Source organism: Lactuca sativa, chromosome 1 (assembly GCF_002870075.4).
Source record: "Lactuca sativa cultivar Salinas chromosome 1, Lsat_Salinas_v11, whole genome shotgun sequence".
NCBI classification, from domain to species: domain Eukaryota; kingdom Viridiplantae; phylum Streptophyta; class Magnoliopsida; order Asterales; family Asteraceae; genus Lactuca; species Lactuca sativa.
In genome coordinates this window covers 198056458-198128546 of record NC_056623.2, presented here as the reverse complement: position 1 = coordinate 198128546, position 72089 = coordinate 198056458, and the positions used below count along the sequence as shown (strand labels likewise).

Genomic DNA, 72089 nt, shown 5'->3' with positions numbered 1-72089 from the left:
CCTCGTTAAAAGTATAATGTAAGATACAAAGTAACTACATGTTTTACAAATTCCCAATCTTAGTTACTTTAGGGTAAAATGTGAAAATGATGCTAATCCATGGAATTACACTTTATACCCTTGTCAAACATTGGTGGAGCGCGTGTGGTTAACCAGCACACTAATTTAGGGATGACATTGGTAGCGAAGGGTGACTCGATGTTTGTCATAGATCAATGGAGCGTGTGTGGTTTACCGGCACATTGATTAGGTGATAGAGACATTGATTGCACCATGTTGATTCGCATGGTTATTCACAACTTGTTTGCGATCCTCGGTATCCCAGTCACAAATTTGAAGTGCATATCGAGACTTAAACATGCCATTGAAAAGTTCAATGAATCTCAAAGATCTAGGAGTTTTCAATACATTTAAAACCTAAATCAAATTTTCGTTTTTCATGGTGAGAATTAGTGAATCGTCATTCACTTACCTTCAAATTACTTACTTTTAGAGTACGACATCCCTTTCTAAGTTGTAAATAATGTTGTTGGGTCCTAGCCCTAATTTCTCATTTGGGTGTTTAATTAGGGATTCATTTCTAATCAAACCTTGTTCCTTTCCTTTTCAGATGTCTGCAAACAACAACAACAACGCTTCTGGGTCATTCTCGTTGATGAGCCTATGTCAAAAGATGACATTTGATGGGTCAAACTTCAACGAGTGGATTAGGTACATTCGCATGATCACATGCTACGAGGACAAAGATATTTCCTCGATGAAAAGCTTGAGAAGATCATCCCAGATGTTGCTACTCCAGAAGAGCTGGCCACCTTTGAGGCCCATGAACGTGATGCTACGAAAGTTCATTGCATCATGCTAGCCACCATGAACCTCGAACTCCAAAAGTCCTATGAGGACATGTATCCGTATGAAATGCATCAGGATTTGTTGGACATGTATCACCAGAGTGCGAGGCAAGAGCGCTATGAGATCATTACTAACATGATCACCGCTAAGATGGGGAGTGGAGAATCCCTAACCTCTCATTTGCAGAAAAATGCAGAGGTATGTTGATCGTCTTCTCAAACTTAATGTTAAGTTTGATGAGGATTTGGCTATCGACATAATCCTCCACTCCTTGCCCTCCTGCTACAACCAGTTTAGGATGACCTACCACATGAACAAGGAAGAGGTCTCCTTGAGCAAGCTCCAAGGACTATTGAGGACTGATGAGAGCAACCTCAAAGACAAATCCGTTGCACCATCCCCCTGTTGTGGCCGCTCCCGTGATGGTAATAGGTCAAGGAAAGGGTAAAAAGAGGAAGGCTCCATGTAAGAGCCACCAAAAGGGGAAGCCCCGTGATGGTTCATCCTCCAGTGGGACCATAGCACGCCCCGCTAAACCCTCCTCCGATCCCAAGGAAGCAGAGTGCTTCTATTGCCACGAAAAGGGCCACTGGAAACGAAGCTTCCCTAAGTATCTGCAGGATATAAGGGATGGGAAGATTAAGCCCACCTTTGCAGGTATGTATTCTATTAAATCTAACAAATCATCATTTGCTACTTCATGGGTTCTTGATACAGGGTGTGCATTCCACATTTGTTCTGATTTGCAGGGCCTAAAAAGAAGTAGGGAAGTGGAACATGCAAAGATGAACCTGATTATGGGAAACAGAAGATCGTCGCCTGTTGTCACACCCCAAAACCGGAACGGCGGAAACATTCTGGGGTGGATGATGTCATGTCAAGTATCACAGCATATGCAGTATAGTAATCAAAGTAGAACAACCATTTCATTAATAGTAATAATTTTACATAGGTTACATTTACCAATAACATCAAGTAAATAAAGAGAATAACATAGAGTGCAGCTCGGTACAAGGCTATCTTCACAAAAGCTCCCGGAGTGTACCTGTCTACTGACGACCTGAGAATACAAGTTATTTTGAAAGCGAGTATCAACATTTTAATGATGGTGAGTTCATAAGTATTTAATGACATTGGTTATAAATACATGTTGTTCTTCAAAATAATCTCATAAAAGATGGTGGTTTAGAATTTACAGAGTATTAGAATCCTTTCCAAAAAATCCCATATTTTCTAATAAAAAGTAGTCTTCTACCAAGACCCAATTGTTTTATGTTTAAATCAAAGAGTATCTCTAGTAAAGCAGTCTTAGAGAATGAAATACAGACTCCAGGAAGTATTAAGTGAACAATACGCCTCGGAGAGTCTAAGAGAATGAAATACAGACTCCAGGAAGTATTAAGTGAACAATACGCCTAGCAAAGTCTAAAAGGATCAAATATAGACACCAGGGTGCTGTTGAATGAACAACGCACCTCGGGGGGTCTAAAAGAGTAAAATACAGACTCCAGGATGGTATTGGATGAACCAATACGCCTCGCAAAGTCTAAAAGAGAGTCTTTAATCCTAACTAGGTTTATTTATAGAAAAATACCATGATTATACTCATTACCTTAAAGCCAAGAATTATAAGGTAACTCTAGAGATACTCGTAACCATACTAATTGACAATCGAATACTTTGACGACCTGCTGGTGTCGGAGTGAATGTGACATTTGTCATCCCTTGGCTTGGTCGGCCGGAACTGTAGCTAGCAGTCAGGATGTGGGAGTGTCTGTCCCGTATAGATCTATACACACAATGCCTGCTCTCCCTCCAGGAGACTCTGGTTACCAACTTGACAACGGCGAAATCCGCGTCATGAGGATGCATCTTGTATTTTAATTTCCATAAACCTTTCTTTTTACTAGAGAGTATATATTTTGGAGTATAAATATTACTAAGTTCTCCTTCGTGAATGTTATAGTGGGTTTCTAAACTACACCTATTATAGTTTACTTGAGAGGTTATCTAGATGCCTTTTCTAGCCAAAGGTGATGAATCTGCTGAGAGAGCTTTTATGACCATACATGTATACATGATATATAACTAATATTTAAACGACCTTCGGACGGATAACCATTACCCTAAAGCCACATCCAAACAAGGAAAAGGATTTAAAGCGAGTTAGCCTTCCTAAGTCCTTTAAACATTACTTATATAACTATACATATACAAACATGCATTTAACAAATACAAGAGTATAAAAGAAGTTTTGGTAACACCTTCGAAAAGAGATTTATTAACTGAAAAAGGATTTTTATACTTTAAAAGAGATTTGAAAACAAGATTTGACAACTTTTAGCTAGATAAGGCAGTTTAACTTGCAAAAATCTATTTGCTATACAGTTATTAATAACATGTGATTGATATAATAACTCTATAGTTTAACTTGTATGCCCCCCATAAAAGCATTTAAAATCATTTAAAAGGTTAATTCAGGGGTATGAACTCACCTGACGTGGGTGATTCGGATGAGCAGATGGTATAGGATGCTAAGTGTCAAGTGAGGACCTGACCACACACGCGAATCCTATTTAACATGTAATGATACATTTAAGTATCTAATTAGTCATTTAATAACTAATTATGCAAGTAAAGACATCCTAATACATGAAAACACTTTACCACAAGTGCTAGGAGTACTAAAGGTTGCATATAAAGAGTGTATGGCCTCATATTGGAGTTCACTCCTAAAATGGTGGCCCTTAGGGGTGTTTACGGTTTCAAGACCATTAACCCCATGAGTTTATGGCCGTCAACTCATGGCAATGGCGTCATTGAGTGCTCAAAGGTCTTAAACTACTCAAGGAATTATTCTAGACTCGAATCAAGGGCTTAGGAAGTGATTGGGGCTCGAAATGACCTCCCTTTGGAGTTTACGGTTCTTGGACCACTCCTTGGGGAGTTTATGGTGGTAAACACATGAGTTTATAGCCGTAAACTCATGTTTTCCCCTTCCTTTCGTGTTTTGGTGTATCTAGGTTAAGCATGCAAAGTTCTAGTCACTTATACAAGCCATAGAAGGTGTTAAGGGCTCTTAAGCACCATTGGAAGGTGTTTACGGTTTTGGGAGGTCCCCACACCATAAACTCATATGAACTTAGTATTTTTGATGATTTTTGAGTGTAAACAAGTTCATATTAAGCACACAAGAAGCTAAGGAAGTTTACTTACGATCTAGGAGCTTGAATGACCGATTTTGGCCAAGAACACTAGTGTGTTCTTGGTGTTCTTGATGAACACTTGAAGATCTATGAAAAAGACAAGATTTCATGGATGAAATCATGTAAAAACACTAGATTAAGTGTTATATGAACGAATCTAGGAAGAAAACACTTACATTTTGGCGGATTTGACGGGAAAGTGATATGATACTTGAGAGAAAACTTGGGTGTTCTTGGAGTTGGGAGTGAAAAATGAGTATAAAATGACTAAGTGTCATAATTATACCCTTTGGGGTTTACGGCCGTAAACTCCATGTTTACGTCCGTAAACTCCAACTTTTGGAGATTCGCGACTTACGTGATATACGACAAACTCTAAAGTATACCTCCTTATTTTTGCGCGCTTGACGAATATAAAAAATAAAATACTCGAACGGGCTTAAATCTGGCCAAAAATGTTTTAAGATGAATTTGGCTAATTTTTGAAGTGCTTGACTGCGGAGTTAAAACAAATGGAAATTTCGGGTTGTCACACCTGTGACCAAAGTCGAAGTTTATTCTTTAGTGTTGAGTAATGGGTTAGGGCTAGATTTAAATAATTGTTGTTATTTTCCAGATATGGCAAGAAACATTATATCATTTCATGGATTGTTTAGACAAGGTTTCATATATTCTTTTGATAATAGCAATGATTCTATTAATGTTTATTTGAATGGTGTCTTTTATTTCAATGCATTACCTTGTAATGGGATTTATGAATCTGTGATGATTGTTGATAATTTAGGAAATGATGTTTTGAATATTGATTCGTCTACTAGCCTAGACAAAGCATGCTTTTGGCATTGTCGCCTTGGCCATGTCAACAAGAAACACATAGCCTAACTCCAAAAGGATGGAGTGTTGGAGTCATTCGACCTTAGGGACGATGACATGTGTGAATCTTGTTTGCTTGGGAAGATGACCAAGCCACCCTTTACTGGCACTTGTGAAAGGGGTGAGGGTCTATTGGATCTCATACACACCGATGTGTGTGGGCCCTTTAGATCCACCACAAGGGATGCATGCCGCTTCTACGTGACTTTTACGGATGATTATAGCAGATATGGATATATCTACTTAATCAAGCAAAATTCGGAAACCTTTGAAAAGTTCAAAGAGTTTAAGAATGAAGTGGAGAATCAGCTGGGTAGGAACCTCTAACACTGGCACTCAATCTTGAAGAGATTCAAGAGCAAAGCAATGAAGGAACCTCTAACACTGGCACTCAACCCAAGGAGGAAACTCCTGTTGAGCTCGTTGACGAGTCCTTACCTCTTAGACGTACTTAGTAGGGTTAGTGTTCAACCCCAGTTTTATGGTTTTCATATTACTAGTGAAGGGGATACGTTTATTAGTGATGAAACACTAATGAATTTAGACGAACGTAGCAGCTACAAGGAAGCCATGGTAGGCCCGGAGTCTGCTAAATGGAAAGAGGCGATAGACAGCGAGATTCAGTCCATGTACGACAACCAAGTTTGGAATTTGGTTGATAATGTATTGGGTCGTAAGACAGTTGGGTGCAAGTGGATCTTCAAGAAGAAGACGAACATGGATGGGAAAGTGCATACTTATAAAGCGCGATTGGTTGCGAAAGGCTTTACTCAAACTCCCGGAGTTGACTATGATGAGACCTTCTCACCAGTTGCTAAGATAAAGTCTATCAGAGTAATGCTCGCAATAGCTGTGTTTCATGATTAGGAAATATGGCAGATGGATGTGAAAACCGCTTTCCTTAATTGAAAGTTGGCTGAGGATGTTTACATGAATCAGCCAGAGAGTTTTGTCGATGCGAAGCATCCAAATAGAGTATGCAAGCTTGAGAAATCAATTTATGGATTGAAACAAGCGTCTCGCAGATGGAATCTTTGTTTTGACAAGAAAGTTAAATGGTTTGGCTTTCTGCGAAGCGAAGATGAATCTTGTGTATATGTCAAAGTCAGTGGGAATATAGTGAGCTTCCTCGTATTGTATGTCGATGACATACTGCTCATAAGAAACGATGTCCCAACCTTGCAGGAGGTCAAGTCCTGGCTTGGGAAATGTTTCGCTATGAAGGACCTCGGAGAGGCTGCTTATATTTTGGGAATAAGGATAGTAAGAAATAGTGAAAAGAGACTGATAGGACTCAGTCAGGATACATACTTGGATAAGGTACTAAAGCGTTTTAGTATGGAAAATTCCAAGAAAGGGGAGTTGCCAATCCAAAGCAATACCAAGCTGAGTAAGACTCAGAGCCCGAGTACAGAGGCAGAAATAGCTAATATGAGCCGAGTACCTTACGCTTCCGCAGTAGGCTCGATCATGTATGCTATGACTTGTACTCGACCTGATGTGGCTTTCACCTTGAGCATGGTCAACAGATATCCAGGGAACCCTAGTAGACCTCATTGGATTGCAGTTAAGAATATTCTTAAGTACTTACGAATGACCAAGTAATGGTTTCTAGTCCTCGGTGAGGGTGATGACTTAAGGGTATGAGGGTATAGTGACACTGGTTTTCAGACGGATTGGGATAATTACCGATCGCAGTCGGGCTGGGTCTTTACCCTAAACGGAGGAGCAGTGACTTGGAAAAGTTCCAAGCAGGAGACCGTAGCTGATTCAATGTATGAATTAGAGTACATTGCGGCGAGCGAAGCATCAAAGGAGGCTATAGGGTTGAAGAACTTTATTGGAGACCTTGGAGTTATGCCATCCATAAAGGAGCCGATGGAAATTTTCTATGATAATGAAGGAGCGGTTGCCTTAACCAAGGAACCAAGAGATCATGGTAGATCTCGACATATCGACAGAAAATACCATTTTATCAGACATCGGGTAGAAGAGGGGCTCCTTGTTGTGAAGAGGGTATCATCAGAAGAAAACCCAGCAAATTCCCTTACGAAGGGACTGAGTAGGGTAAAACACTTGCAGCACGCTAGGAGCATTGGGCTGAAGGAAGATATAAGTTTAGAGTAGATAGGAAACGTGTAATAGATAATTTGTACTTGACATTTGATGAATAAATAAGGTGGTGTTATTTATGAGTAAAGCTACTATCTTGTGTTGGTTATTTATCTATTGTTTCAATTTTGCATGTTTTGACTTCCTGAATGATAGGATTATTCGAACATTCCACAGTCGTTCATATTTTAGAAGTAGATATGAATGGAGATTGTCATGAATTGTTTGTAGATTGTCCAAAAGGTTTTATGCATAGCAAAGGTTTGCTGCAAAATTGATGAGTGCTTATGAATATGTTTTGAGCATTGGAATAAACCCGTATTTGCTGGTATCACTTCGTGGTGTTTTTCCTTAAGTGATCGCAAAGCGATAATATCATATAGTCTTAAAACTTAGAGATATGGTTGTTGTTTGTTGTTTTGCTATGCATTGATGATGTGTAAATGCATCAGTTACTTGATGTTATAAAACACATTGTTGTGCATAATTCAATTAGTAGATAATAGATGCATATGAGTCGAAGTTAATCTGTTCGTTTTATTCTATAAGAGTAAAGGTGATATCTTGGCCACTTGATGATATGGTTTGATTTATGTGTCGGTCCCGGTCAGAATGAAGTTGATGTGTTCAAATAAATTATATGTCAAACAAGTCAGAAATCAAGGAACAAATGCTGGACAATAAGCATTGTCAGCATGATATCTAGAACAGAGGATTATACGATCCCTTATCTGAAGGACAAATTGCTGATCAGAGTTGACAGCGAAGTATAAAAGCTATGATTGCTAATCGGATCCTGAAGTCATATGTGAGATATAGTTACGAGACTAATCCAAGTGGGAGACTGTTGGATTAGTGTCTAAGCCCGTAACTATATTTGGTATGTACTTGACCCGGTTGTGCATGGTCCTTTTGGGTTGCCTTCTCCAAAGCAACTTGACAAGGTAATTTAAGGAGAGAGAGAGAGAGAGAATATTATGGTTTATTAATATATTATAAGAATAATATATTAAAGGAGAAATCATATTTATTTAATTAGTATTGGTCACAAATTAATTAGGAATTAATTTGGTGACTAAAAGAGATTAATCGAATAAAGGGGCATAAACTGTCAAATGTATGATAGTTGAGTTTTGGGCTAGGAAACCTAATGGACTAAAGGGGGAACGAAATTATGATGGGGATCCATCATATTTTCGTCTAAGGCCTTATTCCAGAAGGTTCCTTGGGATGCTTGGTGGCTAAGCTGTCCATTAGGGTTTAGACTGAAACCCTAGCAAACCTGCAGTATAAATAAGACCCCTAGGCTATGAAAATCGGCTACACTTGATTCCAAGAGAACCCTAGGGCCGATTTTAGCATCTCTCACCCTCTCTCATATTGCCTTCTTGCTTGTGGGGTTTGTGAACCATTAGAGGAGTTACAATTGTGACTCTAAGCTCAAGATCAAGAAGACTACAAGGATTTCAAGCTACTTGAAAGAGGTAAATCACATAGATCTGCTCTTATGATACTAATTTCGAATTATATATGTAGATCTAGGGTTGCAAGTCTTAGATTCAAAGCATGTACAATAGAGAAACCTAGATCCAAGCATTAGGGTTTGTATGAGCACATATGGTTGTTCTTATGCATAAAAACCATCAATAACCTCCCTGATGTATATGTCGGCCAACTTCTCCACATAGATACTCTCCTGAATTGGAATAAAATGTGTGTTCTTGGTCAATTGATCGACAATGACCCAAATTGAATCCACTCCGCACGCAGTACAAGGAAAATTCATAATGAAATCCATGGTGGTCTCCTACCATTTCCAAAAGGGAATGTCTAACGGTTGCATCTTGCCATGAGGCCGCTGATGCTCGGCCTTGACTTTCCTGCAAGTAAAGCACCTCTCTACATACCAAGCTTCATATCGATTCATGCATGGCCACCAATAATCAGGACTAAGATCTCTGTACATCTACGTCACCCCGGGATGAATGGAGAACCTCGATTTCTGCGCCTCCTCCATCAGAACCCTACGCACACCACCCCAATAAGGAGCCCACACTCTCCGATGGAGAGTCAATAACCCACTACTATCAAAATCGAAGGAAGCCACCTGACCAACTATGTGCTCTCTCTTCATGTGCTGTTCTTTCATAGCCTCAACCTGAGGTTCTCGTATCTGCTCCAAGAGTAGTGTAATCACTGCCATCATCATACAAATATCCTTGATCGGAGTCGCGACTACCTTGGGATGAGAGCATCGGCCACCACATTAGCCTTCCCCAGATGGTAAAGTATTTCACAATCACAATCCTTCACCATGTCCAACCACCGACGCTGCCTCATGTTCAGATTCGGCTGATCCATCAAATACCTTAGGCTCTTGAGACCCTTGCAGATAGTATAGAGGACCCCATAGTGGTAATGCCACCAAATCTTGAGGGAGAAAACCACTGTGCCCAGATCTAAATCACGCATCAGATAATTCGCCTCATGAGGCTTTAGCTGCCTCGAAGCGTAAGCAATCACGTGACCCCTCTTCATCAGAATTGCACCCAAACCCGTGATTGATGCATCACAATAAACCATGAAATCCTCAAAACCCTCTGGCATTGTCAAAATAACCACCTCACACAATCTCTGTCTCAGGGTCTCAAAAGTTGCCTACTGCTTAAGCCCCCAGTGAAAAGTGACTGTCTTCTTCGTTAACCGAGTCAAAGGAACTGCTATCTTGGAGAAATCCTAAATGAACCTCCGATAGTAACCTGCTAACCCAAGGAAACTCCGAATCTCAAATGGAGCCTTCGGAACCTCCCATCCAATCACGGCCTCGACCTCGGTTGGATCGACAAGAATACCACCCTGGTTGACAAGGTGCCCCAGAAACCGCAACTCACACAACCAGAACTCACACTTTGTGAACTTCACATAAAGTCTCTCCCTCGTCAGAGTCTCCAATACCTCCCTTAAGTTGTCACACCCCCAAACCTGAACGGAGGAAACATGCAGGGGTGGAGGACGTCATGTATAGTATCATAACAATTGAATAGTAAAGAAAGTACACACCACCATTATATATATTTGAAAGTTTACATGATTTTTGTATTACATGTTTAAAAAGTCAAATACAATATGATGTTCCAAAAGATGTTACTAACGCCAGAGCATTAGTCCCCAAAAGTAGTTGCTAACCTGGTGTTTAGCGATTTCCTGAGAATACAAGTTATTTCAAAGAAAAAGTGTCAACAATTAAGTTGGTGAGTTCATAAGTAGATATTTGCGTAAATGCATGTCATTCAAAAGTTCACATTTGTTTTCCAAAAAATCCAATATTTTCTTATAAAGTGAGTTATGAATCGTTGAGTTGTATAAAATGAATATATTGAACCAGGAAAATCATATATTTTCCTAAAGTTGAAAAGCAGTCTTAAGTGCCTAAGACTGTAACGTGTAAGTAAATATGTCATACTTAAAAAAATGATGTATAGTTTTATTAGTAAACAAAACTATAATAAGTTTGTATTTTCACATAAAAATAACTGTAATGTTACTTTTCTCGCAAAACATAATACCATAATAATTGTCTATCTTGTGAGTTTTCATAACCATACTATGAGGGATTTGCCTGTAGCGACGCTCTTCAGGCTTCGAAGCGTTATGATATTTTTCACCCCGCGGACTGTAGCTAACAGTCAGGGTACGGAATCATCAGTCCCGTATAGATCTATACACACTTATCACGTTCTCTGGGTGGAGACTCTGGTTATAAAACAAGGCTTTCTTGTATACCTTGATAGGTACGATGAAGACGAATGACTCACATATTCTCAATTAAGTCACATATTTTGAAATGTATATGTTTATGTCCAAAATGATTACCCTTTATACAGTATTGATAAAGACATAATAATGATATGTATTTTCTTTGTATAAACGTAATGTTATAGTTGAAATGGTTACCCTTGGTATGATGTAGTACGCAAACATATAAATAAAACATATTTATATTTATAAAACATATTGTATCCCATGAGGGTAAAGTTGGGATGTGTGATGTTTTGCATGTTAACAACTTCATATGATAGTTAATGCAATAGTATGAAGGTATAGCAAAAGATTGATGTTTTTACACGAGTTTAAACGTGTGTTTACTTGTACCCCCCTAAAAGTGTTTAAAAGCATTTAAAAGTATTTAAAAGTGTAGTGATAGGGGTATGAACTCACCTAGTAGAAGTGATGATTTGATGAAAACGATACTTTGCTCGGGCAGCACTTCGACTGTAAAGACGTCGATTTATCGGAAATTTCGGGAACTTTGGGACTTCGGGCCTCCGTAAGGGCTTCGACACATAACCAGGGAGTCTGGGTAGTCTCGGGAGGCTTAACACAGAGTAAAAGCAGAAAGCGAAGTAGAGTTGAGCAATCTAAACCTGAGACCTTCGGTTTCTATTTATAGGGAGTGATATTGGAACTCACGTCATGAGCATGGAGTGGATCACATCGTGAGATCGATCCTATCCACCTACTGACTCGACTTCTGATAGTCCATCGCTGGAATCCTATCCATCCCTGGCTCACGTCGTGAGTCCTTTGACAGGTGGGAATTCGTGTCCCGAACTTCGGAAATTCATATCTGTCGCATACGTGTTCCGATTTTGACGTTCTATATATCCTCGCGTAGGTGATTTTATGCTCTACAACTTTTGTTTAGACTCCGTAGACTAATTTTGAATATTCTTTTTAATATTATATTTTTAACAGGCCGGGACTGAAAACGTCTGTTAAAAATTCATAACTTCTTTATCCGACGTCCGTTTTCGTCTGTCTTTTTACCATTGAACTACTATTGTCGAGATCTTCGATTATCGTTTAGGTTGTGTCGGCTAAAAGTCACTCGATCTCTATTTCGAGTTTTTAGCTGTCTACTACTATATCTGAAACTTAGAAAAATCATAACTTCCTCATACGAGGTTAGATTTGGATGTTCTTTTTATATACGTTTACAGTTTAATGATATCTACGACTTTCATGTAGATACCTATGGCTAAAAAGCATTTTATTGGAATTTCGCGTTTTCTGCTTAACAATGTTTTATTGGTTTTGTTGCGGATCTTCAATGGGTCATAACCTCTTCGTTATAACTCGGATTTTAGTGTTCTTTATATTTTTGAAAACCTTGTTATGATATCTATGACTTTATATATCCCAATTGAGATTTTTGAACATTTCATTTCTGACGCTATTCTTATTATTTCAAAAATAGGTTACAATACTTGACTTTAGATCGTTACATTTACTTGAAAAAAATATTAGGTTGTTATATCATCCCCTTGTTAGAGGGAATTTCGTCCTGAAATTTAAGTTTAAGCAAGTACAATTAACTAAGTAAAAAGATGAGGATATTTCAGTTTCATTTGATCCTCGCGCTCCCAAGTAAACTCAGGTCTCTGCTTGACATTCCAGCGAACATTCCCTACTGGGATACTACTTTGCTTTGTTTGCTTGACCTCTCGGTCCATGATCTCTACTGGTTATTCCACGAAGTTGAGGCTCATGTTGATCACCATCTCGTCGAGTGGGATTACAAGAGTCTCGTCAGACAGACACTTTTTCAAGTTTGATACATGGAAAGTAGGGTGTGCGTTACTAAGTTCGTGAGGTAGTTGGAGTTTGTAAGCTACTGGGCCGATTCTAGCGATAATCTCGAAAGGCCCTACGTATCTTGGATTTAGCTTTCCGCGCTTTCCGAAGCGTATCAAGCCCTTCCAGGGTGAGACCTTCAAAAGAACTCGGTCACCAAGCAGGAATTCCAAAGATTTCCTTCTCTTGTCTGCATAGCTTTTCTGTCGGTCTCTAGAGGCTTTCAATCGTTCATGAATTTGAACGATCTTCTCTGTCATTTCCCGTATGATCTCCGTGATGGGTTTTGGCCATAAGAACATCCTATGTGCTCATGCAAACCCTAATGCTTGGATCTAGGTTTCTCTATTGTACATACAATTCAATCAAGACTTTAAACCCTAGTTCTAGCATACAATTAATCATATAAACATGTGAAAGGGTTTTTAGATCTTACATTGATTGTTATGGAGCAATAACAATCTCAAATCCTCCTTGTAATGACATTAGAAAGCTTAGAGTCACAAGTGTCACTCCTCTAATGGCTCACAAACACCAAGAGCAAGAGGATGAAGAATAAGGAGAGAGGAGGCTGCCCAAAAACGTCCAGAAACCCTAGTGGAACTCCTAGCCACGTTTTTGGGGTTTAAGGGTACTATATATACATGTAGGCTATTAGGGTTTTTAACTAGGAAACCCTAATTTGACTGCTTAAGCCCTAAGCAACCCATGAACCCTTTTAGAATATCCCTTGGACGATTTCTAATGGGTTTCCCCATAGAATTCGTCCAACATATGATTCCAAGGTGATCCATGGGCCAAATGCAATTATCTTATAATTACAGTTCCAGTCCCTTAAGTTTAATTAATCTCTTTTAGCCACAAAATTAATTATCAATTAATTCTTGACTAATATTAATTAAACAATATGATTTCTCCTTTAATATATTATTCTCATAATATATTAATAAATCATAGTTAATCTTCTCTCTCCATAATTCATCCCATCAAGTTGCTTTGGTGAAGGCAACTAAAAAGGACCATGCACCATCGGGTCAAGTACATACCAAAATAGTTATGGACTTAGACACTAATCCAGCAGTCTCCCACTTGGATAAGTCTAATAACTATTCTGCGTATGACTTCAGATCCTGATATGCAATCGTAGCTTTCAAAAGCCATTGTCAACTTTGATCTTATCAGATACGCGTCCTTTAGATAAGGGATCATATATTCCTCCATTCTAGTTATCGTATAGACTGAGACATGGATTTAAATCATTCTCTCTGTCTATGTGTTGTTTCTCGATTTCCGATTTATGACGACCGAAAACAGACTACAATTGAACACATCAAATTAGTCCCGGCTTGGCCAAGCACTTAGTGTCATCACTAATTCATTGAGGGGCCCACAGATATCGCTTTCATCCCACTTTGGATAAAAGGAACGGATAAACTTTGATTCAATGCTTGCTTGCACTCACTCACCGAATCACACACAACAATATGTTTTATGACACCAAGTTACTGGTGCATTTACATATTATCAATGTGTGACTGACTCGCAAGATACAACTCACACATCTCGGTTTCAAGAATATAAGATATTATCGTCTCACCAATCACTTGTGATAAAATCCATGAAGTGATCCAAGTGAGCGTGGGTTTAATCCAATGCTCAAACTCATATTCATAAGCACTTATGAACGTTGCAGCAAACATTTGCTTATGTCTAATACACTTCAGACAATCCACACACCAATTCACGATAGTCTTCATTCATACCTACTTCCAACATATGAACGACTGTGGTCCGTTTGAATAATTTGATTGTTTTGAACCAATTTAATTATTCAGGAAGTCAGAACATGAAAATTGAAACACAAGAATAGTACTAATCCCATATGGCCCCAAACTCTGGGTATAAATAAAACATTTTATTTAATCACCATATTGATTACACATTATTTGTTGTTTCGGGTAATCAACTTCTTACTTGAATTATTATTACACTTGTCCCATGCTCTCAGCATGCACACAATGTTTACCTACGGTCCTTACTTTGTGAAATAGATCAAATGAACACATTTCCAATCATACTCATTTCACAACTCCTAATCCTTATCATAAGTATAAAAATATCAAATTCTTGTTACTTATGCTAGATTCTAACATTTTATGTAATGATTCTGTCATAAAGTCATAGCTTAAAATCATCAAGACTTGGCTAATCTCTATCAGAAACAATTCTATAGATATGATGTCTCTCACTCAAAGTACATTCCTTTGAACATCCTTCTTGCATAATAGTTTCTAATCTAGTTATAGATTCTCAATATCCAACTCCCAATATGGAAACATTTCCATATTTGCCATATGACAATTCATTCTTAATAGAATCTTATCTATTCATAATAATGTCGATATGGTTCATCCAATACCATACTTCCAACTACTCACAAGCGACCAATCCTCAGCGAACTTTGGATTGTCCTTTGATAGTTGTTTAATTATCTTAGTCAAAACCGATTCTTGTCCTTTTTCCCTCTTAATGTGCTAGACATTTGGAAAATTTTAGAATGGTCAAATATTATAGCACTTGCAATTGATCCTTTACCCGAAGCGTATGGGACACGATGCATAATGTCTTACATAAAGATCTGATACTTTATCAATCTTTTTCCATAATATTTTATGTGTCACGTTCTCACAATTAGAACTATGAAGAGGGATGCCATAATCATAATCGAAATTTTGAGAACACACTATGTATCCTTGACTAAATTTATTATCATTCCACAACCTAAGCCTTTAGATTTTAAATGAAGCATAATATCCTCCCCCTTAATTATAGCAAAACAACTATTCAACCCTTACGAATTTGCAAAGTATAACTCTTGTTTTCTATTATTAATATTGCTAACTTGCAATACTTGTTTTAATAATCATACAAGCACAACATTTATGCTCCCACTATCATGATGATTATTATCAAATAAGCATAACACTTATGCTCCCACTAGCTTTGACATGATAATCCTTTATCTAAGCTTCTTAAACTTATACACCTTTTCCTTAGATAGTTCATATGTGTGTCTAAACAATTCAGACTAATTGACAAATCTCACAATTCGAATTATGGAAAGGGATACTGTAACCATAATCGAGTTCGAGAATACAGTTTTCACAATCACTATCTTCTTAAAATCTCTCTTAGTGAAAGTATTTCCTCATAGTTATTTTCATGAAGGAGGAAATCTTATGACACTTAGATTTTAATGGTGTATGTGTTCCTATCCATGCAAATTTGTCCACAACCAAAGTTTGCGACAAATCCAAACTCTTATGGACCGAACTTTCTTAATCTTGATTTACTGCCTTATGGTAACACGAGTGCCCACCATGTCTTCCAAGTAGTTAAGCAGGTTATCCTTTCTTATCAATGTACTTTTCATTGATCAAGGTCCTTGCCTTTTATGCATTCAAATGATAAATCATATAACTCACATGCATAATTAACTCAATTGGAACGCCACAGAAACAAGATAGTGTCAACACGATAGGTTGTAAACCTCAAGTCGTGTGCTAGTGATGATTGATAAGGTTTATTCTTGATTTGTTCTTGAAACCATTCAAGACTGTTGAGACTCCCACTGACTCCTTGACATATAAGATTCTTTTGTCAATAAACATTTCTTGACAAACAAATATTCAAGAGTTAGTGTAGCTTTTATCAAGACAACACACTTCATAAAATTGGTCCTAATTGGTCTTTGTCTTATCCAAGACATCACAACTTTCCATATTTGATGAATGTTATAAACCTTCTTAAGACTTGTCACTCAATGTCACAATCTTAACTCTAAGACTTGTTTTTGGAACGAAGTATGATAGACTTTTTGATTTAACCATTTCATCAATTCTTGATTCCTCTTCTTAGACATACAATTGCACTAAGACTTACTTAGAGGATCAATTGAGATATGGTTCTTAATCATTAAGACCTATCATAAAACATAATAAAAGATACTCTCCCTTCTTCTTAGAATAGAGAAACTTTTATCTTTCTGCCTATTTGATTCTTCTTATTCGTTCTGCTATTGATTGAAACTCTTTCAATCAACTGAGAATTACATTTAATCTCATAAGTATAATCATATTTACTTAACCTTAGTAAATCATGACGAATATCTTTGTTACTCTTGTGGTGGACTTGATCAACACACAACCTTGTGTACTCGATCTCCTAGTCCTTCAGTTGACACTTTGTCAACGAATTAGTCTAATTTCCAAATATGAAATTTCTCATTCATCATGCAACCAAGTTGCATGATAACAAGTTTCTGTCCAATTGAAACTTGGGCGATGAGAAACTTTCCCTATTTGGTAAATTCTTGACATTTCCACAAATAACATAATTAGGAAACAAATCCATTATTGTTAATAACAGAAACATTCAAACATCAATTTTTTATACACGCCATTGCAAGGATAAATATAAAATCAAAATCTATTTTATTGCGGAAAAATTTGTCCTTACAATGCAATTCATTGAAAAAACTATGTCAATACATATTTCTTAGCAATTTATTCTAACTCTAAGTAGTAGCTTAAGAATCCAATCTTCAAGCAATGCGATCGAAATCCATTTCTTCACGATTAGATTCTGCTCACTTCTTCCCTTAAGTTTCCTTTCCTTTCTTCGATCCTACAAAACATCAATTGTAATCTTATCACATCATGTATCAAGAATCTAGAATAGGAACTTAAAAGAGTTAGTTAATGGATTTTACCTAAAGCAGAGCCATACGTTTTGACTCTCCCATCTCTTAGATCTCTTAGGTAAATAGAGCAGCTTCGTCTCCAATGCCCATTCTCTTGGCAATAAAATCAAATTGACTCTTTGGAACAACGCATGGAACTACTTCAGACTTTGCCTTTCTCTTATGATCAAACCCTTCGATCATGGCATGCCTTTTGTTTCCTATATCCACAGAGGTCTGGAAGGCAGATCCACCAATCAACTTTTCTTTTCCAGTGCGCCAAATCATTGCTGATTCAGCAGCAATAAGCATATAGGTGGGATCAATGAGGGTTACGTCGTGGTTCATCATATAGTACTCTCTTATGAACTCACTATATGAGTCAGGAAGTGAATGAAGAACCCAGTCAACAGCCAGCTCCTCACAAACAACAGATCCCAACATTCTTAACCTATCAATGTGTGACTTCATCTGTAGGATGTGTGCACACACCGACTTTCCTTCTTCATGTTTACTTGCCAAAAGGGCTTGAGTGAGTTTGAACTTTTCAATCTTTTGAACTTGTGGGCTAGGGAGAATAATAGGAGGAGGTGGAGGAAGTGAAGCATGATCTCGTGTTCCTCGATCGAATCGTGGAATATCATCTTCATGTGAAAAACTTGTTCCACGGGATTTGGGAAGACCATAGTTGTCATACTTTGACATCTGCAAAACGGGAGAAAAATTAAATTCAAGTTAGTTGATTGATTGAGTCCTTAATAAATCACCCAAATGAGATATTAAGGTTAGGACCCAACACAACACTCTACAACCTAGAAAAAGGGATGCCGTAATCTAGTTGCAGAATATTTGATGGTAAGTGAATGACGATTCACTAATTTCCACCATGAAAAACGAAAAAAAAAAATTAAGTTTTAAATTTATTGAAAATTCCTAGATCTTTTGAGATTCATTGAACTTTTGAATGGCATGTTTAAATCTCGATATGCCCCTCTAGTTTGTGACTGGGATACCGAGGATCACAAAGCGGGTGTGAATAACCATGCATAATTACATGGTGCCCCCACATGTTACAGTCACCTATTCGATGTGCCGGTTAACCACACATGCTCCACCGAACTATGAAAAAAATTGAGTCACCTTTTGCTACCTTTGCTTAGAACCATTTAGTGTGCCGGTTAACCACACACGATCCACTAACGTCTTCGCAAGGGCACAAAATGTAATTTCATGGAATTACATCAATTCACTTTTGCCTAAAGTAACTAAGATTGGGAATTTGTAAAAGCATTTAGTTACTTTTGTACTTCATTATACTTATAATGGAGGGTTTCTGTCCTATTCTACCCATTCGGCTAACGACCCTCCACTAGTCAAGAGTGCGGTGGGTAAGAGTGGATACCCATTCAATTGTCATTTTATAGGTAATTTCCTTAAACACCCCTTATAGTCTAGCTTCGTAAATGAGGCCTACTAACGGTAAGACTGACTTTTACTCATACATATATATTAGACTTTTAATGTTATATATAGTACAGGGTGTATTTTACACTTTTAAAATACTAGGTGGTCAAATTTAATAATTATACTTTTAATTTAATTAAATTGTAAACCAAAACTTTTATGGATTTATTAAATATCTCTTAATTATACACTTTAATTAATTAATAAAACCATAAGGGTGTGATTTGAACTTATCAAAACAATACTAGGGTTTTAGAATTTAACATTTCTAAATTAAACTATTAATCAACTTTTAAATTCCAAAACTTGAGGGCAAGTTTTGAAACATTTCAAAACATTAGGGTTTCAACTATTTAAATTTCAAAACAAAACCTTTAAGTTCAAATTTAAACCATAAAATTTGCATGGGCACAAATGAAACTTTTTCACAACACAAGGATCAAATAACAAATAATAGAAATTAAACAATTAATTTTGTCATTATCTATATTTGACCTTATTTCAATTTCTTGCAAGACAAGTTACCCAGTTAATACAAATAATCTATCTTTAATCATATAAGGAAGTTATTATCTAATCAATTGGTAATTATATTTTGTTTAATCAAGGATATACTTACTATAAGATAAAATTTGAATATTAAAGACCCAAAACAATTAAGGCAAGTATCCTCAAGCAAAACAACAAGAAATCCCGAAATCTGCTCTAACTGACGCTCGAACTCGCCGAGTTCCTCTATGGACTCGTCGAGTCCACATTGGAACTCGCCGAGTTCATCAGTCAGGGAGCCAAAAAATCGATTTTGAAGCTTGATTAAATAACCAAGGCATCAATACAATAGAAACCAATCAAGGCTTTGATACCACTGATGGGTTTTGGCCATAAGAACATCCTATGTGCTCATGCAAAGCCTAATGCTTGGATCTAGGTTTCTCTATTGTACATGCAATTCATCCAAGACTTTAAACCCTAGTTCTAGCATGCAATTAATCATATTAACATGTGAAAGGGTTTTTAGATCTTACCTTGATTGTTATGTAGCAATAACAATATCAAATCCTCCTTGTAATGACTTTAGAAAGCTTAGTGTCACAAGTGTCACTCCTCTAATGGCTCACAAACATCAAAAGCAAGAGGATGAAGAATAAGGAGAGAGGAGGCTTCCCAAAAACGTCCAGAAACCCTAGTGGAACTCTTAGCCACGTTTTTGGGGCTTAAGGGTACTATATATACATGTAGGCTATTAGGGTTTTTAACTAGGAAACCCTAATTTGACTGCTTAAGCCCTAAGCAGCCCATGGACCCTTTTAGAATATACCTTGGACGATTTCTAATGGGTTTCCCCATAGAATTCGTCCAACCTATGATTCCAAGGTGATCCATAGCCCAAATGCAATTATCTTATAATTACAGTTCCAGTCCCTTAAGTTTAATTAATCTCTTTTAGCCACAAAATTAATTATCAATTAATTCTTGACTAATATTAATTAAACAATATGATTTCTCCTTTAATATATTATTCTCATAATATATTAATAAATCATAATTAATCTTCTCTCTCCATAATTCATCTCATCAAGTTGCTTTGGTGAAGGCAACCCAAAAGGACCATGCACCATTGGGTCAAGTACATACCAAAATAGTTATGGACTTAGACACTAATCCAACACTCCAGACCTATGAGAGTGGTCTTTCTAGGAGATTTACTAGGTATACTTCTGATCGTTACTGACTTCTGAGACTTTGATGTGCACAAAAGTACCCATTAATTTTAATATTTATAACGTAACAAACTTAGACTATCTATGCACTTATAGGCAGTGTACCTAGTCAGATTACAGTATAACTTAGGTAAGTCGGGTGTCGATCACAGGGAACGGTGGATTAATTTAATATATTTGGTTATAGGTTACAGGTCACACGAAAAGAATTAAGAAATAGTTTAATAAATCTCAAACTAACAATTAATTAACAACTCTCGATAAACTAACAGGAAAGCAAATCTCTTCAGGTACTTTGGTTTAGATAAATTACACCTTAATATCATAGACAATTGCATACACAAATTCATTTATTCAATGTTCAACGATTCCTAAAATGATTAGATTCATGTTCACTATAACTAATCCTTTAGCAAACAAGTTAATTCAAACAGTGATCAGTTGATTAAACTAACATGCTTCCTAGTATTCAGTTCGTATCAAGCAAGACTTGTAAATATAGTTAATCAATTTAGACATTTAATTAACCTCTTGTTGATGGTCATCAAACAAGGCTCACACATTAACTTACTTATTCTCAAATTAATCTTAGTTTCACATTCGTTATTTCTAGTCTTATAATCTCGATGGTCATCAAAAATCATAAGAGACAAGCAATCAAGCAGATGTTCAAGCAACTCAATTCACTTAACAATTAACAGAAAATAATCATCATTAACACATGAGGATCTTTAACAAGCTTGGCAAGATAAATTAAACACAAATAAACTATTTAATATAGCAATTAGTCTAATAATCAAAGCTTCATTCAATCTTAAACACAAAGTAAAATGTTTTTACACCTAAATCAGAAACTAAATACAGAAAAGTACCACAATGGAATGCTAAACATGGTCACGTCAACAAACCATATGATAATCGACATGTATCCGCTCTCCAACCCTTCCGATCTCCGCTCCCGTTAGCTTAACGGCCTTCCGGCCGCCTTCTAGACCCTCAAAACGGCTTAACAGAAGTTAATTGTCGACTAAATTAGGTTAGAAGTCGAATCCCCCTTCCTGGTTAGCTAAAAATCGACATTTATAGTCTTTGTGGCCGACCTAAGTACGCTGGGCGTACTTAGGATTACGCAGCGCGTACTTAAGATAATCACGCGATCAAGTCTATCCGGTGCAAAGGTGTACGCGGGGCGTACCATTACCTTACGCGGGGCGTAAGTCACTCCTTCAGCATTTTTGATTTCTTTAAGCTTCTAAGCCCGGTTTCCGCTTCAGTCTTTTCTTTTGTGCTTTATCGACAACAAATAGCTGCAAAACATAATTCAAAGTATTATGAGTACTTTTTAGTTCTAAAATAGAATAAATAAGGCCAAAATATTAAGATAAAGTGCATAAAAATATATATAAAAATACACATATCAAAATACCCCACACTTAGCCTTTGCTTGCCCCCAAGCAAATTTGCTTTTTATTTTACCAATATCGCACTAAACAATCCATTTAAAACTCAGCCATTATGCCAAGACCTCAACGCATACATTTGTGTCTAATATTTTCCTAAAGTACCCCCCATATTTTAAATACTCACAATCTTCATAAACACTCGCCCACTTTTTCCGAACAATGCTCATTTTATGCAACCCTCCGAATCCATCCGCAGAAAACCTCCTAACCTCAAGGTATTTTTAGTTGAGCAACCTAAGCATACATAATCTAGAATTACAATTTTCCGATACCACTATGGAGCTTTATTTGAATTCTTCATTTCTTTGGCAATTTGATCTTTGATTTCTTTGAATTCACCACCTTGTTGTTTGATTTTTGGTATCTTCTACTTTTTGGATTTCTTGGAATTTTGATCTTTTGATCTTCACTTTATTTGCTCCAAAATTCTTCAAACTTTTTTTCGTAATTCTCTCTCTTTTTTTTTTTTTTTTTTTAAACATGTAACTCACTTTTTTTTTTTTTTTTTTTTTTTTTTTTTTTTTTTTCACTCAAAACCCTACATGCTTAAGCAGAGGCGCTCAACCTCAACCTTTATTGGTTAATGATAATAATTTTCCTGGATACATTTCAGGTTTAGGCTGCTAAACCTATTGCATCCCTCAAACCAAACGAGGTTGTGTTTTTGTTCCATGATTTCACTAAAATAAAGGAAGCCACAAATGCACTATAACGTATATTGGCTCAACTAAACATTTGAGTTCTCATCGGATCATTTCATACAATATTAGCAAAATTTAAATTATCACTAGATTTTTCTAAAATAAACTATTATTTCAAGTTTTTTTAAAATTTTAAATTTTCCAAATTCTAGCAATTTCATTTTTTCTTAATTTTAATTTACTTTTACCGACCCCCTACCCCACACTTATTTCATACAATGCCCTCATTGTATGCTAAAACAAATTAAGAACATAAAAAGGGAGAAAAAGGAACAGACTCACCTGGGTAGTTGTGGCGAGATCGAATGGGGCTGCTACAAGTTGCTTCAAATGTCGCCGAAAGACTGAAAACTGGAACTGCTGCTTCTGAATTTGCCGAAAATAAAATCAAGACCAACATCTTCGAAAATGTGGTGCAAAATATTGCAAATAAATGCAATGTATAATAACCATGACGTGGGAAAGTGTCGACCACGTCGTCTCGTCGAGAATGACATCCTGTACTCGCGATGAAAAATCCCCCATAACATAGGAAAGTGTCAACCATGTCGTGGCAGCCGGGACGATACTTCTTCCTCACGTCGAAATAAAACTCTATAGCATGGGAACTGCTCATCCATATCATAAGAGTCAAAACATCGTAACAATGCCAATCTTTAAAACGATCGCTCACGAAATAAATATGCACCTCACACTTATGACAAATTGTGGGTCTCGACTATAATCTTCAACTCTCATACCGCTCTCTTTAGCAACAGTCGGACCTAGCTGCTGAACTTACTGCCAGCTTCCTAAGGGCGAAAATTCTGCAGAAATCTAAACAACCAAAGAGCATCAACATGGAAAACAAAATAAATCAAACTAAATCAAAGTTTAATTACATACCAAATACTAAAAAAAAACTAAACTAAACTAAAAATAACACAAAACAAATAAAACAAAATAAAAAGGATCACTCGTCATCTCCATCATCATGTGGCTGTGTCCCAGAAGTACCAGCCCCATCAAATCGTGACTGGAATGGTGGTGGAAAGGGAACCGAATACTGAAACCCCTGGTGGGCAAATAATGCGTTCAACGCATTCCCATACCACTGCTGTTGCATGTCCACATATGCAACATACTCGCTAAGGTTCTGGACCCTCATGTCAAGCCGGTCAATACCCTGAGCCAGATAGCGCATATCAATCTCCCGCTCAGGTCCCTGCTGCGCTCCCCGAGGAGCAGGTCGACGCCGCTGGACCCGTCTCAGCTGTGGCTCGGCAGCACCCTCCGCTTCTGCCTCATCATTTGCTCGAACCCTCAAAACACCATCTCCACCCCGCTCTAATACGCGCATCGACTCCAATAGCTGAAGACTCATCGGCCTCATGTCGTGAAACACCATCGATCTCGTGATCTCACGTGTCATCAACTGGTATGATCGAGCTAACCGTGTGATAAAATGCCCTCCGCATATCGGGCTATTTCCCCTAAGTCCCCTGGCCCTCCGCCCCAAGTATGCAGCTAATGCGACGGGAAGGTTCAGGTGCCTCCCTGGAGTAACTAGTGCCCATAGGAAATACAGGTCTGTCGAAGGCACTCTCTCACTATTCTTGTGATGCGTGAGAGATATAGAAATCAACCGGTGCAACATTCGGTAAGTAGTGGACCGAATCATCCCCCCTCGAGCGGTAGATGGTGTATAAACTCCTCCCGTAATCTCGGCCCAAAATGTGTTCTCATTATAGTCCTCCGGCCGGTCCATGAGACAATCAGCAAGGAATGCCGGGAAGTGAACACTCCTCGTCTCGTCGGCTGTGTAAATACCCACCCGAGTCGCAAGCTCTATCACGCTGCATTCCCGGCTCACTCCTCCCAGTCTGAAAGCAAAGGCTGTCCTGTCATCGAGTGGCTTCCTAGGATCATAGGAAACTATAGCGTAGAACTCCAGCAAAAACTCCCGATACACAGGCTCCTGGATCCTGAACAAACGCGCCCATCCCTGACACACAAACAATTCCACACCACTCGCGTCTGAGTGTGTGTATTGCAAAAATTCCTGGATCAATGCAGCATGTCCAGTCCTGGTAGCCAACTCCCAGTCGAAAGAGGGTGCAATATCAATCTCCTTGGTGAGAAGCAAGCTTAAGTTGGTGACATAACGCGCCCGGGTAGCATCATTCAGCGTTTGTGGAAATTGTAAAAAATGATGATCGGTCACATCCTCGGGAGGGTTGGTTCTTTGTGTCCTTCGAGCCATAATCTGGTCGCCGATGTACGCGGGGCGTAACACAAGGTTACGCGGGGCGTAACCTCATCCCCCTGAAATGGTCATTTGCGATTCGGGGCTCATTACGCAAGGCGTAATCCTACTTACGCAAGACGTAAGTTTAAATGAAAATTTCCCCTTTTTTTTTTAATTGAATTTCCTTTTCTTTTTAAACATTTAATCTAGGGACTTAAAACTTATTTATTTATTTATTTATTTTTATTTATTTTTCTTTTTTTTTTATTTCTTAAGCTAATGATGACTTCACGATGAGTGATAAAAAAAAAACGGAGATGTCATAATCACTTATCTTTGTCAAGATCAAACAACAATGGTTGATCAAAAACCTTTGCATGCAAGAATTGGTTTGCAAAAACACCCACTTTCGGGACCCGTTAGAATATTTCCTTTGTTTTCCTTGCACCTTTAGCTAAAAGCGGAACAAGAAGTGACCTAACTAGTCAAGAACAGCAAGAGCTCGGTCTTCCACTTAACCACCACAATACGCCTTGCTATACTACGCCTCATGGATTGAGTTGGGCAAATCAACAAAGTAGTAGGCTAAGCAGGTCAAGAATTCCCTAGTCGCCTTCATTCCCGAAACCCATGCAAAAAGTAAAGTCAAGCAATGTGTACAATCCCAAATTCCTGCAAAATAAAAACAAGAACCTTCCCAACAAGTGAAATGCTATCATCGAAAATCAAACTAAAAATAAAAACTAAAAATAAAAACTAACTAAAAACAAATAACGAATAATCAAATAAAATAAATTAATGACAAGCCGTTCCCCGGCAACGGCGCCAAAAACTTGATGTGCACAAAAGTACCCATTAATTTTAATATTTATAACCTAACAAACTTAGACTATCTATGCACTTATAGGCAATGTACCTAGTCAGATTACAGTATAGCTTAGGTAAGTTGGGTGTTGATCACAGGGAACGGTGGATTAATTTAATATATTTGGTTATAGGTTACAGGTCACACGAAAAGAATTAAGAAATAGTTTAATAAATCTCAAACTAACAATTAATTAACAACTCTCGATAAACTAACAGGAAAGCAAATCTCTTCAGGTACTTTGGTTTAGATAAATTACACCTTAATATCATAGACAATTGCATACACAAATTCATTTATTCAATGTTCACCGATTCCTAAAATGATTAGATTCATGTTCACTATAACTAATCCTTTAGCAAACAAGTCAATTCAAACAGTGATCAGTTGATTAAACTAACATGCTTCCTAGTATTCAGTTTGTATCAAGCAAGACTTGTAAATATAGTTAATCAATTTAGACATTTAATTAACCTCTTGTTGATGGTCATCAAACAAGGCTCACACATTAACTTACTTATTCTCAAATTAATCCTAGTTTCACATTCGTTATTTCTAGTCTTATAATCTCGATGGTCATCAAAAATCATAAGAGACAAGCAATCAAGCAGATGTTCAAGCAACTCAATTCACTTAACAATTAACAGAAAATAATCATCATTAACACATGAGGATCTTTAACAAGCTTGGCAAGATAAATTAAATACAAATAAACTATTTAATATAGCAATTAGTCTAATAATCAAAGCTTCATTCAATCTTAAACACAAAGTAAAAGGTTTTTACACCTAAATCAGAAACTAAATACAGAAAAGTACCACAATGGAATGCTAAACATGGTCACGTCAGCAAACCATATGATAATCGACATGTATCCGCTCTCCAACCCTTCCGATCTCCGCTCCCGTTAGCTTAACGGCCTTCCGGCCGCCTTCTAGACCCTCAAAACGGCTTAACAGAAGTTAATTGTCGACTAAATTAGGTTAGAAGTCGAATCCCCCCTCCTGGTTAGCTAAAAATCGACATTTATAGTCTTTGTGGCCGACCTAAGTACGCTGGGCGTACTTAGGATTACGCAGCGCCTACTCAAGATAATCACGCGATCAAGTCTATCCGGTGCAAAGGTGTACGCGGGGCGTACCATTACCTTACGTGGGGCGTAAGTCACTCCTTCAGCATTTTTGATTTCTTTAAGCTTCTAAGCCCGGTTTCCGCTTCAGTCTTTTCTTTTGTGCTTTATCGACAACAAATAGCTGCAAAACATAATTCAAAGTATTATGAGTACTTTTTAGTTCTAAAATAGAATAAATAAGGCCAAAATATTAAGATAAAGTGCATAAAAATATATATATAAAAATACACATATCAGACTTCTTTGGTGTTTTTCGCTTAGAGGTTATTAGCTACTGGGTAGGTTAGAAAGGCGCAGTACTCCTCGCATGGGTACTTTTGAAGTTCTGAAAAGAGAGGTGATATAAGGGTTGACATTTTGAATCAGAAGAATTTCATCTGACGGTTGATTTAAGGGAAGAGTTCTTTTTACACATAATAGAAATTTCGCATGGTTAGGACCAAACCAAAACACGTCAGATGATGATGTTGGGACTTCTTGACGAATCAGATATTATGATGATTGGAAGCAGAAATGATGACTAGGACGATGTATTAAACTTGGTATGATTACTACGACCCTATTTTATCACAAATTAATAATAACCGCTAAATGAGGGTTCTAATAAATTGGTAACAATGAACTTTTAAGAAATGTACCAACATTATAGCAGTTCGGTGTACACTAGTCAAATATAATTAAATAATGGGGTTTGGATATGTACCAACATTATAGCAGGCTTCTTTGATGCTTCCTCATATTCTGGGGTCAAACTCCTCCTGATCCCCCGCTAATCTTCTTGGTTGGACAATCCCTTTTGAAATGTCTTATTTCACCACAAAGGTGGCATATTGGACTGATTCAAACACTGGTGGTCGAAGAAATGTGCCGGATCGGGACTCTGCAGAGATGGGTAGTGTGCTTGTTCCTGTTGTAGTTCTTGCAACGCATCTTCCGACAAGCCCCCGTGTGATGAAAGTTACACTTATTACATTTCGGAAGGTTTCCAGCATACCGACTAGTAGGTGCTGGAGTGATAGGTGTTGTGGTAGTATGAACAACCACTTTCTGTTGTCCTTTCGAAGTCTCTTGTGTTGGTTGTCTCTCTTTCTTACTCCATGACTTTCGCTTATAGTTGTCCCTTTTTGTTAGCTCAAGAGTGGGGGTAAGGATCGTTGTATCTTGTTGTCTTTTGGTAGACCCTTGATTCGAACTTCCCCCTTTTTCATTCAAGAACTTTCGTTTCCTGTTACTAGGTTTGTGGTTTGGATTATCCTTGCAGGTAGACACTCGTTGGTTTCCTTGGTTGTCACAAAAATTTTAATTGTCGATTGCGTTCCCATTTTTACTAGCGTTACTTTCATTGAGATGTGCCATGATGACTGTCACGACAGTTGTGACCGCAACTTGAAAAGTAGACGAGTCTATATGCGGGAGTGTTGTTTCGTTGGTTGGTCAGTTATTTCCACGTGAAGACATGATTCTATTACATGATGTGAAACGAGTTGGTTAGGTAACTATGATCATTGTTAGTTGGATTCTATAAGTATAATTTCCTCATCCTGTTATTCGGTTTCTAATGTTTCGACTTACATCCTTATGATGTATTTATGAATGAGGGTTGAAATAGGTATCATATTTAAGTTAAGCTTTAGCAGATTAGGGTATAGATGTTGAAATCTTAAGTCGATCTAGTTTCATGGGTTTGGAAGAGGGTATCTTTCTTACAATTTCTATTTATGAAGAAGGATGTGATATACCTATCTCATAACGCAAGTAATATAATTAACAACTCACTAGGTAATGTTGATTATTAATTATTCGTTTGACGCATCAGGTTCTCTACCACCTCGCATGCTTCACAAGTGGTTTCCTCTGTTATCTGTCCTATTTTTGGTGGTAATGGTTTGTTATCTCCTGGTATCTATATCGGGTGTCCTTGATTTTCCTCAGGCATGTTGAATCTTTGTCATTGTTTTGATTGCCCTAGTTGAAGTTGTAGAGATTTGTTATCCTATGGTAACTGTCTCTTTCTCTAAAGGGTGTAGGTGATAGAGGTGTTGGATTTATCGAAGGATTGGGTCTGTTTGATTAGCGAGAATGCATTTACCAGCTTTAGGGTTAAAGATGAAACGGTGGTAAGACTTCGACAGTGTTTCCAAGTTCAATAACATTGAACTTCCATAGATTAAGTCAACGAGGATGGTGTAGTGAGTTGCTAAAACAGTTTATAACACGAACTATTTACATAGCCCAAAGCATGGATTGATAATGAAGATCTTTAAAGGAAACAAGAAGTCTGTCATAATAGTTGGTATAGAAGGTACATAGAATTCAGAAAATTTGACTTTGGAGTAGGTCTACTGTCACAACTAGGAATTTTGATGCCATGTAACTACAACACTTATATCAATTATGAATCAACAATGTGAAAGCATGTATGATGCCTATCCATAACAACAAAACGTCAACAAAATACTTCATTCAAGCACTACAAATAGTCAACAAAGAATTGGAAAACCCTTGAAATCCCGGTTTAAGTCCATTTTGGACTAGGATTTCCTTATTGGACCTAATGGAGCATTAAGCTTCCAATTTAACTATCTTGAACCTAGAACTCTCAAATGGGCCCTAATTGGACCCATATACATGAAACTTAATATTTTGGGCCTTATAAGCCTAAAATAAACTAGGTTAACTTTAATGGGCCTTGATGGGTCACAACCAATTTAATTTAGCCCTAATAGGTCATAAAAATCATTCGTTAATTTATGTTGGGCCAAAAATCATCTAATTAAATCATGATATGGGCTTAAGCATGCAAGGCCCAATTTTCTTTCTTTCTCCTCTCCATTCTCGACCCAACAACCCAAGAAGAAAGAGTTGACTTTTCATTTTCCACCTCACTATTACTTGTTGGGTTTCCATGCAAAAGTCTCATGCTTCCATACAACCATCACTTCATCTACTCTCTCTTCCCCTCTCTCTTCTTCTCTCGGACGAACACAACATAAACACACACACAATTCACTTAAACTCTCTCAAGGAAACTCTCTCTACTCTCCGCCAAATTTTCGAGATCTAGAGGAGATTATTCCACAAATACATCATCTAAGGTAAGATATTACTTGGATCCATGATCTAGCTACTTCATTTCATAAAAAATCTCTTCTAAATCTATTCAAACTTGTGATCTTGCATCTTAGAAGCCTCTAAATTCGAGATCTTCCAAGAAGACTTGCTAGAATCAAAACTTTCTTCATTTCCCTCTTCAAAACCAAAAGCACAACTCAAGGTGAGCTTCATACCCCTCTCTTTTTGGTTTTTATGTGTTTTATGGGGGAGAATACAAGAAAATGTGTAGATCTATGTGTATGTGTATGCTATGTGTGATTTTATGCATGTATGTGTGTTTTTATGATGAACATGTAACCAAAAAGGGGTGATACTTGAGATCTATGACATGAGAAAGGAAACAAACATGATCTAAGTTATTTAACCATTAAACAAGTCAAGAGTAATAACTTATAATACTATGATGAACATATTTCCAGCATAAAACCCATTTTTGGGCTTAAATTGTCAAAAATACAAAACTTGGGTTAAAAATTGCCAAGTCACGGTTTCTTAAGGTCCAAAAGAGTCAAAACAGTTTCCATAATTGTTTTTCTGAATATTAAAATTTTCAAAGGACTTGAAATGTAAATTTTTAGCTTTATGGGCTAATTTTGGGCCTTTCAGCCCAATAAGCCCAAAATTGCGAAAAATGACAACTAAAGCAGCTGAAATGAAACTTTCTTCAAAACAGGGGATAAAAAGGGTAATAAAACTATTTCAAGGGTCAAAAATGCTTTTTATTTCCAAAAAGGATAAAAAATGTAAAGTTTTTGGATTTCAGGCCAAAACTGTAAAAATTGTGAAAAGTTGGGTTTTAACCGAAAATTACTATTCTAAAAGGACTAAAACAGTTAACAAAATAAATTTTGAGTTAAAACCATCATTTCAACAAATTTATGATACAACGGTGTCAAGAAAATATTTTAAGGGCTAAAAATGTCTTTTCTTTTATATAAATCGACTAAATTTGTTATTTTTATAAAAAGAAAGGTGTGAAAAGGGTCAAACTTCTACTTTTAAACAAACTATTTAATTGAGTCAAAATACAAAAACCACGACTGCCGAAAAATCTAAAGAAGAATACACGTTTAACTCCAAATATCGTTACAAACGAATCGATCGGTCTCGAATCGATACTAATACAACAACCGTAAAATCGAACCCTCCAATAGATATGTGAAACCTAAGATGAGTAATTATTCAAACTTTGGGCTTAGAAGTTTCAAATCATGCTTGTTGGATCTTGCAAGTCCATTAACATGATCTTTGGGCCCAAAGGGATAACACTTATATGTTACTGGGCCTCCTATGACCCAATTCCATATAAAAGAACTTTCAATAGCTTTTATGTGCTATTGGGCCCTAGTGGCCCATTAGTATTGCTAGTAAGGTCAAAGTAATCAAATGCGAGTTGGACCATCGTGTCTTTCGCATCCCCGACAGCCTAAGGTACTTATGATAGTAGCATGACATAGTGCTCCTCTTCTCTTCGTTCACTAAGGCTTACGAGTAATCAAAGTAGACGAAATTAGGACGTTATTCAACAGTAATCAAGGTGGCGAAATCAATATCCATTCGATGTGACGGTATAAAATTTGTAATCACGTATATCTTTCGACATCGGAAGACATCGGGTTTTCCGGGGAAAATCAATACTATTCGTTCGAAAATTCTATAACTATAATACAAAACACCCTTTTTACATATATGTTTTGAAATCATTCATGCATCAACTTATGGATCTTCACACTTTGATAAACTAATGTCTTTTCAGAAAATATTGGATTTTCTTGGTTTTACAAACTATACAAATCATTTTATTCACAACTTTGCTTATGAACTCACCAACATTTCATATGTTGACGTTTTTCCAAAATAACTTGTATTCTTATGTAACAGGTAAGCCGAGGAATAAGTACCATGTGTGTTAGGGTGTTTTTGCTTTTGAAATCTATCAAACAATGTATGTATGGATTTGAAATGTGAAAACAATGTACTTGATGTGAACAATTCCAGTTGTAATATATTGATGCATCGTGATGTTTATGTTATGATTCATGTATATTCATTGTGATGATATTCAATTAAAGTCACGCGAGCCCTCGGACGTTTTCGCCGTCTGGTTCGGGGGTGTGATAGGTTGGTATCAGAGCTCTGTTTATAGTGAACTAGTATATCTAACCACACATTGATATGTAACTATAAACCAAAGAGGGACTAACATAACTCTGAATAAAAAAAACAAATAAAACACAACGATAAAACATCTTTGCTTGTGTGAATTAGGAAACAGAACATAATACCAAACCAAACAAGATAATGCTAGCATCTCAGTTAAGCCGGGACTGTTCATAGTTGTATCAAGGAGTGTATGTAGCCTAATCAACTACATTTCCTCCGAGGTACAAGTATCACGTGTCCTGAGGAAATCGCGATGGTAGGAAAAGCTAAAAACATACCCCTTTATCACCAAAAAGAGAACATCAACTCAATCTCTACAATAATTAAAACGTCTTAGGAATAATACTAGGATGTTTATACCCCCTTGCAGACAGCATGGATGGTTTCCATCACCCCGGAGATCCTTATTTCCCTAATCAGGGGAATAACGGATGGTTGGAAGAATCTGAAGAGGAACCTGAAGAGGACCCTGAGGAGGAGTCTGAAGAGGAATCCAAGGAAGACCCCGAGGAGGAACCCGAAGGGGAACCTGAGGCGGAAGCTGAAGGAAGACCTGCCGAGCCAGTGGTGGACCAGGAAGAAGAGGAAGTCGAAGGAGGTCTCGAGGAGGAACCCAACGAAGACGAAGATGGTGATTCGGACGCAGAGTCCGAAGTCATCAACCCACCTTATCCGGTTAGGGTGCCCGCTTATCGGGTGGGCCCCACAGGTCCTACACCCCCTGGGGTATCGACCTTTGGAGGTGGAGTAGAAAACAGGGACAGCGACCCCCGTTCGGCATGTCACGCGAGTTCTATGACTTGAGGGAAGGAGGACCGGCTGATCGCACACTCCCGATTATGGTAAGACGATTGCGGAACACTGGAGACCTAGCTCCGAGCACCGCTGATCAGATGCACCAGATGCGAACTAGGGTCGAGCGTGTGGAGCAGGAAATGCGAGAGGTTATCCAAGAGTTCCACATGAGGCAGGCGAGGTGGGAGGCTCGACTCCGAGATGCGGAACGACAGGTGGCTCGTCTTCAGGGAGCGTCCACTTCCTCAACACCACCCCCTGGTGCATCCCACCATGACTAGGACTAGTCGTATCCATCTGTAATCTTATGTTACTAGGATCTATGCTATGTACCACCGACTCTATGTTTAAGTGATTACACTACTCATAGATCCGTTATGCTGCCAAACTTACACCACTTATGTATGCTCTTTCGAGCAAAGTCTTCATGTATCAAAGTGCGGATAATATTAATGGAAAATTTTATGTGTTCTACTTTGAAGTTGTAATCTGCTATGTGTTATATATCCATGATTGTATGCTACACTACTAGAAAAAAGGCCTTTTACGACGCTCATTGCGCGTCGTAAAACGCTCAGACGACGCGCAAATGCGTGTCAAGGAAGGCCCTGTCATAAAGAGAGACGACGCGCTTTTGCGCGTCGTCTATAGACGACGCGCATTTACGACGCGCATTTACGACGCGCATTTATGACGCGCATTTACGACGCGCGGTTACGACACGCAATGCGTATCAAGGAAGGCCCTGTCATAAAGGAAGACGATACGCATTCGCGTGTCGTAACCTTACGACGCGCGTGTTAATGACACGCAATGCGTATCAAGAAAGCCTCTGTCAAGAAAGGCCATGTCATAAATGAAGATGACACGCATGTTTGCGTATCATAATTTTAAATGTTAAAAAAAAAATATTTTTTATAGATTTACTAATTTTCAAATTAAATTTGCATTTAATGCCTCACAATATAAAATAAAATATCATATACAAAAAATATAATCCATTTCATAAAATTTAATGTCTTACAATTCTATTTATTACAATATATAAATTTACATGATGTGTAGTGGAACAAACAATGAGATACGCATACAATGGAGATGGATAACAAGACATCAAAAAGGAAAAAGAAGGGCAAAAAAGTAAAATACGAGGCCACGCATGAGAAGCTCAGCTACTTTAGCAGCAACTGTGTTACGTGCAGCATCCTTGCTAGCCTGAGAATGAGATGCATATCAAAATATCAAAGTTGTTAAGTAACTAGTTCCTTTTGTTTACTTTCCCAAATATTTTTTAAACATCATTTATCCGTACAACACTCAAAGTAAGAAGACATACCTCACCCCTTATCAGCAATGGGTTTCTTCCCTCATCAATTAGGACATAATCAAGTTCATCAACTATTGCAAAATGCAATGGTTTTGGCCTGATAAACATTGTGCTATTATTAATCCAAGAGACACTTCAAATGAACTCTGCCTTAGTAATTAGTATTAGTATGAAAAATGTGGTAATACCATCTCATAACAAGTTGCAATTACAGACGATAAAATCCCAACAAGCATCTACAGTGAAAACATATTAATCCAAGGGCAAATATGTAATTTTATATTCATGTCTAAAAAAAAGCATACCATGGAATAAGCAGCATACGGGAAGTCTGAAACTCCATAATGCAAACCATCAACAATAAAAGCAAAAGCATTCAAAGGCTGACTAGCACTCACAAACTTTTTTCACAAAATCAAAACGCATCAGAAATATATATATATATATATATATATATATATATATATATATATATATATATATATATATATATATATATTATATATATATATTAACAACAAGGGTATTATAGGGAGTTTACCAAAACCCCGGTTCTAGCAATCGCCAATACTCCAATGTCCTTAGTGAACAGTGTGACTATGGAACCAAATGAAACTCCCAATATTGCAGCCAAAGTAACACCCATCACAAAACCAATCTAAAGAAAATAATAAAACATTAATTAACTTTTATAAAATAAAAACATCTTTATATATTATATAAACAAAATAATTATTAATTAACATTACAGTCAACACGAAGTATGTGATATCCTTCACAGATCTATAATTCCCTTTTGAAACCGAACTAGCAATCAACGCCTAAAACAAAACAAAACAAAAAAATGGGTAAGAAGTCAACTAACTGACAAATAGTCAAACATTTTCCTTAAACTATATGTCAAGTCAAGTCAAAGTCAACATTTGGTGAATTTATACCTGACCAGATGCAGCCAACGCATCTGTAATAAGGGAAACTGCCAACCAAACTTGCAGACATATATGATGAAGCAGTAGAGTAGAGTACCTTGAGCATTTCATTTTGTGCTGTCAGCAACTGGTCCCGCCCTTGCAACTGTACCATACTCATCTTACCAGCAAGTATGTCTGCTTCTTTCCCGCCCAGGAAATTTGTTTTCTTTATTCATTTAAGAACCAAAACCCTAAAAAACATTATATAGAATTATAAAAACTTCAAGAAAAGTCAAAGGGAATAATACCTCAAGAATATGTAGACGTCAATTCACAGGCAATTCAGCATTTAACACAGCAGATTTTATACCAAACTGTCAAAAAATATATAAAAAGTTTTATTAAAATCTATAATAGGTAAAAAAAGATTAATTTAATGGGAAAAATAATACTTGCTCAAAGTTTTAGTCTAAAACTTGTGTCAATTGTATTTGTAAATATAAAGACTTTCTTTTGAACAAGATCCAACTTCAAAATTGCAAGAATGTAAAGAAGCTTATCTCGATAACTACATTGTATCTAAATATAAAAGTAAAAGAAATAAATAAAGATTCAAGAAACTATAAAATGTATTAAAGAAATACCCTAAAATAAGTTTGTTAAATAAGTATACAAGATTTTAGCTCTTAAGCTCTTACCCAAAATTGCTGAACATTTTTGGGGACAATTTCGTCCTTTCCATCACCAACTTCTGCTAAAGTAAGAATATAGGGATTGTGTAGATAAAGCTTCTTCAAGCTTTCAACATCATCACTGCAAAAATTTCATCAGAATTAATTGAATGAAGAAATTGCAGGGGTAGAAATGGAAATACCATCTTATAAGAAGTGATAATGACACAAACAAACCTTGAGGTAGCAGCCATGAGAAGGCATTGACATCTTTTAGGAATGTGAGTTTTGAGATCTTTGAGATTCTTTTCATATCCATATGTAAAAAGAAGATTTGCCTGATTTACTAACATGAATCAGTACTTTAATAAAGAGTATTATAAATGTTACAGAAAGAAAAGAATCCATACCTTATCAAGAATAATAATTGAAAGATAATCATGAACGGATTTTGCTTGAAGAACACCTGATGAAAGACATCTTTGGACACAAGCTGGAGTAGAAACAAAGATATAAGGAGGCCCTGACAATGCTGTCGCCTGAAAATTGGAAAACAAAAGCAAAAATTACCAATTTACCGTTGATCTTTATAATATTGAAGAACAGAATTGGATTTTGTATAAAAAATTTACAAAAACTAACCATTTCAGAGAAACTTGGTTCACCCGTTAACTGAAACTTTATTTGGCAACATCATTTTTGCAAGAGGAAGTAATGCCCCTTGAGAAATCAGAATTTGTCTCGGTTCTTCACCTTCTCCTGCAACATTTCCTAATGCTTATGCACACTGCTCTGCAACAGGCACTGAACTCTTTTTTGGATAACAATTACAAAATTAGAATTACGCCATTGAAGTGATATGAAAAAATCAAGAAATATTAAAAACTAAGTACTTAACACTAACCTCCAATTTGAGCAATGAGTAAAGGTAATGCAGGCAATTAAGCTCTTGTTTCTTTAGGTTTTCCAGCAGCTATGTTTGTAAGACACCAAGCTGCTTCAAGCAACTGTATTATGGATCCAGAATAAAAATTAAAACATATTAAAAAGGGTATGCTAAAAAGAAAGAAGGTCATTACTAATATTATTATTGTTTATTACCTGCTCATCATGGGAACTGCTCTGTAGATAAGAGGTGTATCAGATCTTCAACAAAATGGATATGAATGTGTAAAGCTTCCAGTCTTGACCAGCCTGCCCTTGTCCTGTGCACCATCCATAATAAAAAGAATCATAATTTGTTTTACGCATTTGCCCCTGTTCATAATCATATACCATTCAACTATTCTTGCCTTCACTTCATGAATAATATATTTATCTGTATGCATCTTTTGGAGACCTGTTCAAGTAATAGTTATTGGCAACCAATTTTTCCTGCATAACCCAATTATTAAAAATTAAAAAATAATAATAAATTTAAAAAGTACAATAATGCCCTTATTGATATGCACCAGATGAGACTGCACATTTGCCATCTTCTTTTCATCAAACTCATACTCTTTAACAGGTACTTTTGTAGCCTTTTAACATACAACAACAATACTAGTATCAAAAATGGATTACACAAGATGAGACAGGGGCCTTGATTTGATAATCAAATATTGCAATACTCAGTGAAGCAAATAATCAAACACTTAGTGGGCAGTAAAAACTTAATTGTGTTGATTGAAAAGAAGTTTAGGGACGTAAAGGAGAAGAGGAGAACCTGAATCAACGAATCTGGCATATGGTTAGATGTTTTTACCAGAGACGGTAACAATGGTACTCATAGAGAACAAGATTAAGAAGCAGACACTACATTGATTTTCTAGAAAGAAAATGGCAAACAGTTAGTAATTGATCCAAAATCAATAATCGGCACATCACCTGCACTCGAATTGATGACATCGTTAGCTTCCCGAAACTCCAGCGACACTGTTACTTGGCCTGGACTCCGGCGACTCATCTGACCTACACCACGATGACGTCAGTTGTACCAGCGACTCATCTAATCCCAAATCTGATCTTCAACCTTCAGTTTCTAATCTTCAACCTCGAACTTGAGCCCTATAGCTCCTCACAACCCCTTGACAACCTTTGAACGCCACCTCACACCCTCACCTGCAAATAAAAAAAGAAATAATAAGAAGGGAGAAGAAGGGTTGTGATCGAGCTAGAGGAAGAAAAGAGGAAGAATACGCACATCATTTCTTTCTTCTTTCTTCTTTCTTCTTTCTTCTTTTCGCTCTCCAACTCTGGCTATAAATACTAAAGCGCAAGAGATATTGAGAGGAGTGAGCGGGGTACTTCAAAATTTTGGGGGATTTTCCATGTTTCTAGTGGTGGCGGCTGCTAGGTTTTACAGAGAGTAGTAGGGGAGAAAATGAAAGAAGATATTACTATTTCAAATGTGTTATGTTTGATTAGGGTTTGCACATAGAAGGAAGTGAAAGTCGATCGGAGAAGAAGGGGTTTGCAGAGAGAAAGAAGGGAGAGAATGAAGTTGATTTGGCGGGTGTAGAGAGTAGAGAGGAAGAGGAAGCGGGTGTTCAAAATTTTGGGGGATTTAGTTTCCCCCCTGAGTCCCAGAAACGCGTGTTTATTAAAATTATAAAGCGACATTTGTAGAGGACGCCCTTTTTATTATAGGTGCCCTCCGTGTTTTTAATATTTTTACATCAGACACTAATTTAAGGGCACTCAGTAATGCGCGACCTAAATCCTTAAAATTTTTGAAGAGATGACACTTTTTTAATGTCGCTCTCTAATGCGTAACATAAATCAAAGAGCGTCGTGTTTTGCGCGTCGTAAAAGGTCTTTTTTCTAGTAGTGCTAATTTGTGAAATTACTTAAGTTCGTGCCACACACCTAGTTTATAGGACCATACTCTCACAAAAACCACAGACACTCAACATCTTTCCGTTCCATGACAGAAAAATGCCTCAACGACCAACTCACGGTAACCCTGACCTAACCCCACCCGAAGTTGACTCAGCTGCATTCCAAGCGGCTGTATCTGCTGCGGTCACCATAACAATGGCACAAATTCACCAAGGGAACAATGGAGGAGTCAACGGACAAGGGGTTGGAAGTTCGAACAATGGGATCAATCAAGGACCTACCAAAACATGCTCCTACAAAGATTTCACCAATGCCAAGCCACAAACCTTTAATGGCACAAGTGGAGTGATAACCCTGCAAAGATGGATTGAGAAGGTGGAATTGGTGTTCGAAATATGTGAATGCCCCGAGGAGGTGAAAGTGAAGTTTGCCGTGTGCACGTTCGTCGACCAGGCTCTCACCTGGTGGAATGGAGATATAGAGGCCACGACTCTCCCTGTAGCCAACGCTATGCCATGGACGGATCTGAAAGAAATGTTGATGGCTGAGTACTGCCCTCGTGGCGAAATCCAGAAAATGGAGCAAGAGCTGTGGGATCTCACCGTCCGAAACTCTGATATAGATGCATACATATCAAGGTTTAGCGAGCTGTCATTACTGTACCCTGGTATGATTACATCTGAAGGGAAGAAAATCGAACGATTCATCTGGGGATTGACCTCCCCAATTCAAGAAAATGTAATCGCTGCAAAACCTGAAACCTTCGACAGTGCCAAGAGATTTGCCAAGAAATTGTACGACCACAACAACACAAAGGGCGAGAAGCCAGCGGAAATTGAAAGCAAGAAGGAGAATGACAACAAGAAAGGAAAGAACAATAAGAGGAAGGGACGTCAAGGATCGGAATCGTCCATGAAGCAACAAACAGTGACAGTCAATGCTGCAACCACCCAAGTTCCACCCACACCACATGCTCCAGCCTCAGCTGCTCCAAGTGCTCCTAGGCAATATTCCGATAATCTTCCTAAGTGCAACAAGTGCGGTCTCCATCATAATGGGGAGTGCAGAGAGATACACTGTACCAGTTGCAATTGGAAGGGTCACACAGCAAGGTATTTCCAAACCTACCCTCTCCAGAATCAACAACAAAGAAACAACAACAACAACCGCAACAACAACAACAACAACAACAACAACAACACCATCAATAGCGACAATAACATGGGATCAAGCCCCACCTGCTATGGATTTGGAAAGACTGGGCATATCCGTCGAAACTGCCCCAACACCAACAACCCTGGGAATGGAGGAGCAGGAAGGGTGCTAGCTATGGGACAGGGAAAAGCGGCTCAGGATCCCGTTGTTGTTACTGGTACGTTTCTCCTAAACCACACTTATGCATGCATCCTATTTGATACCGGGGCAGAACGAAGTTTCGTGAGTAATAAATTCAAACACTTGTTAAAACAACAACCCCAGAAGCTTAATGAAACCTTCACAGTGGAAATGGCTAATGGGAAGACAGAATCCACTGGGGAAATCTACATCGGATGTACCCTGACCTTAAATCATCATGTCTTTCAAATAAACTTAATGCCTGTTTCCATTAGGAGTTTTGATGTGATTATCGGTATGGATTGGTTAAGCCCCCACCATGCTGAAATTATGTGTCACGAGAAGGCCGTTCGCCTTCATCTCCCAAATCACGAAACCCTAGTAATTTACGGAGACAAACCCAGCACGAACCTTCGTCTTATCTCGTGCATTAAGGCACAAAAGTACATGCGAAAGAAGGACGTGATGTTCCAGGCTCATATAGTAAACAAATCCAAGGAAGAGGCCAATATTCGAGATATTCCAGTAGATCGCGAATTCCCGGATGTCTTCCCTGATGATCTTCCGGGGATACCCCCAGAATGACAAATTGAATTTCGACTTGACCTTGTAACAGGAGCCACTCCCATCGTTAAATCGCCTTACCGATTAGCTCCTGCAGAGATGCAAGAATTGTCCAGTCAACTCAGCGAGCTTTTGGATAAAGGATTCATCTGACCCAGTTTCTCACCATGGGGAGCTCCAGTTCTCTTTGTCAAGAAGGAGGATGGATCATTTAGGATGTGCATTGATTATAGAGAACTAAATAAGCTCACCGTCAAAAATCGCTACCCACTCCCGCGAATCGATGATCTATTCGACCAGCTTCAAGGAGCAAGCTATTTCTCTAAAATAGATCTGCGATCTGGTTACCATCAACTCAAAGTCCGGGAGGAGGATATTCCTAAAACCGCCTTCCGAACTCGTTATGGACATTATGAATTTGTTGTGATGGCCTTTGATCTAATGAATGCTCCTGCCGCATTCATGGACTTAATGAATCGAATCTGCCGACCATTCCTTGATAACTTTGTTATCATTTTCATCAATGATATTCTCGTCTATTGTCGAAACGAAGAAGAACACGGCCGACATCTCTGACAAATCCTGGAAACCCTGCGAACCGAAAAGTTATACGCAAAACTCTCCAAGTGCGAGTTTTGGCTCCGAAGTGTGAACTTTTTGGGACATGTTGTTAGTCAGGAAGGAATTCATGTGGATCCTTCTAAAATCCAATCCATCGAAGGATGGGCAATTCCAACAACACCCACATAAATTCGCCAATTTCTGGGTCTCGCAGGCTATTACAGGAGATTCATCCAGAACTTCTTTAAGACAGCCAAACCGCTTACCATGCTTACAGAAAAGGGCGTACCCTTTGAATGGACGAGCAAGCAAGAAGATGCATTCCGAACTCTGAAACAAGCACTTTGCAGTGTGCCGGTGCTATCATTTCCAGAAGGAACATAAGATTTCGTAGTATACTGTGACACGTCGAATCAGGGCTTAGGTTGCGTACTTATGCAACATGGGAATGTGATAGCTTATGCTTCACGTCAGCTAAAAACACACGAAGTGAATTACACAACCCACGATCTGGAGTTGGGAGTTGTGGTCTTCGCCTTAAAAATCTGGAGGCACTACCTGTACGGTACAAAGTGCACCATTTTTACGGACCATAAGATCCTCCAGCATATCCTAAATTAAAAAGAGTTGAACATGAGGCAACGAAGATGGGTTGAGTTACTAGACGATTATGAGTGTGAAATCAAGTACCACCCGGGCAAGGCTAACGTAGTAGCCGAAGCCTTGAGTCGGAAAGAATACTCGAATCATCGTTTGAAGACTCTCTCCATAACCATTCGATCCCACCTAACCTCTCAAATCAGGGCAGCCCAACTCGATACCATGAAGACAGAAAACAAAACAAGCGAAGCGCTGCGTGGAATGGAGAAGAAATTTGAAGTGAAGGAAGACGGAACAAATTATTTCATGAACCACATCTGGGTCCCTAAACTTCAGGGATTCAGAGAGGTAGTCATGAACGAAGCCCACAAGACGCGATAATCCATCCATCTGGGGTCAAAAAAATGTACTTGGATGTTAAGCAACATTATTGGTGGCCTAATATGAGGGCAGAGATTGCCACTTACATTAGCAAGTGCCTCACATGTGCTAAAGTAAAGGTGGAATATCAGAATCCCTCGGGACTATTACAGCAACCAGTAATTCCCGAGTGGAAATGGGAGAGGATCACTATGGACTTTGTGACTAAGCTACCTAAGTCATCAGATGGTTTGGACACGATCTGGGTAATAGTTGATAGATTAACGAAATCCACCCATTTCCTACCAATAAAAGAATCATACAAGATGGAGCGCCTGACATGAATCTACATCAAGGAAATCGTGAGACTCCACGGAGTACCCGTATCTGTCATCTCAGATAGAGATAGTAGATTTACTTCACGCTTTTGGCAATCGCTTCAGAAAGCTATGGGAACACAACTTGACATGAGCACTGCCTACCACCCACAAACGGATGGTCAAAGCGAGTGAACCATCCAAAAGCTAGAAGATATGCTTCGCGCGTGTGTAATAGACTTTGGAAAGTCGTGGGATACCCACTTGCCTTTGATCGAGTTCTCATATAACAACAGTTATCACTCGAGTATCAAAGTTGCTCCTTTCGAAGCATTATACGGGCATAAATGTAAATCACCGCTGTGCTGGGAGGAGGTAGGAGACACCCAGCTAGCAAGAGGGCAAACGCCAAACAATGCCTTAACGGGACCGGAAATCATACACGAGACGACCGAGAAGATAATTCAGATCAGGACCCGACTGCAATCGTCATGAGACAGAAAAAAGAGCTATGCCGATAAACGACGAAAGCCCTTGGAATTTAGAGTTGAAGACAGGGTGTTACTAAAATTCTCTCCCTGGAAAGGGGTGATTCGTTTTGGGAAGCGGGGCAAACTGAACCCTCGATACATTGGACCCTTCGAGATTCTTTCCCGAATCGGTCCAGTGGCTTATAGACTGCAGCTACCCGCTGAGCTCAACAGTGTACACCCTTTGTACCACGTTTCCAATTTGAAAAAGTGCTTATCCGACGATACACTTGTCATCCCATTAGAAGAAATTGAAATCGATGAGAATCTTCTGTTCATCGAGGAACAAGTTGAAATCATGGACAGAGAGGTGAAGCGTACCAAGCAGAGCCGCATTCCGATTGTGAAAGTGCGATGGAACGCAAGACGCGGACCAGAATTCCCATGGGAATGCGAAGATCAAATGAAATAGAAGTACCCTCATCTATTCTTGCATTCTTAAATCTAGCTCAAAAGAATTCCGGGACGAAATTCCCTCTAACGGGGGGATGATGTCACAACTAGGAGTTTTGATGCCATGTAACTACAACACTTATATCAATTATGAATCAACAATTTGAAAGCATGTATGATGCTTATCCATAACAACAAAACGTCAATAAAATACTTCATTCAAGCACTACAAATAGTCAACAAAGAATTGGAAAACCATTGATATCCCGATTTAAGTCTATTTTGGACTAGGGTTTCCTTATTAGACCTAATGGACCAATAAGCTTCCAATTTAACTATCTTGAACCTAGAACTCTCTAATGGGCCCTAATTGGACCCATATACATGAAACTTAATATTTTGGGCCTTATAAGCCTAAAATAATCTAGGTTAACTTTAACGGGCCTTAATGGGTCATAACTAATTTAATTTTGCCCTACTAGGTCATAAAAATCATTTTTTGATTTATGTTGGGCCAAAAATCATCTAATTAAATCATGAAATGGGCTTAAGCATGCAAGGCCTAGTTTTCTTCCTTTCTCCTCTCCATTCCCGGCCCAACAACCCAAGAAGAAAGAGTTGACTTTTCATTTGCCACCTCACTATTACTTGTTGGGTTTCCATGCAAAAGTATCATGCTTCCACACAACCATCACTTCATCTACTCTCTCTTCCCTTCTCTCTTCTTCTCTCGGCCGAACACAACACAAACACACACACACACAATTCACTTAAACTCTCTCAAGGAAACTCTCTCCACTCTCCACCAAATTTTCGAGATCTAGGAAGCTTTCAACGAGATTATTCCACAAATACATCATCTAAGGTAAGATATTACTTGGATCCATGATCTAGCTACTTCATTTCATAAAAAATCTCTTCTAAATCTATTCAAACTTGTGATCTTGCATCTTAGAAGCCTCTAAATTCGAGATCTTCCAAGAAGACTTGCTAGGATCAAAACTTTCTTCATTTCCCTCTTCAAAACCGAAAGCACAACTCAAGGTGAGCTTCATACCCCTCTCTTTTTGGTTTTTATGTGTTTTATGGGGGAGAATACAAGAAAATGTGTAGATCTATGTGTATGTGTATGCTATGTGTGATTTTATGCAAGTATGTGTGTTTTTATGATGAACATGTAACCAAAAAGGGGTGATACTCGAGATCTATGACATGAGAAAGGAAACAAACATGATCTAAGTTATTTAACCATTAAACAAGTCAAGAATAATAACTTATAATATTATGATGAACATATTTCCAACATAAAACCCATTTTTGGGCTTAAATTGTCAAAAATACAAAACTTGGGTTAAAAATTGCCAAGTCACGGTTTCTTAAGGTCCAAAAGAGTCAAAACAGTTTCCATAATTGTTTTTCTGAATATTAAAATTTTCAAAGGACTTGAAATGTAAATTTTTAGCTTTATGGGCTAATTTTGGGCCTTTCAGCCCAATAAGCCCAAAATTGCGAAAAATGACAACTAAAGGGGCTGAAATGAAACTTTCTTCAAAACAAGGGATAAAAAGGGTAATAAAACTATTTCAAGGGTCAAAAATGCTTTTTATTTCCAAAAAGGATAAAAAATGTAAAGTTTTTGGATTTCAGGCCAAAACTGTAAAAATTGTGAAAAGTTGGGTTTTAACCGAAAGTTACTATTCTAAAAGGACTAAAACAGTTAACAAAATAAATTTTGAGGTAAAACCATCATTTCCACAAATTTATGATACAAAGGTGTCAAGAAAATATTTTAAGGGCTAAAAATGTCTTTTCTTTTATATAAAGGACTAAATTTGTTATTTTTATAAAAAGAAAGGTGTGAAAAGGGTGAAACTTCTAATTTTAAACAAATTATTTCATTGAGTCAAAATACAAAAACCACGACTGCCGAAAAATCAAAAGACTAATACATGTTTAACTCCAAATGTCGTTACAAACGAATCGATCGGTCTCGAATCGATACTATTACAACAACCGTAAAATCGAACCCTCCAATAGATATGCGAAACCTAAGATGTGTAATTATTCAAACTTTGGGCTTAGAAGTTTCAAATCATGCTTGTTGGATCTTGCAAGTCCATTAACATGATCTTTGGGCCCAAAGGGATAACGCTTATAAGTTATTGGGCCTCCTATGACCCAATTCCATATAAAAGGACTTTCAATAGCTTTTATGTGCTATTGGGCCCTAGTGGCACATTAGTATTGCTAGTAAGGTCAAAGTAATCAAATGCGAGTTGGACCATCGTGTCTTTCGCATCCCCGATAGCCTAAGGTACTTATGATAGTAGCATGACATAGTGCTCCTCTTCTCTTCGTTCACTAAGGCTTACGAGTAATCAAAGTAGACAGAATTAGGACGTTATTCAACAGTAATCAAGGTGGCAAAATCAATATTCATTCGATGTGACGGTACAAAATTTGTAATCACGTAAATCTTTCGACATCGGAAAACATCGGGTTTTCCGGGGAAAATCAATACTATTCGTTCGGAAATTCTATAACTATAATACAAAACACCCTTTTTACATATATGTTTTGAAATCATTCATGCATCAACTTATGGATCTTCACACTTTGATAAACTAATGTCTTTTCAGAAAATATCGGATTTTCTGGGTTTTACAAAACTATACAAATCATTTTATTCACAACTTTGCTTATGAACTCACCAACATTTCATATGTTGACGTTTTTCCAAAATAACTTGTATTCTCAGGTAACAGGTAAGCTGAGGAATTAGTACCATGTGTGTTTGGGTGTTTTTGCTTTTGAAATCTATCAAACAATGTATGTATGGATTTGAAATGTGAAAACAATGTACTTGATGTGAACAATTCCAGTTGTAATATATTGATGCATCGTGATGTTTATGTTATGATTCATGTATATTCATTGTGATGATATTCAATTAAAGTCACGCGAACCCTCGGACATTTCTGCCGTCTGGTTCAGGGGTGTGACATTTACAATATACCACACAGTGAAAACTTGACAGCATAGTGATCTAGTGAAACAGTAATTGCTAGACGGTGATATTTACATGAAAAGAATACTATTTGAGTATGTACGAAGGTTATTCCACAAACTAAAAGAAGGAGCGAGTAGAGTATCCTCTACTTGCGACTGGAACTGTTCGGTTGAGCCTTTGGTTTTGCCAACTGACGCTCCATCTTGAGCATACGCACTTCATACCTTTCCTGGCGTGCTCTAAGTTCCTTGACTTCAGTTTGAGTTGCAGTTAGCTCTCTCTGCTAAGCTTCATTTTGATTTATGCTTCTTTTATGGGCTAATCCTAACTGTCGGATGCGAACTGTATTGACCTCGGTGTTCGCATCATTCTCCTCAGTTCTTTGGATAGTTTCCCTTCCCTTTTCATCATTGCGAGCAATTCGGCGAACAAGTATAGGAAGGACTTTGTCTACTGAGCCTCCGTTGCTCAGATTGTAGAAGCTTCGGTCTCCATTGTACGGAGGGGTTTGACCCTGCTCGCGAATCCACCTATTCAGGTTCACTGCCCACAGAGGTGTCGAGCCTTCAAATCCCGGTCGAGGATTAGGAATTTGAATTGGAGCCACTAAGGGTAGGTTATTGTCTTCGGGATCTGAGTCGGATTTCTCTCGCATTTTTTCCTTGAATTCTTCTTCTTCCTTGAGTGGTTCCTCTTCTCCTTCTTCATCCATAATTTCTTCTGGATCCTTTCCCGGATCATTTTCTATCCACCCTCCATTGCCTTGGTTCGGGTAGTAAGGGTCCCCTGGTAGATGGTATCTGGCCATTGCGTCTGTGCGAGAATATGGATATCCAAAGGCTGGACCCATTTATAGCCTCCAAGTCCCAAACCTAAAATCTCGAAACCCTAATGCCTTGTGTGAGCTTGTGAGTCATTTTTGAGAGAAACTTGTGCATTTGAAGCTTGTGGAAGAAGAAGAAGCTTGAAGAATCAAGAAGAAGAGAGTAGACCCATGTCACACCCCAAAACCACGAACGACGGAAACGTTTAGGGGTGAAGGACGTCATGTACAGTATCACAACAGTGTAATATAATAAACAAGCAACAACATCATCCATTGCATTATAAGTAAAGTTTTAATACATGTGTGTTCTTTCATTGTAATAAGACACCAAAATATACAATCAAAATAAAAGACGAGACTAGTCTGCTCCGTCTTCTCAAAACCTGGCCTCCGTACCTATCTACTGATGACCTGAGAATACAAGTTATTTTAAAAGCGAGTATCAGCTTTAAAGCTGGTGAATTCATGAGTATTTAAGTGTCATTGTCATGTTTATAAAAATCTATCCTGAAGGCCATGTAAACCTTTAAGTGAAGATGTTGATGTAAGTATGAAAAACCCTAGAAAAACCCTTATTTTCTATAATTATGAGGTGTAGTCTTCTACCAAGACTCGAATGTTCTATCAGTATGAAATGTAGTCTTCTACCAAGACCCGAATGTTTTGTAAGTAATATGATAGCTTTTCCTTTCTATGTACTTGTACTTGAGTACTTAGTCTAACTCCTCGTTTATGTGAAGGTATCACAAAATAAAGTAAACAGGAAAATATAATCATGTAAGTGTTATTGTCTTGGGTTACCAGGACAAACACGACATCGCTGAACCGAAAGATAGACCCTATGGAACATCCGAAGAGTGTCCCCTCATCCTCTGTAGCGGCAGCAGGGTGGAGGGAGGGTTAGTCCCCGTATCGATCTCTTAATACAGATCGTCAACCTAATGATCCTCCGAAGATTCACATCTCATCCACTATTGCAACAGTGGACAGAGGGATGGTTAGTCCCGTCACTGACTACTAAGTAAGTAACAACCTTAAATATCCATAGATATTCATCGACCACTGGTGCTAATTAGTGGGATTCGGAATGGTAAGTCCCGCCGAATCATCCCATTGAACTGGGACAGGAAAGACAATTTACACAGTAAATACTAATAAATCATCCTCGTAATTCTAAGTACAAGTATCCAGGTAAGTAAATACAGGATAATGCACCTAAGTAACAGTGTTCCTGTATGGTATTCATGTAATGTGTTCATGTAAGCGTAATCATGTATCAAGTGATTATATGTAAACGTACTCAGGTATCATGTAATCAACTGTTATTGTACTCATGTATCAGGTAATGTACTGGCATGGACTCATGAATGAACTGACTCTTGTGTGATTCCTTGTAAGTGGAATAATGTTTCGTTTCTTCTAACTATCCCTATGATAATTAACTGGAAAGTATGTGGTTGTTCAAGTAGATTTATGCACCCTCAATACACCAGGGTGTGGGAAACTGAACGAAGGATGAAAACTATAATCTCTAACATATAAATGAACATATGCGCATAAGTATAGTTTGATTCAAGAAGGTAAAATAATGGTTTTACAAGATATCTAGGAGTTTTGAACAATAATTAATAATGACTTGATGTCATTTTAATCAATATTTCAAAACTAATACTTTTGTTATCCAGGTATTTTAAGATAGAAAACCAATTCATGTAACACCTTTTGAAATATGTGAAATCTACTGAGTGAAAACACAGTTATAAAATACATGAGATTGATTTAATAACATATTGTTTTCTACTTGTATCCCCCCCATTAAAGCATTTAAAATCATTTAAAACATTTATTTAGGGGTATGAACTCACCTGTAGTTGGTGATTGGAATGAACTGAACGATATGGGATGGATAGGTGTCAAGCGAGGACTTGTGCACACACTACGATTCTAATGAACATATAATCACCCATATATGCACTCAATTAGACTCAAATGACTAATTGATAATGTTAAGACATCCTAGACATAATAAACACTTTATATAAGTGTTTTAAGCCTTAAGGATTGCATCTAAGCTATTGTGGGACAAGGTATTTGTGTTTAGGGTTCCAAAGGACCCTACATGTGAGTTTACTCCCCATAAACCATCACACATGGAGTTTACGGTTGTAAACTCTTGAGTTTACGGCCGTAAACTCCCAAACATGTGTGTTTGGTGTGTTTTGAAGTCCCAAATGCTTTATAGAATTATTCTAACTTGGTGGTTCCATTCTTGAAGGGGTTTAAGGTCTAGAAATACTCCAAATAGGAGTTTATGGCCTCAAGGCCATTTCCCTTAGAGTTTACGGCCGTAAACTCTAAGTATGGGGGTGTTTTTGTTGTTTTCAAGTCTCTTGCTTTTGAAGGACATGTTCTAGACAATTGTTTAAGGCAAATGAGGACCCTAGGCACACTTTGGTGCCATTCTTTCATGTTTATGACCCAAGAGCATTCTCTTGTCCGTAAACTCACTTTGCTAAGTGATTTGGATGAGTTTTGGTCCTTCAATTAAGTAGAAACAATTCCTTGTAAAGGTCTAGGGCTTTAGGTGTCATGAAAACACCCCTTTTGTCCATTTCAATGGAGTTTATGGCCTAAGATACACTTGGGCCGTAAACTCTACTTTGTTTGTGCTCTTGGATGTGTTTTATGCCTTACACACAATGGGATCTAGTCTAGATAAAAGCCTTAAAGTGTTAGAGTCCTTAAAACACCATTTTGAGGTTTGAAAATGGAGTTTACGGCCTATGATAATCTTGGGCCATAAACTCCCAAACTTCGGTGGATTTTGGTTGTTTTTTTGTCCCTAACATGCATACATAATAGTCTAAAGCTTTAGCATAACACAAGGGTCGGTTTTGGCTTCATTTCGGGAGTTTACCGCCCAAGAACACCTTGGGGAGTAAACTCGTAGATCTAATGATTTAGCCATCTAAATCATGTTATAAGCATCTGATAAGCATTCTAATCACTACTAGAAAGAGTTACTCACGTTTTGGTATAAAAACCCGAAGATCCGTCAGAGAGAAAATGGCTTTTCTCTAGTTGGAAATGTGAATAATGAATGAATTTGGTTCAGAAATCTATTTATAGTCCTGAGATATTTTGGCCGAAAATATTTTTATTCCTGGAATGATCTCTAATATAATAGAGTGTTGGAATAACAGTGTTGCACAAAACCCTAGTGCACCCACTCTCCTGATATTTCCTGAAGTGTAAACCCTGAATTACTCAAACTTATGTGAAAAAGTCTGAAAATTAACAGTGACCACTATAACTTCTATTGAAGTGATATAGATTGTACAGAATGGAAATTTCGGGTTGCACAACCCAGAAACTTCACTCCATTAGCAACATTGTCTAGTAAGAAAGTCTCAGACTTACTTAATGATTACTTAGATCTCTCCATCTTCACTTTTATTGGGTTTTTGGTCCAAATATCTTGATCCTTGGGAAATGGACGTCCCAAGTGAGTATAGTTCTAGATCTAGGACCTTTAAGGGCTTTCATGGCATAAAGATGCAAAGTTTATGGCCATTGAAGTGCCATGCATGGTTTAGGATGTCATTTTGGCATTTTAAGCTCCAAAAGGCCATGTATGGAGAGAAAGTCAGAGACTTTACGTGTTCATGTAGTGTCTAGGGTCTAGATCTCAGTTTGTATGCCTTAGCTTGAAGTATTGATGGCTTATGGATCAAGATCTAGGTCTTAAAGAGTAGGGTTTTAGCTAAACCCATTAACGAAGCGTATTAACAGGTAAAGTTGGAAAGTTTACCCTTAAAAGGACATTTTCAGCCTGTATATGAAGTATGGAGCTTAGATCTGAAGGATAGGAGCTTAATATATTAAGATAGCTTAACAGACTAAAGAACTCGACGAGTTGGGTCGAAATGCCCCGACCCCGTAGAAGGAAAAACTCAACGAGTTCAGGAAGGACTCAACGAGTGGAGTTGGAGAGTCCCGATTCTGATTATATGAGAAACTCGATGAGTTCGTGAAGAACTCTACGAGTTGGATTACGAGTTCAGGGTTTTCTGTTTTATGGAAGTCTGCGAGTTGAGTCAACCCAAAATGTTGACTTTGACCAGAATGTTGACTTTGACCAGGGGTAAAATGTTCATTTTAGCCTAATAAGGATTATTGGATTTTGACTAAGTGTTATTGTGATAATGATAGTCGGGGAGTTGTTGGAGCAGCCGTTAGAGATTCCTTACCGTGAGTTTAAGCATTCAGCTTTGCAAGGTGAGTTTCCTCATGTAGGAACGGGTCGAAGGCACCAATACCGACCCGTTTATGTATGTTAGTATATGTCAGGCTAAGGTCGAAAGTCGAGCAAGGCCCGATGTAGGTTTATATATTTCCGAACTTCGGTCCGATGTCGGGGAAACCCCGAGGAATGTTTGTATGCTTGATGTCTTAGTGATTCTTGCATGTGCCTGTTTTATATGTTTCCCGACTTGGGTCTGATGTTGGGCGGGACCCAAGGAATTTTTATATGTTTATGTTATGTAATTATGTTTATATGTATTTATTGATATGTTTACATGTATAACCGATTTCGGTCTGATGCCGGGCGGGGACCGATGCCAGACTTGTCTGATGTCGGGCGGGGCTCGTTGTAGCGGGCAAGGACCATGTTATGTTATTATGTGATTATGTGATTATCTGTATGGTATGTGGTAGTTTGGTGAGACTCACTAAGCTTTGTGCTTACAGTTTTCAGTTTTGGTTTTAGGTACTTCCGGTAGCAAAAAGAAGAGGTCGGGATGACTGCAGTGCACACATCATTTTTTTTAGCCTGGGATGCTTTACTCTGATTTATTGACATGTGTTTTGATATGATACTCTGATTTGATACGATGACTCATGTTTTTGGATGAATTGATTTGGATAACAATAGTTTATTAAATAATTAAAAAATGAAATTTTTGGACCGTATTTTTGGGATGTTACATCACGCAACGAAGGACATGTAGCTCAAAGACAGATAAGGTTTAATTCATGTAACATACATTATTGTTTTGCTCTGTGATTTGGGTAATCTATGTACCACCGTTCATACTACCTGGTGTTTCCGCTGATAGCCAGGCAGGGTGTGACAACCTCCCAGGCCTCAACGAAAAACCATCATTGGTACTTGTTGTGTGTTCAGAACCAAGATGGATAAAGATGGAATTGTCATTAGAAACAAATCAGGACTTGTAGCCCAAGGGTTTTGTCAACTGGAATGTTTTGACTATGACAAAAACTTTGCCCCTATTGTTAGACTTGAAGCAATTCGTTTGTTCCTTGCTTTTGCTTCATTAAAAAATTTCAAAGTGTATCAAATGGACGTAAAGACTGCCTTCTTACATGGAAATCTTTAAGAATAAGTATTTCTAAAACAACCTCCAATATTTGAAAGTGAGGAATTTCCCAGTCATGTATATCGTCTTGATAAAGTTGTCTATGATTTGAAGCAGGCACCTAGGGCATGGTATGACAAACTGGCTGGATATCTTCTAGGAATTGGATATACACACGGAAAAATTGACAACACTTTGTTCATCAAGCATTTAGGATCTCACATCATCCTTTCTTAAGTGTATGTTGATGATATCATTTTTGGATCCACTGATGAGAAACTAGTTTTTGAGTTCTCCGAGCTTATGGACAAGAAATTTTAAATGAGCAGGATGGGTGAACTAACTTTCTTTTTAGGTTTGTAGGTTAAACAACTCATTGATGGAATATTTTTGTGTCAAGCTGAATATATTATAGACATACTGAAGAAGTTTGGCTTTTCTAATAGCAAACCAACAAAAATTCCAATGTCTTCATCAGCGCCTATATATGTTGATCAAACTAGCACTGATGTGAATGAAACCCTGTATCGAGGGACGATTGGATCACAACTCTATATTACTTCAAGTTAGCCTAACATTATGTTTTCCACCATACTATGTGCTCGATATCAAGTCAATCCTAAGGAGTCTCATCCTGCTGTGAAAATGATATTTCATTACTTAAAGCATACACCCAATCCTGGGTTATGGTATCCTCATGATTTTAAGTTAAAGCTTGTAGGATACACTGATTTGAATTATGGTGGATGTGGTATTGATCGAAAACTACTTCATGAGCGGCTAAAATTCTAGGAGGGAGACTGGCGAGTTAGTCCAGCAAAAAGCAGACGTTAGTGGCTTGCTGTACTGCTGAAGCTGAATATGTTGCCGCTGGAAGGTGTTGTCATCAGATTCTTTGGATTCAGAATCAACTCTTAGACTACGGTCTCATCTTCTCAAAAACTCCCATCTGTTGTGACAACACCAGTGACATTCAGATGATACAAAACATGGTGCATCGTTCCAAGACCAAGCACATTGACATTCTTCACCACTTCATTAAGGACATTGTTCTACATTTCATCCAATGATCAACTAGCTGACATTTTCACTAATGCATTGGATGAGAAAACCCCAAATAAATTGATTGCAGATCTTGGCGTGCTTTCAATGACTTAATCCTTTTCTAACTCGCTTAAAATAACTTTGTTTTTTTATTTTCTTTCTTAAAACAAAAAACAAGTACTTCTTTTATTATGCTTTTGTTAAAGAAGTTTACATAATTTGCTCATATTTTGCATATAATGCTTACAAGTATTTTCTTTTCTCTCGATTCTCTATTTTCAAGACTCTCAAAACTTTATCTTTTGGTAAATCTGGACCTCTTCCTTCCAAAGTTAGAAAGAGTTGGGGTCATTCAAAATGTTCTGAATTCTCTAGTTGTTGAGAAGAATATTTTCATCATGTCTTATTCTTCTTGATGATGTCCTTTTTCTCCTCTGCTCATTGTTATGGATGCAAGAAGCCACCGTAAATACAATAAGTCTTATTTTCATCTACTGACTCATAATCTAATTAAACCTTGAGTGACCTTGTGTTGATCTTGTCAACTCGATGGTTATACAGATTAGAGCCCATTAACTCATTGGTTACAAAGACTAGTTCAGTTGGCAGATATGTATGGTATGCTGTATTTTGGGGAACTCACTAAGCTTCGTGCTTACAATTTTTAGTTTATGTTTCAGGTACTTCCGAATCCAAGGGGAATAGCTCGGGGTGATCGCATGACACACACCACGTTATTCTGCATTTTAATTTACTTTGATGCATTTGGATGTTTTAATCATACTTGATTCTATTATGGTTTTATGAACATGTTTTGAAATATGGTTTTTATTATTCTAAAAATTGAAATTTTTGGCCTTAATTTTTGGGACATTACATGTTATCTCCTGATAGTGTGGGTTTAAAATACCATTCACTGACATAGTATTGTGAGATCTCATCAGCATATGGTTTCATATGATTACTCATTAATCATTTTTATTAGAAGAAATGGGCAAGAGTGGATAGCTATGTGTAATATATCACAGACAATGATATACCCAGCAACACAGATTTTTCGAATTCTCATCAGCGTATGGTATCATACGTTGAATCATGAAATTCTAAAGAAGAATATATAAAGAGAAGGGATTGATGCATGTGATAAGCTGTGGTGTTTTAGCTTAACCATCGACATAGAATTTTCAAGCTCTAATCAGCATATGGTACATTATGGGGAATCATAAAGCTTTAAAGAAGAGTGTAAGAGCAAGAATGGATTGTTTCTATCATGCTGAGGTGGAATCAGCGTGAATCATTAACAAGAATAACTCATCAACAAGAAATGTTTTTGATCCTTTCATTGCAAAGTTTAGTTGTAGTCTAGAATCAAAGATTCATCGTCAATTTATAATGATACCAAGTCATAAATTAGTCTAGGTGTAACACTCATAAAATTCGAGCAAATTTAAAACTTATTAAATCATTTGAAACCATTCAATTATTACAATTTTTTTCAAAATAGTTTATACATCATAGTTCCAAGTAATCATGATTGTCAATCGAGGAAGTGTACGGTCACGCCTTCGCCTACCCGTGGCCATCCGCTGAACCTAAAACGATAAACAGAAACTGTAAGCCCGAAAGCTTAGTGAGTTACCCCCAAAATACCAATACACATACAGTCCACAACAATATCAGCAATATCATAACATAACAAACTGAACAACATGCGATAGGTCCACAGCTTTATAAACTGGATTACCCCTGGGCCCACAGTGAGTGTGGACTGCCTTCCGGGCCCACAGCTCACATTTGGATCGCCACCAAGCCTACAGTACGAGTCTGGCATGCCCTACCCAGCCCTCAGCTCGTATCTAGAATGCTCCCAAGTCCTCAGTATGAGTCTGTCATGCCTTGTCTGACCCTCAACTCATATCTACAATACTCTAGGGTTTGTTGGCTACCGCACGAAGCAGTACAACCTCAACCCATACCACATAAAATGTCGACATATAAAATACTAATGCACATACATATAATCATAAAGTATCACAGGTAATCCTACAGATCTACCCGACTAGCATATCAACTGGTATACATCACTAACTCAAACCCAACATATCAATAACTATTAGGATATCAAATCCAATGGGCCGGCCTTGGTGCCTTAGACCCCTTAGTATATGTTGGAATAATATTCCTAAATGATCGATAGATTCAAGCAGTAAAACAATAAATGAAACAATAAAGAACACAAGAATGGTTTGAACGATGTCGAATGATTAAACTTTAACACCTCAGAAGAGCTCGATGAAGAACTTCGACTGTAGAGGTGCTTTGGGTTACAATGCAAAAGATAATTAATGACTGGCGTACTAAGGCATACATGCACGCACTATGTATAATACGTAACCCTAATCTATAATCACGGTTAGACATGCCCAATGCCGGATAAACAAAAGAATAGCCCATGACGCAACACATAATACCCAATAATCCCCCCCTTTGGGTCAATGGAGTCGAGAGCTCACTTCGGATGATCTACAGCAGACTTCTTGATAGTCTTGAACACACTCGGTATGATGGCCAAAAGAGTTTGTCGAAAATTGATGTACCACCGGAGCATGTCTGTGAAGTTCTTCTTACCAGACATAGAATTTGCCTTGCACCGATGAATGATATTGATAATGTGTTCCAGGCAGTCAGTAGAAAACAAGTGTTTATCTACCAGAGCAAAAAAGAATCTCTCACCTTTAGCTCTTGTAAACATCACTGTGAGGTGAGTAGAATCAATTTGACCTAGAGTCATTTTGTTGACATCTCTTGGCTTTGAAGTTGGCTTCACCGTCGGTTTCTTCCTCATGACATTCGCCACCTCTTGATCCGTCTTCGCAACTTCTGGATATAAGAGGCCAACGTCCTTTTCAGATGTCCTAAGATTAGTTTATACTCTGTTGCATTAGTGAGAAAAATATTGAAGAGCAGAATCCAATCATGAGGATTCAAGTTAGGAAGATCTGCCAGGTAGATAATAGAAACCGAGTTACTTGAACCTCGGTTTAGCCTGAAAGAGACATTAACAAACTTCCCTGTAGACGATGGTTTCAGCACCTTGACTGTAGTAATTTTCTGAGCACTCCAGGTCAGGTACTGAGGTTGACTGAACTCAAGATAATAATCAATAAGTTCACGGTCGACCTGAGGATGGGGTGAAGGAATTCAACTATCGGCTCAAAACAGTGAAAAACAAATGCCTTCCGAGTAATAGGCATGTCGAACTGCGAGTCCCTTGTATTCTCACAGTAAAAGGAGGTTACAGGCTCTGGCCAGTTGGTGCTTGGAAACTTTATTGCCTCCCTGATGAGTGTTTCTCTTGTCCAAGAAGGGAACAATATCTTCTTGCAACTTAATGCATCATCCTCTTCTTTCTTCTTCTTTTCTCTTTCCTCAGCTACCTTAGCAGTTCAAAGAGTTTCATCTATCTCCTCATCCCTTTTCTTTCGGTTCCGGATTTCAGAAATAGTTTCTTGATCTTCGTCGTCTTCATCATCTTCTCCAATAACATGCTTTTTATTTTCTTTGACACCAGAACCCGAAGCTAAATTATCCTTCGGTTCGGTTTTGACCTTCGGTTTAATGGGAATAGGTTGTGGCTTCTCTTTTCCCCCTTGTTGCGGAGGAACAATTCTCTCAGAAACACCCTTCATTTCTCGTAAGAGTTCAAGTGAGGGAAGGAGTTTGGAGGTCAAGTGATTGCGAATGGTAAGTGTAAGAATGGGATCATGAGCCTGAAGCATGTTATGTAACTGAGACAGAACATCCCCAACACAGCTACGAAAAACAGCTCGTTTGGTTATCAACAAGGAAATTTCGTGTTCGGCCTTGGCAAGTGCTGCTTGATGCACTGCATTTATCACCGTCTATTGAGCAAGATCATCTTTGAGTTGCCTTTCCATGAGAAGATCAGCAGTGAGCTTTTCGAACCGAGAGTCAAGAGAAGACAGAAAGGTCTTGTTGTTAGCAGAGATGTCAGAACGAACAGTCTCAAACTTGGTCTGCTCGGATTGAAGGGATTGAGAAAGCAAATCGATGGACTCTGTGATCTTGGTAGCTTTTGAATCAGCATGATCCTTGAAAGAGTCAAGAAAAACCTTAGAGTCATGGATGTGATCTTTAACATCAGAGGAGGCTCGTTTTCATAGAGAAGTAGAATCATTGATAGCAGCAGTACATTTGTCGATGTATTCTATATATTGGTTCAGGGATGTATCCATGAATGCTTTGAGAACAACATCATTATACTTCATTGTCGAATCAAGAAGTGTATCAAGCTTATCGTGGATACTGTCGATTTGCTGCTTGGTTGCCGAAGCAGATTCATCTTCCTCACTGGGGATTTGGTACGGACTGTAGTAAGTAGAATCAAATTCAAATTCAGCTCCTCCAAGAACTTGATTAGAAACACTAGAAGGAGTTAGGGAAATGGGCTCTATTGTGACTTTTGGAGGTTCTTCAGTCTTCGCCCCTACATCAGATGTGTTGACATTGACAGAAGAATCTATGGTTGAAGTGATGATAGGTGTAGTGGTGAAGGTTGGTTTGGAGAAAATAGGCGGTAGTAAGGGGGCAGTGGTGATTGGAGTAGAAATGATAGGCGGTGGTGGAACAATAGTAGAAACAAGTGGTGATGAATATGGGGGTGGAGGAGCAACGGTAACTTGAACTGTTGTCTTGGGTGGAGATGGGGGTGTTGGAACAGAATCATCAACAATGTCCACCGGAGTTGGAGACCGAGGAGGTGTATTACCCCGAGCTAAACCTTCAAGGTGCTCTTCTGCATCTTCACCTGCAGACTGTTCATCCTTCGGTTCTGAAGGAGAAGGTGAAGGAGTGAGTTTTCTGCGAGCCATTTTCTTGATTTTCATTGGAGCAGAGGAATCACCCTTGTTAGTTATCCTTTTCTTTGACTTAGTGGGTTTGGAAGAGGGCTCTTCGGTTGCTTCTTTGTTAACAACAACTTTCTTCCCTCGTTTAGCAGGTTTCTCCACCTTGTCTAATGTAACTTGCATCTCTGGAGTTAATTTTCATGGACTCTTTGGAGGAAGCAATTTGTACTCAGAGATGAGTTTACTTTCTTGAGGGACAGACCGGTACATAGTTTCCGGAATAGAGCCTTTATGCAAAAACTTGGTTGTATCAGTCACAATGATCTTTTTGGTATGAAAGGAGGAAATGGAGGAGAGCATAGAATCCTTCATGATCGGAACATTGAGGGAGGTTATTGCCCTTTGAGCGACGATGGTCCAAAAGTGACCATAGGAAATTTCAGAATGCTTGGTCGAGGAGGACAAACTCTGTACCAGTTGGGACCAGATCAATGACCCGTAGTCCAGGTTGATTCCATTGTAGATACCATACAGGATCGTCATGAAGCATTCGTTTGATCCATCATAGCCACCAACATGCTCAGCCAACCCCTTGTGAAGAAGGGTGAGCAACCCATTCCATTGCGGAGGTAAACAAGATTTCTTGAACTTAGTGAAGGTGGTAAGGACCTCAATGTATCCCATCTCATAGAACGTCAAGAACAATTGAGTTGTAGTGATGAAGTCTGGGGAGATGACTGAGGCATCTACTGTAAGCCCTAGAAGAGAGTAAAATCGTCCTTTGGATATCGAAGCTTTGTGAGTATGAATCTGAAAGTAGATGCACTCTTTGATTTTGTTGTAATGTGTTGTGGAGTATACTTGAGACAGGAGTGACAGGGGAACGGATTCCACTTGAGTTAGAGCGATTACGAGAGCGGAATACTTGAGACATTCTATGACTTGAAGCATGTAATGATCTGACAAGAATGGAGTCATCTGAAAGATCATATTCTGATTGGGCTTGATCGAAAGCAGGGATGACGATGCAGTTTGATCCTGAAGAGATGAAGAATCCGCCATTGTCGATGTGAAGAAGATGAATAGTTGAATGTCGCCTGTGATACTTAAGAGAGTTGTGAGGAAGGTAATAAGATGCAACCGTGCAACAAATTCTTCATATATGATTCCCAGTAGAGAGAAAAAATATTGTTATACTGATGATATGATCTCTGGAAAGGCGCCTGGAAAATAGGGATCTGACAGCTTGGTTTCCCCAGATAGACGTCAGCAGGCGTGATATTAGGAGCCGTTTCAAATTCACGCGCCCTGTTTTGAACTTATCCAAAAATACGTTTGAACTTCTTATCCGATCAACAACATTATGAAAATTCATAAGCAACACGTACAAGAGTGGTGGAAAATCATGAAGATTCTCGTGCATTAGTGTGCCAAAGAAAAAGAAATAAAGCAATAACTGTATGGGATGTGAGTGATGTCAAATATGACATAAAGCTGAGGATCCCGGACACGAATCTCTTCCTTCAAAGTCAAGAGAGACTTGAAGTGCTTGTGTGGTTTCCTGTGAGAATACGATCAAATGTTTGTTAAGAAACATTGAAAAGCTTCTTTTTAATCATAGGCTTTGGAGTGTGGCTAAGCTTCAACCGAACCTCGATGCTTAACATAAGACCGAACGTTGGAAGAAGTACTTGTGAGACCGATGTGGTCTGTTGAACAAGTAGGTCGGATAGGTGGGAAGTAATAGAATTTAGAATAGAAATCTCAAAAACAAATACTAAACTGGATCTTTTGGGAAGAAATGTCTTGGTGTTAGACAATTTCATAAAGATCACGCAAGAAAATAAAATGAGACCTCTTTAGGTAACAAGTTAAAGCTTGAATATTAAAATTCACCGTCAATTCTATAGAGGTGTTGGATTTTGAGTTTTACTTAGCACGTGGTGTACGCATCCAAGATCATAAACACAGAGTTTGTGTAACCATAAACCTCAGTGGTTATTTCTGAGAGTCTCAAGGGTTACTTTTATGAAATGATATGTGATGGAGAATTTTTTTTAGAGGAAGGCGGTTGAAAGAACCGAAAGTACCTCTGCAATATACGAATGACAAAGCAGAAATCTCCTTACTCATTTGAGAGGAGAAAGGTAGCTCAGGACTAGAGTGAGTTTAGCAGCCTGATTGGGAAGAACCGATAAGTAGAATCAGTTCATTAAGGCTTCACTAATAGTCATTGAGGCTTCAGTCTATAAGCAGCAGCATGCTTCTAGGGATGCTTAACTAGTTCAAGATAAGAAAATCATACTTGCCTCACCCCAAATTTTATAGCTGAGAAATGCACGACACCTAGAGAATGGATAGAAAGAAGCAAACCATACACACAAACAAAAAAAACTTTTTCAAAAAAAAAATATATATTTTTGGATTTTTGATTTTTCTAAAAAAAATAAAACAAATAAGAACGTCTTAAAAATAAAGTAAAAAAAATAAATAAGAAAAAGATTACGAAGGATACAGCCGAAAACAAACCTTAAAGAAATGAAGCGAAATAAGCCGAGCGGTCGGTTCATTTCTGTTCCATAAAATTCCGTAGCCGAAATAGACCGAGCGATCGGTTCATTTCGGTTCCCGAAAAATTTGGAACTAAAGTAGACCGAGCGTTCTCCCTATTTCGCTTAATTTAATTATTAGAAAGAGGTTTGAGGATTCGGTACTGATTTTGCTTCCATCATTCCCAAACCTTGTAAAATTTTGTTTAAGCTTGCTTTAGGTAAGGCTTTAGTGAATATGTCAGCAAGTTGATCTTAGGATCGAACAAAATAAACTTCTACGTTTCCCTCTTCAACATGGCCCTTGATAAAATGATATCGCAGTGCAATGTGCTTGATCTTTGAGTGTTGCACTGGATTGTGACATATTCTTATTATGCTTTTAGAGTCACAATAAAGAGGTATCTTCTTCATACTTAGTCCAGAGTCTCTTAATTGACTTTGTATCCAGATCACTTGTGAGGTGCATGAGGTATACTCAGCTTCGGCTGTTGAAAGAGACACACAAGTTTGCTTTCTGTACTGCCAGCTAACAAGTTTTCCATCAAGAAATTGGCATCCACCAGTTGTGCTCTTTCGGTCCAAACCGCATCCACCCAGATCAGCGTCAGAAAAGGCTTGAACAAAGAAACCTGATTTTGCCGGATACCAGAGACCGAGCGACGAGGTTTGCTTCAAATAGCAAAAAATATTCTTCACTGCCACCATGTGAGGTTCTCTTGGATTAGCTTGAAACCTAGCACAATAACAGACAGAAAACATAATATCTGGTCTACTAGCAGTTAGATACACGAGCGATCCAATCATCTTTCGATAGAGTTATGTCGACTGCAGGCTTTTCCAGAGATGATGTTAACTTAGTACCAAACGCCATAGGAACCTTCACCTTTGAGTCACCCTTCATTCCAAAATTTTCTAATAGATTCTTTGTGTAAGCCTCTTGGTTAATAAAAACGCCTTCTGGTCCCAGGCCCTTGGTGCTTGCTTTAGTCCATACACAACTTTATCCAATACATAGCAATGATTAGGGTATTTATCATTCACGAACCCAGGTGGTTGCTTAACATACACTGCTTCTTCTAGTTCTCCATTGAGGAACGCACATTTCACATCCATTTGAAAAACTTCGAAGTTTTTATGAGCAACATATGCTAGAAAGATTCGAACCGATTCTAATCTAGCTACAAGAGCGAAGGTTTCCTCATAATCTATTCCTTCTTCTTGGCAATATCCTTTTACCACCAGACGAGCCTTATTCCTAATAACATTTCCTTCTTTATCCATCTTGTTCCTAAAGACCCACTTCAATCCTACCACAGACGCATCCTTTGGAGTGGGTATTAGTCTCCAAACTCGATCGTGTTCAAACTCATGGAGTTCATCTTGCATTGCTTGTACCCAATCAGCATGATCAAGTGCAGTATTGACAGTCTTTGGTTCGATTTTAGAGACAAATGAATTAAACATGCAAAATTCAACATGAGAGAATAATGCAGTTTGTTTCGCTTTCTGTTGAGAACGTGAGACAACGTGCTCAGATGATTCTCCTATTATTTGAGTTTTGGGATGATCTTTAGTCCACTTTGTTAGAGGAGGGTAGTTCGGGTCATAGATAGGATCCAACTCTACATTTATCTCTTCTTCAAATTCTGATTGATCATCTTCGTCATTTGAATTTTCATTCTCCCCCTCAAATGGCGAAGCGTGTTCCTTGTTAGGTTCAGGATCCTCCCCATCGGTTGGATTTGGATTCTCTTGCTTGGTTAGAGTTGGATTCTCTTGCTCGGCTGGAGTTGGATTCTCTTGCTCGGTTGGATGAGACAGAGATGAGCTCTCCCCTCGAATACTGCGCTATTATTTGAAGGTTCATTTGAGGGTTGATCATTAGCTTGGTTTGAAGGATCCTTTGTCACGTCTTTCGCAGCACCTTCGATAATCTTTTTCAGATAGTCGATTTTTTGTCTGCTGCATTCGCCTCTGAGTGTATAGCTTTTTCTGGTTCATCAAATAACCTCATATATTCTTCGAACAATTTTGAAATGGGAACCGAGACTTGTCCTGATTCAGGAAAAACTTCACCCATGGCACTTTCTGTTGCTTGAGATTTCTTATGTAGAGGTCATCAAAGGTTACGTAATAGGTTTCTTCAATACATTTGGAGTGTTTATTCAAAATCCTATAAGCCTTTGAAGTTAGTGAATAGCCCAGAAAGAATCCCTCATCTACTTTAACATCGAACTTGTTGTGGTTCTCTTTAGAGTTGAAAATGAAGCACTTGGAAAGAATCTCATACGGAGTGATTGAGAATCGCTTGTTAAGTAAGGATCTGTTTTGAGTATAACAAGCAGTAGCAACAATGTCAGCCCATAAGTATAATGGGAGAGAAGCGAAGCTCAACATAGTTCTGGTTGCTTCACATAAGGAACGGTTCCGTCTTTCAACGATTCCATTTTTTTGTGGAGTATAGAGAGCGGAGAAGTTATGAGATACTCCCTTGTCGGCCAGAAAGTCTTCAAACTCTTTATTCTTGAATTCAAGCCCATTGTCGCTTCTGATGTTCCTTACCACTTTTCGTAGCTGCAGTTCCACTTGCTTGATAAACGTCTTTAACTTGGGAGTTGCTTCTGATTTCTGTTTAAGAAAGTAAACCCAGGTGAAACGAGAAAAATCATCGACAATGACAAGTATGAACTTAGTACCACCAATGCTTTCGATAGCCGAAGGTCCACATAAATCAATATGCAGAAGTTCAAGAGGTTCAACGATCTTGGTATTGATACGTGTAGGATGGCTCTTTCATCTTTGTTTGTCCTTTTCACTAGCTGCACACAGGTGTTCCTTGTCAAATTTGAGTAGAGGGAGGCCTCGAACATGATCTCCAAGTACTAAATTATTAATGTCTTTGAAGTTTAGGTGTGATAACCGCCGGTGCCATAACCAGCTTTCATCAGAATTAGCTTTGGACAGTAGGCATATATTTGGTTTCCCTTTAATTGGACTGAGATTAAGGGGGTACATTTCACCCTTTCGTTCGGATTTTAACAAGACTATTTTTGATTGTTTTTCAATAATTTCTGAACCTTCATCATCAAAGGAGACTTTAAGTCCTGTTCCCACAACCAATTGAGATACACTTATGAGGTTGTGTTGCAATCCTTCAACATATGCCACTTTTCGAATTGTGAAATATCCATTGGTTATCATCCCATAACCTTTGATTGTACCATAAGAGTTGTTGTCATACTTCACACATCCACCATCCTTAAGGGACCGAAACTCCCTCAATTCTTCCTTTCTCCCTTTCATGTGACGCGAGCATCCACTGTCTATATACCATTCATCATCGAACTGCTCGTCACTGATAACCTGCAAATTCAAGCAGATTTAGGAACCCAAAGTTTCTTGGGCCTAGGTAAGTCTTTTACAGAGAAGGGAATAACAAAAGAAAGATCAGCTAAATAAGTTCTTTTTATTAAAGTTGTTTTATCTTTTCTTTTGATGGTGTACACTTTAATTTTATTCTTGTCTTGTTTAAATTTTAGAGTTTCAGATGATGTAAAGTTAGATGGTTTTGAAATGTTCTTTTGAGTTGTAGGTTTGTCAGGATTTTTCGTATTATTTATGTTAGTGTTCGAGTCAAGCTTTCCCTTTCCTTTAATTTCCTTCGTTGAATGAGTATGTTGACGACTTGGAGTATAACCGAAACCTAACTTTCGGTTCTCATTCTTGGTAGAGGAACCGAAACCTGAAGTTCAGTTCTGATTTGAATGGGACCGAAGAAGGGATTATTGTTTCGTGAATAGTAAGAGTTTGGACCGAAACTAGACTATTGTTTATTTTTGAACCTATCACTTCCTTTGACATTTGTTTCTTTCGGAGTAGGTAAGTGGTTAGGGTTCTGAGACTGCCAAAACCTTTTTCGCTCACTCAGATTTTTCATGTACCTCCGGTTACTTTCCCGTTTCTGTTCATCCAATTGATGTTGAGATTTATGAATGTTGAAGCTTGACTTCTGCTTCTCCTTTTGAAATTCGGTTGAATTAGGATATAAATTTGAAGTTTTCTTTGATTCTTCAGGTTTCTTTCCCGGTTCTTCCGGTATCTCTTTGGTTCTACTTGTGCTTGGTTTGTCAAAGCTTGAGGGTTTGTTGATTGGATCGGCTACATATCTGCCCTTTACCCTCCATGAGGTTTGCTCTGACAGACCGACAGTCTCGTCTGCATTATCGATAGGAGTGTACCAGAAATAGTTATCACAGCCTTTAGCATTGTCTTTGTCAACCATGATTTTTAGTTCTGTTGTTTGTTTTCCAGTGAGTCCTGTGACTGCATAAACTTGATTTGGCACGGTTTGAACTTTCTGGTAAACCATTGCTTTCTCTTTGAGTTTCTTGGACTTGTCATTCGACAAGCGAGCATACGCAACAGAGTTTTCAGATATAAGGGTTGCTTCTTTCTCGGTTTCGCTCTTTAAGAACTCAGAACAATCAACTACATCTTCCACTGATATTTCACATAAATCAATGTCCTCATTGAATTCTAATGTGTTTTCGACATTTATTTTATGATCTAAACAAAGTTTGGCATTTGACGAGTCAAATGTTCGTATGGTTTCGGACTTAATTTTCAACCTATCATTTTCATCCAACAGATTTTTCAGCATACTTTTATGTTCTTTGGATTCGATAAAGGTCTCAATTTTGTCCAGTCCATATTTGTAAGTGACTGATATTTCGTCAGAGGACGTTATTGATTCACATTCAGCAATAACTTCATCCTCCTTAAATTCAAGGAAGGGTAAAATCATCTTATGAATCTTTTTCCCTATTTCACAATCTAGATGAAGTTGAGTTATATTAGTATATAAGCGTTTTGCAATTAAACAGAAAACATTTCGTTGTTTCAAAAACTTTAAATTGTCTCTTTGCAAATAAATAATCTCATCACTAGCCCTAGCTAACTCTTGCTCCTTTAGCTGTATACATGCTCTCCTTTCCTGACTCTTGGAAGACTTCCTGCTGAGTTGATCACTTAGGTTAGAATTTGCTAGTTGGGTTTGCATGAGACTACCACTTAAGTTAGAGAATTTAAATTTTAGTTCATTTAGTTCTTCTTCATAATTAGTGACAGGAACTTTCAACAATTCTAGGATGGATTGTACCTTTTTGATCAATCGATCGCAGTCGTTGATCGTTTCGCTCACGGGCTTGACTGCAAAACATTTGTCTCTTTTCAGATTCAGCTCATTATCCTCACCTTCGGTTGGTGTTTCTGTAGATACCATCATGCACTTCCCAGCCGAACTGCTGACTCCCTCTTTAGCTACATATGCTCTACCATGCGAGGGCTTTGTTACTTCTTCATCTTCAGAGTCAGTTGACCAGACTTCAACACCACCGAACTCATCATTGTCCAGATTCTCCTACACAATTAAAGCATTCATTGAACTATTTGTTGTTTTCTTTTTCTTTATTTCATCCAACTTTCACATGTAATAAGCTTCATCATCTTCACCATCCTTTTTCTTAGCCATCTTTCTCAGCACACAATCCTTGGCAAAGTGGTTCTTGCTGTGACAATAATTGCAATCGTATCCAGAATCTCCTGCTATCTTGCTTTCTTTCTTATCATCATCCTTTTGAGAGACGTTCTTTATTTCTTCTTTCACCTTCTCTGAGCTGTAATTCCCTTGCCATTTTCGGTTCTTATTGGCAGGGAGTTTCCTTCTTGCAAACTTCTTAGAATTGGAGACCATCATCGCATATTCTTCACTTGTAAGGTCACACTCAGACAAATCTGATTCATCTTCTTCTTCCGTCACATTCATCCTTTTCGAAATAAGGGCTAGAGAGCCCATGCCAGACACAACCTTCACTTCTTTTGTTACTGTGCTTTCATCGGATTTTAGGATGCCCATCAGTTTTGCCAGCAAGTAAGACTTGAACTGTTCATGATCCTTTATAGTTGAGACCACTGCCATCCACTTAGGTCTCAGGCCATTCATAAACATGACTTTCTGTTCAATCTCCTTTATTTCAATACCATGCTTCATCATCTTGCTGAGCAGATGATTGTAACGATCAAACGTCTGAAGAAGAGTCTCCTCAGGTTTTTGAGCAACGACACCGAACTCAGAGAGCAACAAGGTTTGTATTGAGTGCTCTAGATCTTCATCAGTTGAATACAATTCTTTCAGTCTGTCCCATATCTCTTTTGTAGTAGAGCATGAACTGACCAGACGGAAGGTGTTTGCTTATAAGGCAAACCGGATCATCTTTAAAGCTTTGAGATTACACATCAGCTTATCTTTTTCGTCTTGTGGTATCTTTTCTACTTCCAATAAAAGCTGATTATATTCCTTTTGAGTCTTCACTGTCCTGTTTGTTCCCGAATGGATGAATGGACCGATCGTAATGGCTTCCCATATGAGATAGCTATTATCTTCATATCCAATCACGTAATCTTCAAAGTGATGCGCCCATACTTTGTAGTCTTGAGTGTAGAGAATAGGAACCCTTGTAGTGGATCCAATGTTGTTTGAGATTTTAATGGGATTGGCTTGAGAGTCGTCGTGTGACATGATGAGCTTGTTTTTCGGATCTGCTAGAATCAGACTTGTAATCTAAAGATTAGGGTTTTTATCAAACCCTAGACAAAGTCGTCAACTGAAAGAAGAGTACCTTTATATAGTTGATAAAAGTGGAAACCCTAAAGAATTCTTCACACAGAAGGAATGCGTATCAGAAACACAGTCTCCTGCTCTGATACCAATTGTTGGAATAATATTCCTTAATGATCGATAGATTCAAGCAGTAAAACAATAAATGAAACAATAAAGAACACAAGAATGGTTTGAACGATGTCGAATGATTAAACTTTAAAACCTCAGAAGAGCTCGATGAAGAACTTCGATTGTAGAGGTGCTTTGGGTTACAATGCAAAAGATAATTAATGACTGACGTACTAAGGCATACATGCATGCACTATATATAATACGTAACCCTAATCTATAATCATGGTTGGACAGGCCCAATACCGGATAAATAAAAGAATAGCCCATGACGCAACACATAATGGCCAACAGTATAGTGAGGATAACTCACCTTGTAATGCCGGACTGTACCACGAAATCACGCTCCCGAAACACTGCCCCAAACTTCAACACCTATAACCATCAATGATCCAATTCATAAATATCTACGTACAAATTATCCTCAAAAGTCAAAATGGTCAACCCTTGGTCAAAGTCAAAGTCAACAGTCCATGTTGACCTCAATTCGTCGAGTACCCTCAGCTACTCTCTGAGTTCTTTGAATAACTTGCTAACCCGCCGAGTCACCGTGCCACTCACCAAGCCGAAGGAAATCTTCATTGGACTCGCCGAGTTGTTCATCCAACCCGTCGAGTTCATGACCATCTTCATATGACTCGTTGAGCCTACCATGCGACTCTCTGAGTCCCTTCAGTCCTTCATCCATACAGATGCTTTTTAAGCAATGCCAAGGCTCCATACTGCAGATCCAAGTTCCCAAGGCATGCTTATCACGTAAAGTTGCAAACTTTACGTGCATGCAAGGCTCTAATGACTCAAAATGCCAAAACCAAGCTTGAAATGGGGTTTTACACTTAAGGAGGGGTTCATGCTTTCCAATGCTGATAGCTTTATGGACTTACAAATCAAAGAGAGTTCAGATCTGAAGTTACAACTTCAGATCTGAGCTCATACCCAAGAATAGCTTCATAACCAAGCCAAGAAGCCCTAAACTTCATCCAAAGAGATCTAGAAAGGAATGAGGCCAAAATCATGAATTGATACCTCAAATGAAGATAGTTGAGATAGACTTCAGACCCACAAACGTTCTTGCCTCCAAAGTCTTGATCTTCAAGCTTCTTGCATCAAGGTCTTCTTTCCAAGCTTGAAATTTACACTAATATGGAGCACACACACGAATTAGGGTTTCTGGACTCTTAAGGGACTGCAAAGGAACTAAGGGAGGCTAATGATTCCTTAAATAGGGTGCCAAACCCCGGAATTAGGGTTTCACCCTCCAGCTCCAACTCGTCTAGTCACTCTTCCGACTCGGCGAGTTGGTCACTTAAACATGTGGCCCAAACCCATTACTACTCGACGAGTCAGGCAACCAACTCATCGAGTAGATCTTGAATTCATGAGAATTTATAACCATAAATTGGTATTCGAGAATCGGGGTGTCACACTAGGAGGTTAGGGACATGAACAACCCTTTGTCATTTAAGGACTAGACAAGTATCTCTTATGTTGATGATTGTACAGTCAGGGTAAGCCATTAAGTTATGCTCAATGTTTCAACAGAACATGAGACTTGATGCATATGACAAGCATGCTTCCACGGACAGAGTCATGTAAAATAGTTAACTAATAATAAACACCACAACATTTCTATCTATTTTTATATTTGGACTAGATAATCTCACTTAGAAAGTTTAGACGATGCTAAACAATCATCGTGTGGGCGTGACTCAATGTTCTCAGTAGATAGTCTCACTAATGAGAGACTTAGAGAGATTTTGTCACATACAGTAGCAAGCTTTTAGGGATGATGATTTGTCAAAAGTTACATGCTTGGATTGGAATTTCCACTGTCAGATCCTTTAAAAAATTGTAAAAACAATAATATACAAACAAAAGAGTTAGTCAAAGAAGAAAGTTTTCAAAACACGATATTTTTGCAGCTTTTTCAGAAGCATAATAAACACTCGATTCATCAAATATTTTGAATTGAATGTTAATAAATGCACTTCCATTTTCCAAGATATTTTTCCTTCAAATATGGCTATAAAAGAAAGCATAATCAAAGATAAACACATATACAACTCACTACAAACTAATAATGATGAATCCATTTATCATTGATTCCAAGCTTCATGTTCATCAGGGTTAAAAGAGGAGCAGAAGACAGTCTTTGTAACCAACATGTTAAATGGATCAAATCCATGAAACCATAATGTTGTCAAGATCAACACGAGGTAATTCGAGGTTTTATCAGATTATGAATCAATAGATGAAAACAAGACTTAATGCGTTGATGGTTGCTCCTTGCATCCATAACAGTGAGTGGAGGAGAAAGAGGCTATTCACAAGAATAAGAGGACATGATGTCACTCTTTTTCTCAACACCAAGAGCATTCAAAACATTATAGATGACTACAACTCTTTATGACTCCAAAAGGAAGAGGTATAGATAAATTGAAGATAATTCTGAAAGATAAATGATAGAGAGAAAGTATTGTTTAACATTTGAATAAAAAAATTAAGCAAACTATTTAAAGATCTATAGACATAATAAAAGAAACACTTGTTTTTGTGTTTTTATTTAAAACAAATAGAAACAAATTTAAATCAGACATATCAAAAATTAAGTCATTGAAAGCATGCGAAGATCTGCGATTAATTTGTTTTTGTGTCTTCTCGTACAATGCCTTGAAAATGTCAGCCAACTGATCAGTGGAAGGAATGTAAAACAACTGCACTTTTCCTTTTTGAACGATGTCCCTGATGAAGTGATGACGAATATCAATGTGCTTGGTCTTTGAATGTTGTACTGGATTTTGTATCATCTAAATGGAACTAGTATTATCACAACAGATGGGAGTCTTGCAGAAGTTTAGGCCATAATCTAAGAGTTGATTCTAAATCCATATAATCTGTGTACAAAACCTTCCAGCAGCTACGTATTCAGCTTCAATGGTAGAACAAGCCATTGATGTTTCCTTATTGATAGACCAACTTACCAGTCTATCTCCAGTTATTTGAGCTCCTCTTGAAGTACTTTTACGATCAATGCCACATCCACCATGATCAGAGTCAGTGTATCGCACTGGCTTGAACACAAAATCATGAGGATACCATAATCCAAGATTGGGTGTATACTTTAAGTAGCAAAAAATCCTTTTTACAGCGAGAAGATGAGATTCCTTAGGATTAGCTGGATAATGAGCACACAATATAGTAACAAACAAAAAATCAGGGCGACTGCTAGTAGGATAGAGCAGAGAGCCAATCATTCCTCAATAGAGAGTTACATCCACATTAGCGCCATTTGGATCAATACCAATAGATGTTGATGAGGACATTGGTGCCTTGGCCGACTTGCAATTAGAGAATCCAAACTTCTTCAACATATATGCAATGTATTTATCTTGGCAAATAAAAATGCCATAAGTTAATTGTTTAACTTGTAGACCTAAAAATAAAGTTAGCTCACCCATCATGCTCATCTCAAACTTCATAGCCATGATTTCAGCAAATTCTAAACTTAGTTTCTCATCAGTGGATCCAAAGATGATGTCATCAACATAAACTTGAGCAAGAATGATTTGAGATTTTGAGTGTTTGATGAACATAGTGTTGTTAATCTTTCCTCTTTTTATCCACTTTCAAGAAGATAGCTCGCTAATGTCTCATACCATGCTCTAAGTGCCTGTTTTAAACCATAGCCAACTTTATCAAGACAATATACATGATTTGGAAACTCCTCATTTTAAAACCCTAGAGGTTGCTTTAAAAAAACTTATTCTTGAAGATCTCCATGTAAGAAAGCGGTCTTAACATCCGTTTGATAGACTTTGTAGTTCTTGAATGAAGCAAAGGCAAGAAACAGACGAATTACTTCAAGTCTAACAATAAAAGCAAATGTTTCATCATAATCTAACCCTTCCAGTTGACAAAACCCTTGATCTACAAGCCTAGCTTGTTTTCTAATGATGATCCCATCTTCATCCATCTTGTTTCTAAAAACCCAACGAGTGCCAATAATAGTTTTTTCTTGAGATTTGGGAACAAGAGGCCAGACACGATGACGTTCAAATTCATTCAACTCATCCTGTATAGCCTTGATCTAATTAGCTTCTTTTAGGGCTTCAACGAAATTCTTTGGATCAGTCATTGAGACAAAATTCACAAACATTCAGAAGTTACTACTG

General features: G+C 38.1%; 1 protein-coding gene and 3 long non-coding RNA genes across 7 annotated transcripts; all 4 read right to left on the bottom strand.

The window, feature by feature from the left end:
- Nucleotides 1-34109: 34109 nt before the first annotated feature.
- LOC128131064 (uncharacterized) lies at nucleotides 34110-36297 on the bottom strand. 4 transcript variants are annotated; one of them, XR_008228997.1, is made up of 9 exons: nucleotides 36207-36297; nucleotides 35997-36096; nucleotides 35607-35672; nucleotides 35326-35549; nucleotides 35137-35208; nucleotides 34929-35045; nucleotides 34576-34788; nucleotides 34397-34484; nucleotides 34110-34275 (listed from the first exon to the last, which is right to left on the bottom strand). It is a non-coding gene; the product is annotated as an uncharacterized LOC128131064 (long non-coding RNA). The 4 variants fall into 4 exon arrangements; XR_008229009.1 differs by having other exon boundaries at nucleotides 35414-35549; XR_008229003.1 differs by having other exon boundaries at nucleotides 35326-35524.
- A 62-nt stretch (nucleotides 36298-36359) lies between these two features.
- On the bottom strand, nucleotides 36360-37162 carry LOC128131053 (uncharacterized). Its single transcript, XR_008228986.1, has 4 exons — nucleotides 37071-37162; nucleotides 36874-36976; nucleotides 36612-36728; nucleotides 36360-36508 (listed from the first exon to the last, which is right to left on the bottom strand). It is a non-coding gene; the product is annotated as an uncharacterized LOC128131053 (long non-coding RNA).
- A 131-nt stretch (nucleotides 37163-37293) lies between these two features.
- LOC128131042 (uncharacterized) lies at nucleotides 37294-38065 on the bottom strand. Its single transcript, XR_008228975.1, has 3 exons — nucleotides 37675-38065; nucleotides 37421-37489; nucleotides 37294-37343 (listed from the first exon to the last, which is right to left on the bottom strand). It is a non-coding gene; the product is annotated as an uncharacterized LOC128131042 (long non-coding RNA).
- A 25858-nt stretch (nucleotides 38066-63923) lies between these two features.
- On the bottom strand, nucleotides 63924-71510 carry LOC128128382 (uncharacterized). The gene is made up of 8 exons (XM_052767182.1): nucleotides 71372-71510; nucleotides 70899-71092; nucleotides 68231-68292; nucleotides 67394-67561; nucleotides 66658-67324; nucleotides 66289-66549; nucleotides 65082-65907; nucleotides 63924-64282 (listed from the first exon to the last, which is right to left on the bottom strand). Exons 1-8 carry the CDS (start codon nucleotides 71508-71510, stop codon nucleotides 63924-63926), a joined length of 2676 nt encoding a protein of 891 aa, XP_052623142.1.
- Between the last annotated feature and the right edge of the window lie 579 nt (nucleotides 71511-72089).

Coding starts and splice junctions, on each gene's coding strand:
- LOC128128382 (XM_052767182.1), bottom strand. CDS start 71,510: ATGTTCATCAAACACTCAAAATCTCAAATCATTCTTGCTCAAGTTTAT. Junction 68,293..70,898: donor AAATAACTGGAGATAGACTG/GTAAGTTGGTCT, acceptor TGATGGTTATAG/GTGTTGAAGTTTGGGGCAGT. Junction 66,550..66,657: donor ATTGTGTGCTGAGAAAGATG/GCTAAGAAAAAG, acceptor TTAATTGTGTAG/GAGAATCTGGACAATGATGA.